This window comes from Hakea prostrata, chromosome 1 (assembly GCF_041222555.1).
Source record: "Hakea prostrata isolate BN-2017 chromosome 1, UWA_Hpros_2, whole genome shotgun sequence".
Taxonomy (NCBI): domain Eukaryota; kingdom Viridiplantae; phylum Streptophyta; class Magnoliopsida; order Proteales; family Proteaceae; genus Hakea; species Hakea prostrata.
The window spans coordinates 60,806,631-60,878,719 of record NC_142600.1 but is presented as its reverse complement, the minus strand read 5'-3'; the positions used below and the strand labels follow the sequence as shown (position 1 = coordinate 60,878,719).

General features: G+C 39.2%; 2 protein-coding genes across 3 annotated transcripts; one reads left to right on the top strand and one right to left on the bottom strand.

Annotated features, from left to right (window-relative positions):
- The first annotated feature begins 28,388 nt into the window (after positions 1–28,388).
- LOC149029269 (Polynucleotidyl transferase, ribonuclease H-like superfamily protein) lies at positions 28,389–57,719 on the top strand. Of its 2 annotated transcripts, XM_089141385.1 has the most exons (9): positions 28,389–28,788; positions 29,385–29,582; positions 35,707–35,838; positions 43,670–43,746; positions 46,920–47,001; positions 47,105–47,160; positions 48,301–48,387; positions 55,785–55,875; positions 56,793–57,717. In XM_089141385.1, the coding sequence occupies exons 2-9, from the start codon at positions 29,468–29,470 to the stop codon at positions 56,912–56,914; spliced, it is 762 nt and encodes a 253-aa protein (XP_088997511.1). In that variant the 5' UTR covers positions 28,389–28,788; positions 29,385–29,467; the 3' UTR covers positions 56,915–57,717. The 2 variants fall into 2 exon arrangements, with proteins under 2 accessions (XP_088997511.1, XP_088997518.1); XM_089141392.1 differs by lacking the exon at positions 28,389–28,788 and having other exon boundaries at positions 29,457–29,582; positions 56,793–57,719.
- A 3,993-nt stretch (positions 57,720–61,712) lies between these two features.
- On the bottom strand, positions 61,713–62,285 carry LOC149029268 (uncharacterized). Its single transcript, XM_089142711.1, has one exon. It carries the CDS (start codon positions 62,283–62,285, stop codon positions 61,713–61,715), a length of 573 nt encoding a protein of 190 aa, XP_088998837.1.
- Between the last annotated feature and the right edge of the window lie 9,804 nt (positions 62,286–72,089).

Genomic DNA, 72,089 nt, shown 5'->3' with positions numbered 1-72,089 from the left:
TTTCTTTTATTTTTCTTATGGGACATGCTTTTAGAGTTGTATTTGACAACAATTCTTTGGTTTTGTATCTAGGTGATACAGTTTATGGTTATGATTTTCTTCAGAATGGTTTTATTGTATTATATACAATGGATTATTTATCTAATTCTAGTAATGCTTTTGTTTGCCAAAATACTACATGTATTGATTTTATTGCGGCATGCTAGACTAGGGCATATTGGCTTAGATAGGATGAATAGGTCGACAATAGAAGGTCTCTTGGGCTAAGGTTCACTATCTGATTTGCCAACCTATGAATCATGTCTAATAGAGAAAGCAACTAGAAACCATTCAAGAAGGCTTTGAGAGCCTCTCTTCCTCTAGAATTAATCCATTCAGATGTGTGTGGACCCATGAATGTGCATACTAGAAAAGAATTGAACAGGCTTATTTCATCATATTCATAGATATACACGGCATGGTCATATTTATCTAATTTCTCATAAGTCAGAAACTCTAGAATGTTTTAAGAAATTCATGAACATAGTTGAGAATCAGTTAGATAAAAGAATTAAAACTCTTAGAATGGATAGAGGTCGAGAGTATCTCTCAGATATATTCAAAGGGTTGTATGATGAAAGGGATATCTAGGCAACTTACTATTCTAGGGACTCCACAACAAAATGGGGTTGCTGAGAGGAGGAAAGAATCTTGCTAGACATGGTGGGATCCATGATGGAACAAGCAAATCTACCCATCTCTTATTGGGGAGATGCTTTGTTGACTGCAGCCTATATCCTTAATAGGGTTCTAACCAAATTGGTTCATTCCACACCATATGAGTTGCGGACTGGAAGGAAGCCAGATTTGAGTCACATGCGCACATGGGGTTGTGCAACATATATTCACTCTACCTCTCACCAATATAGGAAGCTTGGACCTAGAGGAAGAAAGTGTATCTTTGTAAGATATTCTGAACACTAGATGGGCCATGTTTTTATTAGGATAGATGATAGTGATAAGAGAACAGAACTCGAGTCTAGGGATGTAACATTCTTGGGAAATGATTTTCCACCTCTTGCAAGAGTTAACAAAGAATTATCGAAATTCTTTGAAATACAAGACAGTGATCTTGTCACTCCAGGGATTCAGATTATGGATAATGAACTTGGGGTTCATCCAGAAGATCCTAGTGGGAGTGCAAATGTGATAGCTCCCTCAGAGGATGAGCAATCTAACATGCATTTATGCCATAGTGAGCGCAGGCTAGTTCCTCATCAATGTTTCGACATAGAGGATGAAGCCTACATGGTAGCCTGAAGAGACTGACTGTGATGTAACTAAGATGACTCCAATAGAGGAGCATGAACCGAAGAGTGTGCAGGAAGCTCTTGTGGAAACAAGTCCAAAGGAGTGGTTGAAAGCAATAGAGGAAGCATTGGAGTCAATGAAAGTCAATCATGTCTGGGACTTGGTTGATTTACCGCCGGGCCGACAGGCAATTGGGAACAAGTGGGTTCTCAAGTTCAAGAGAAAGGCGGATGGATCTATTGAGAGATTCAAGGCTTGTTTAGTGGCTAAGGGCTACACTCAAAGAGAGGGCATTGATTATGAGGAAACTTTTTCCCTTGTGGTTAGGTTTGCCTCCATCTACCTCGTATTAGCCATTGTTGCTCAAATGGACTTGAAGCTTTACCAGATGGATGCAAAGACTGCTTTTCTCAATGGAGAACTTGAGGAAGAGATCTATATGGATCAACCTCAAGGCTTTGAAGCTAAAGGACTAGAGCACAAAGTGTGCAAGCTCAAGAAGTCCATATATGGCTTAAAGCAAGCATCTAGACCAGAGAACGTGCGCTTCCACCAAGCTATGATGGAAAATGGTTTTTCCATGATTGAGGAAGATCATTGTGCTTACACCAAGAGATCTATAGTAATTATATCATTCGACCTCTGTACGTAGATGACATACTCATTGCTGGCAATAGTAAGGAGCTATTGGAAACCATTAAGAAATTGTTATCCTCTGTATTTGATATAAAGGACATGGGTGAAGCAAGCTATATGCTTGGTGTCAAGATTGTTAGAAATAAGCAAAAGAGATTACTAGGTTTATCTCAAGAGATCTATATTGACAATGTCTTGAATAGATACCAGATGCACAACTGTAAAGCAATAGATACTCCAATGGAGAAGGGTTTGCATTTGAGCCTTGACATGGGTCCGAAGACTCCAGAGGAGAAAACCAAGATGAAAAGAGTTCTATATTCCAGTGTTGTGGGTAGCCTTATGTACGCTATGATGTGTACTAAGCTGAATATTTGTTATGCAGTGAGTTTGGTTAGTCGGTACCAATCAAATCCAAGCATAGAGCAGTGAAAAGCAGTCAAGAGGATTTAAGATATCTCAGAGGAACAAGTAACTACATGCTGTGTTGCCAAGGATCAGATTTGTGATTGCTTGGCTATTGTAATGCGATGAGCGCAGATCAACCTCTGGATATGTTTTCTTGCTGAATGGCGGGGCTATTTCGTGGTATAGCAAGAAGCAGACTTGTATATCACTCTCGACCATGGAAGCAGATTATGTAGCATGTTCAGTTGTGGTACATGAGGCTATTTGGTTGAGGAGGTTCCTACGAAATACTGGATTTGTGTTGACATCCAAAGAGCATGCCCTTGTCTTTTGTGATAGTACATTAGCTCTTAGTTATATCAAGGACCCCAAGTATCATGAAAAGACCAAGCATATACAAGTAAGATATCATTTTGTTAGAGACATTATAGCAAGGAAGAAAGTTGTACTTAAGCACATATCTACTAATCAGATGGTAGCTGAACCTCTTACCAAACCTATAGACAATGATGTTTTTATTTCTCATGTAAAGTCCTTGGGCTTGCGTAGATTGTGATTTATTTTTATATTGAAATTTTCTTATTATTGAGTAATATAAATTCATTACAACATTTATTTTTTCATTTTCTGTGTGATTGTATTCTTTTAGCATAAAACGTGATATGTCAATAGGCATGAGAATGGCTCACTCACACGAGCATTCGCCTCTGGCGCTTTGGAGGCGAGTAGAGATCAAATGGATTGTGAATGACATTGTGTAGGTCGATTCATAATCATGTTGTCGCCTTGATTTGGAATCAAGATGAGTTTCTCTATTGTGAAGAGGATCGACATAAATGTTCCCATTATTCATGTTGCCTATAAAAGCCAGGTGCGAATACTTTATGTGGCGCTAGGGTTGCGACAATAAAGAAACTCGATTTAGGTGCAAGAGGTGCAACTAGACTAAGACTTGTATGGTGTTGGGAGAGACATACGTTCTATTGTGTATAGAATGCTCCACCATAGCACGTATATCATACTATGTGTACTTAGCAATCATTGGAAATGAGAGGATGAATCCCTGCTCCTTTCATTGTGAGAGTTCTGTATCTTATGGTCCGTTAGTGTCCTTAGTGACTTTTGACGACTTCATGAAATGAAGGGTTGATAGGGCTACTTTGGGTGTTACCTATGATCATGATTGATTTGACCTAAAGGGGCATTACCGGAAAAGAAATCAATCCCAAGAGTAGTGGTGGTCTAGGGCAAAAGGAAAAGTTTGGTTCAACTACACCCTAAAAGTGTTTGCTGGCGCCAGCTGTATTTGTTACAATAGTGAACATTTTAAGAACAAGAAGGTGATCTCTCAGAGGGATTGAGATACTTTTTGTCTGGTGAGTTTGAATAAACCTAGGACACTATGGTATACTAATGCTTATTTGATGTGTTTCTTTGAGTGATGCTACCATTATGGCCTTCTGGGAAGGTTTCTAGTTTGAGGCTCACAAGTGCAGGTATATCACTGGTCGCACTACCCATTTGCTAGTATGACTTGTGGTTGTTGATGTCTAGGACACAAGTGGTCTATGTATCTGGTATACATAGTGTACAGAGATCAAAATGTGTATATCTAGGATATACATGTGTGTTTGGGACACACTGTGATAGAGAGATCAAAATGTGTATATCTGGGATATGCATGTGTGTCTGGGACTCACTGTGACAGAGAGATTGACATTTTTCCTTGTGCAAGTGGGAGATGTTGGCATTTATTAATAATAATATGCCCAAGGGCAAAATTGAAAACTCACTTATGGGTGCTTACTAAATATAGGGTTATATTTAGGTAACCGCTGAATCACGAGTAAAATACAATTGCATTATGACATTCATGAGTTTTTGGAAAAACAGTTTTTGCTTTCTTCCTCTCTCTCTCCAAGAAATGCAGAAAGGAGGAAGCTTTTGAGGATCATCTTCTCATAGTTTTGGATCTCGATCTTATAACATTCATCCACAACAGCATTTGGGTTGTGGAGTCTATTCCCTTTCCGCGTGATTTTAAAAATTTACCAGTGACGATTTCTTGGAGGAATGAGGACGTGGATTCAAGTTTACTTCAGTTGTGATCTTTCTATATTGGGAAAAGCAAATCTAGGATAGGATCTTTCTCTCATCTATTTATAGAATAGAAAGATTAACCAACACAAAACATAAGAGGTAAATGGAGTTGTAGAAATGATAGGCAAAACATGCCATGTATCAAAACGATATATTATGATAAAATACATGTAATTATATTATATTTTTTATAAAATAAAGAGAAAATATAGAATTCAAAGAAGAAAGACAAGATCAGTTCAGTACTTCTATTGAGTTCGTCATTACATATTTATAATGGAACTAGCATCTTCTCTGATATGGTAATATCAGAGTCTACAAAGAAATACAATATATGATTTTCATACACAATAAGATAATCTTAATATGGAAGGATAGATTGCCACCCAAGATAGAAGGTGCATAGAATGGAAATATTGACTGCCAACATTGTGTAATGAGATGGTTGTGATCTTAACCAATATTGCATCCTGAGGTAGTTGAGATCTTCAATTGGAAGTACAATCTCTTTGGGGTAATGGATATGCATAATAAATATTATTTATAACACTCCCCCTTAGATGTCCATCAATAGATAATGTACCTTATTAAAACCTTACTAAGAAAAACCCTGTGGGAAAAAATCTTAGTGAAGGAAAAAGAGTATATATATCTAAATAATATGTATTGGTAGCTACCTCATTAAAAACCTTACCAGGAAAACCCAATGGGACAAAACCTTGGTTAAGGGAAAAAGAGTGCAGCACGTATTTTACTCCTTCTGATAATAACATCATTGAGTATCTTTAAGTACGTACATTCCAATATCATATGCCAACTTCTCAAGATTTGAAGTATGCAACTTCTCAGTAGATAAATTTGTCAAATTATCACTTGAACGAGTTTGTTGAACATCAATTTCACCATTTCATTGAAGACCATGAATGAAGAAGAATTTTGGTGAAATATTTTTTGTTTTATCTCTTTTGATATATCATTTCTTCAATTGAACTATGCATGCATCATTATCTTCATATAATATTGTTGAAACTCCTTCTTCTAGTAGAAGACCACATGCTTCCTGAATGTGTTGTATCATTGATCTTAACCAAATATAAAATAGCTAACATTCACTTGTGAATAAATAGCATGTTTGAGATCTAGTTTTATATAGATCAGATAAACATCCCGCATCTGCATAACAAGTAAGTTGATGTCCACATTCATAAATAATATAATGTCAATAATTCCTCAAATATACTGAAATATATGTTTTATAACATTTCAGTGTCTTCGTATTGGAGAAGAGATAAATCTTACTAATACACTTATAGAAAATGCTACATCCGATTGTGTATTATCAGCAAAGAAAATTAATGCCCCAATTGCACTAAGATATGGTACTTCAGGACTAAGAAACTCTCCACTGTTTTCTTGGGGTCGAAATGAATATTTCTTTATATTGAGCAATCTCACAACCATTGGGGTACTTAATGGATTTACTTTATCTATGAAAAATCGTTTCAAAATATTATATATATAAGTTGATTGATGAACGAATATTTCATTCGTCAAATGCTCAATTTATAAGTCAAGACAAAACATTGTCTTTTCAAGATTTTCATTTCAACTTTCTTCAAATAATCTACTGTTTTTGGAAATTCTTCAGGAATTCCAATAATATTTAAGTCATCTTCATATACACTTATTAAAATCAGATCCATATCCTTTAATAAAAGCACAATAATAAATTGGATCATTTTTATACTCTTCATTTGGTAAATATCCACTAAAGAGGTTATACCTTATATGCCATGATCATCTCTGAAGCCTTATTGAACAAACTTCCTATGAATTTTTATATGATTCAGTCATTTTGAATCTTTCAGGAATTTTCATATAAATTTCATATTCGAGTGAGCCATATAAATAAGCTGTAATAATATCCAATAGACGCATGTCAAAATTTTCGTATACTGCCAAACTAATAAGATATCTGAAGGTGATTGCATCCACCACAAGAGAACATATTTCCATGTAATCAATGCCAGACCTTTGCGAAAATTCTTGTGCCATAATTCATGATTTATATATCACAATTTCATTCTTTTTCTCATTTCATTTTTTGCACGAAAACTCATTTTTACCCCACTGGCTTTATACCTTCAGATATTGGACTACAGGTCCAAAAACTTTAATTTTTCAAGCGAATTCAATACTGCTTGAATTGCGTCTTTACGTTTTGGCCAATCATTTCTTGATTTATATTCATTAAGAAATGTATGTTCAAAACCCTCATCTTGTTTCATTATTTCAACAATAACATAATATGCAAAAATGTTGTCGACAACTTTATATCTTCAGTTCCATATTTTTCCTACAATGACATAACAAATCGAGATCTCTTCATTATTTTCAAGTACCTGAACCTCTTCTGGGGTTTTATAAGAAGTTATGTCTTCCAACTGTTTATTCTCTCCCCCTCATGTTGGAAAAACTAATTCATCAAAATAATACTCAGCAAGTATTGCTTTAAATAAATCTCATATCATTGGCAAGATATTGAATTATATAAGGAGATTCATATCCAACATATATTCCCAACTTTATTTGGAACTCTTCTTTGTGCGCTGTGGTGGAGCAATTGGAACATAAGACACACATCTAAAAATTTTAAGATGATAAATATTTTGCTTCTAACCATAAGCCAATTGTAATACGGAGGATTTATAACAACCTTTTGGCATGATGTGTACAAAGGATGTTTTGCTCTCATAAACAATGGTTTAGCTCTTAATTGAAGACATTTAATAAATAACTTTACCAAACCATTTTGGATATAAATATGAGCAACAGGCTATTCAACTGTGATCTCAATTGTTATACAATAATCATAAAGCCTGAGATGTAAATGTACCAGCATTATCAAAACAAACTGTCTTTATTTTATAATCCATAAATTGTGCTCTCAATCTAATTATTTGAGCAAACAATCTCGCAAATACCAAATTGCGAGTTCATAATGAACATACATGTGACCATTTTTATAAATGCATCTATTAAAATCATATATTATCTGAATGGTCCACATGATGGGTGAATGGGCCCATATATTTCACCCTCTATACGTTTTAAAAACGTAGAATGTTTAATCTCAACTTTAGCTGGTGAATATTTAATAATAAATTTTCCTTGAGAACAAGCAATACAAGAAAATTCACTTAATTGAAGAATCTTCTGGTTCTTCAATAGGTCATGACTCCTCACGAGACCCAATTCGCTCCTTGGACATCCATGAGCCCAATCCTAATATACGCAACCCTACCATTGCATGAACAATAGTGGACCACTAAATCTCCGCACGGACTGATTACTACTTTAGGATGAAACAGAGTCACGTCACCATCATCATAGGTCATCCGACTTCAATTCCCCTGCCGAAAGGGTAGTAGTATGTGGGGTACCTAGCCATGCAATTCTAGACTTCATAGGTATTTCATCCAGCAGTCATGATGGTGCTAGAGGCATCAATGAGCATGTGTCCCATACCACAGCCCTCTAATATCTCAAGCCAAGATATCCCAATGGAATACCCTTTCCATCTCAACTACAATACTCCAATCACCCTCATACCACAACCAGTTGTTCAATATCATAATTGAAAGTACATAAAAGAACATCACAAACAGCAAGTATACAATTAAAATCAACATGCTTTATACAGTTACAGCAAGATGCATGAGTAAAGAATAATAAAGTAAACAGCTGATTCATCATGTATATGTAATTACATAAAGACAAGAATATATATCTTTACCTATAAATAAGTAAACACTTTCTAGAGAGCAAGCCAATCACAATTAGAAGACTTTTAGTAAAGACAGAGAACACCTAAACATAGGGTTACAAGATTATATAAGACAAATGAATCAAATTGAGTAAAAGCCAAAAGTCACATAGCCACTGTGACCCAGCCGGTCGCTTGGGCCGGTCTCTTGGCTCAAGTGACCGCCTTGAGCAACCGCCCCAAAAACAGACTGTTTCTAATCCGAAACTCAGGCTTTTGATCATTCGATTTCAATCCGAATTTAGAAACTTAACATGTCTAGAACCAAGGAGCAAAACAAAACCCTAAAATACATAGGTTTGTCACCCAAATCATCTCCTTAGATTGGATCCATCCTTTATACGAATGGAGATTCATTTTCGGACAGGATCTTCTCAAACACATTGATTAGGGTAACCAGTACTTAATCATAAATCGGCCACCCCAACATGATGGAGATGAAATCAACACCAACCAAAGCTGAAAGAGGAGAATGAGTGAGAGGGAAATTCACTTACCTTAACTAGAACAACAAAAATAGAGGGGGAGAGGTTCAAGATCTCAATCCGCACTTCGCTCACCTTCCAGCACATCTCCACTGCCACCTAACCGTCCAAAACAGCAATCCCGAGTATAATAATATGTTAATAGGGCGAGGGTTGCTATTTATAGAGAACAGGGGCAAATTAGGGCAATTTCCTGCAATCATGACCTAGCGGTCACTTGGGGCGATTGATTGGCCCAATCAACCGCCTTAAGCAACCGCCCCCTAGTACGTTGTTGTACAAGAGTGCTTTTCTCAAGGGGTTGACTCCCAACCTCAACCTAACCCTAATCAACTCATGGGGGAGGTCTTACCTTCATTCCGGACATCTCCAAATGCCATCTGTCTTCTACCAGAGGTCCAACTTCCTAGCAAGGCAGGTTCTTCATCAAGAGAATCCAGATCCATGGGTTCAGGGTATGGATCATGGACTTCTATCCAGACACTCCACAACTTAACCCGGCTTGACCTTCGGGTTATCGAACCTACAATATGGATTCTGGGTTAGAATTATGGGGGTTGTTACAGGTGTAGTCGAGGAAGAAGTGGAAGCACATGATGCTTCATGTTCATGTCAGGACTGCTCTTAAGGAGTTTCTTTTCCTTAGAGTTTCCTTAAATGATTTTCCACTGCAACTTTAAATATTCTTTCTCTTCTAGGACTCTGATGTTTTGTTTTGATTTGAAGTAATGGATAATTGTAATCATTATTTCAGATTTGATAATTTATTACTTGAACTTGATTTATTCTTGTCCATTTAATTATGTTATATCATGTTTTGTATGGATTTGTCACTGAACCTAGATCTTGTAGTGTACCACCCCCACGGGTATTCGGGTATGACCGGATCCTACTGGGTGGGGTGTGACAAAGGATACCTTCAATCATAGTTGCAACAACTCATCATTCAACATCACATAGTAATTGAGTACTTCTAAACATCATTCATAGTGTATCATAATCAAGAATTCATTTGAATCTACTGTAATAGCATGTTGTAAGGCTACTTATGCATTCATAGTTATAAACAATCCATCATATTACATGTCATTTCATATATATAGAAATGTAACCTTACTTGTCGAAGTGAAAAAGCTACTAAAAGTACAATCAAACTTCACAAGTATCAAGTCCAATAAACCTCAGAGATCACCTAGATTAGGGTGAAAAAGATTCACTAAAATCAAAAGTCAAAACATAGCAACGATCAAGCTGATAGGGCCATTATGACCCAGCTGGTCACTCATGGTGATTGGTTGGGTCAATCAACCGCCCTGACCGACTGCCCTTCTCGGGAAAAATCTCAAGTCCGAATTTCCAACTTTTGATCAACCATCCTTGATCTGATTTTGGGATGATTCAAATCCAAATTTCGTCCTTAACATTCTAGAGAGTTCATCTCATTTTAGAAATACAGAAGAGGAACATTTAGAATTCACTTCATCTCCTTCAACTAAATCAACCCTTGATTCGGATATAGGAATCCATCTTTGGGTGTGACCTAGTCACGATCATCAATGGAAAAATCCCAACCACCTCAACTCACTATCTACAAAATCATAGAGGGAATAAAAGCACATTACTAATAAAGAGAAACAAGTAGGAAGAGTTTGTGATTAACTAAACTCCATCAGATTTGAAAGACCGAGCAAGAATCAAATGTTCTTCGTGATTCGAGCGTTCTTCACCATTGAACATGTGTATTCTGCCTCCTAACCATCGCCTCCACTAATAAAATAATACAAAATTAGGTCGTGGATGGCTATTTATACATTGCTGGGGTAAAATGGGGTTTAAACCCACAATTAGACCTAGCCGATCACTTGGGGCGACATGTTGGGTCAATCAACAGCCTTAAGCAACTACCCCTAGTACTTTTCAGTACTTGGGTGTGCTTTGCTCAACCGGTTGATCCCCGACACCAATCTAACTTAAACAAACACGTGTGGGGTCCTTACCATGATCTCAAACATCTTCAAACTCAACTTGTCTGAAGCTAGAGATTCTCCTTTCTACTAGATCTTTTTTCGAATTCCTAATATGGTAGGTTCTTCATCTATAGAATCTAAGCCCATGGGCTCAAGGTATGGATCATGGGTTTCAATCCAGATAGTCCACAGCTTCTTCTGACTAGAACTTCGGGTACTCAGACCTGCAATATGGATCCTGGGTTAGAATTACGGGGGTTGTTACAACCCAAGTACTACTTGTGGATCTAAGGTTCAAACAGAGATTGAATCAAAAGAGAGTAAGAGAGCTACACAAGCTTTAGCATTTTCCTTAGAAAGCCAAAAACAAATCCATAACCATAGTGAGAGGGAGGTGGTGGTTACCCCTTTTATTCTCTTGTAACCACCCACTTATGAATGACTAAATTGCCCCTGGGCATAAACCATAATTCCCACCATCACCCACTAGCACAGGGGCAAACGTCATTCTCTCTATCATTATGTCCCGGACACAAGAAATATATCCCAGATATATATATATATATATATATATATATATATATATATATATATATATATATATATATATATATCTCGATCTCTTCACTATGTATCCCAGATACATGAACCACTTGTGTCCTAGACACCAACATCCACAAATCGTACTAGTAAATGAGCCATGTGATCGGTGATATACTTGCACTCGAGAGCTCTAAACTAGAAATCCTCGCAAGAAGGTCAGAATGGTAGCATCAACCAAAACGAAATAAAAGTAAGCATCAGTATACCACAGTGTCCTTGGTTTATTCACACTCACTAGACCAAATGCATCTTGATCCCTCTAAGAGATCACCTTCTTGTCCTTAAAATGTTTGCTACTGTAGCTAATACAGTTGGCGCTAGCAAACACTTTTAGGGTGTAGTTGAATCAAATCTTCATTTTGCCTTATTACCACTTTACTCGGGATTGACTCCTTTCCTAATAATGCTCCTTTAGATCAAATCAATCACCCACTATAGGTAACATCCCAAAGTAGCCACATCAGCCCCTTGTTTCATGATGTCATCAAGAGTCACCAAAGATACTAATGGACCACAAAAGTCCAGGACTCACACAATGAGTGGAGCAAGGATCCATCCTCTCATCTTCCAATGGTTACTAAGCACACGTACTATGATATATGTGCTATAGCGAAGCACTCTATACACAATAAAATGTATGCCTCTCCCAACACCATACAGATCGAAGTCTAGTGCACAACTTGCACAAAACTCGAGCTTTTTTTATTGTCGCTATCTTAGTGCCACATAAAGTACTTGTACCTGGCTTCTATAGGCTACATGAATGGTGGAAACATTAATATCGATTCTCATTACTATAGAGAATCTCAACTCGATTTCAAAATCAAGGCGATAACTCAATTATGAATTGACTTACACAAAGTCATTCACAATCTGCCTCATCTCTGCTCACTACTAAAGCGCCAGAGGTGAATGCTTATGTGAGTGAGTCATTTTCATGCATATTGACATATCAAGTTTTATGCTAGAACAACATAGTCACAAAGAAAGAAGAAAAAGAATGTTGGATATAACTCATATTACTCAAAATAAGAAAGTTTCAGTACATGTACATGTCACAATCTATGCAAGCCCAAGGACTTAACATAAGAAACAAAAACATCCTTGGTATGGGTTTGGCAAGAGGGTCAGCTACCATTTAATTAGTCGATATGTGCTTAAGTAAAGCTTTCTTTCTTATTACAATGTCTCTTACAAAATGATATCTCACTTGTATATGTTTGGTCTTCCCACAATATTTGGGGTCCTTGACATAACTAAAAGCAGCCATGCTATCACAGAAGATTAGGGCAAGCTCTTTAGATGTTGACACAAGCCTAGTATATCGTAGGAACCTCCTTAACCAAACAACCTCTTGCACTGCAACTAAGCATGCCACATACTCCACTTCCATGGTCGAGAATGCTATACAAGTTTGCTTCTTGCTACATCATAAAATGACCCCGCCATTTAGCAAGAAAGCATATCTAGAGGTTGATTTTTACTCGTCAATATTTCCAACCTAGTCGACATCGTTGTAGCCAACCAACTGTAAATCTAGTCCTTGGTAACACAACATGTAGTTACTCATTCCCTTAAGTTATCTCAAGTATCCTCTTAACGCTTTCCAATGCTCCATGCTTGGGTTTGATTGATACCAACTAACCAAATCCATTGCATAACAAATATCTAGCCTAGTGCACATCATAGTGTACATGTAGCTACTGGCAGCACTAAAATATGGAACTCTTTCCATCTTGGCTTTCTCTCTGGAGTCTTAGGACCCATATCAAGGCCTCACTACAAACCCTTCTCCACTGAAGTATCTATCAGTTTATAATTTTGCATTTGGTATCTCTTTAAGACATTGTCTTAAACTCAGTAATCTCTTTTGCCTATCTCTGACAATCTTGACACCAAGCATGTAATTTGATTCACCCGTAAATTTCATATCAAAAAATGGAAGACGACCATTTCTTAATGGATTCCAATTGCTCATTGCTATTGCTAGTCATAAGTATGTCATCTACAAGGTCAGAATGACAAATTTACCATCGGATCTCTTTATGTAGACACAGTGATCTTCCTCACACACGGAAAAATCATTTTCCATCATAGTTTGGTGGAAGCATATATTCCACTGTCTAGATGTTTGTTTTAAGCCATATATGGATCTTTTGAACCTGTAGACTTTGCGCTCTAGTCCCTTCGCTTCAAAGCCTTGAGGTTGATCCATATAGATCTCTTCCTCAAGTTCTCCATTGAGAAAAATAGTCTTTATAACCATTTGGTAAGATTCTAAGTCCATTTGAGCAACAATGGCTAATACAAGGCAGATAGAGGAAAACCTAACCACTGGGGAAAAAGTTTCCTCATAATCCATGCCCTCTTTCTGGGTGTATCCCTTAACTACCAAATGAGCCTTGAATCTCTCAATAGATCCATCAGCCTTCCTCTTACTTTTTAGACCCACTTGTTCCTAATATGCTTTCGGCCAAGCAATAAGTCAACCAAGTCCCAAACATGGTTAACTCTATCATTGACTCCAACTCCTCCTTTATAGTATGCCGAGGTTGTGAAATCCAGCCCTATCCTAACCCTAACCCTGACCCGAAACCCTGCCTGTTTGTAGGTCCGAAGACCCGAAGTAAAGAAGAAGCCAACTATGGGCCATATCAGTGGAAGGACTTACTTAATATCCCATTCCTGGGACTAGTCCTAGGAACAGTATAGTATGTAGAAGACTATTTGACTTGACCTTTTTTCAATCCAAGTAGAACGGCTATGTCACTATTATCAGATTGTCCAACTTAGTCAATCTTTGCTCGAGCTCTTAAACCTTTCAGACCCTCTCCTAACGAGTCGAGCTGCTTTTCTTTTAAGCTCGTTCCTACAAAGAGCTTCTTGCATGCTCTTTGGTTCTTCCTCGTCAACTAGAGTTGTCTCAGTTGGCTCACACTCAACCTCTTCAGGAGCTACCATGTAGGCCTCTTGCTCTATATCAAAACGTCGACGAGGAACTAGCCCGCGCTCACTACAAAACAAGTGCATGTCAGATTGCTCATCCTCTAAGGGAGCTATCACATCAGCACTCCCACTCCCACTAGGATCTTTTGGATGAACCCCAGGTTCACTATCCACAATTTGAGTCCCTAGAGTGACAAGATCACTATCTTGTTTTTCAAGGAATTCAAAGGATTCTTTGTTAGCTCCTACAAGAGATGGAAAAATCACTTTTCAAAAATGTTGTGTCCTTAGACTCAAGTTTTGTCCTCTTCTTACTCTCATCTATTCTAATAAAGACATGGCCTTTGGAGCATTCAGAGTATCTCACAATTATACATTTTCTCCGTCTGGGTCCAAGTTTTTCATATTGGTGAAAGGAAGAGTAAACATATGCTTGGCATCCCCATGCATGTGACTGACCTAAACTAGCTTCCTTCCGGTGCACAACTCATATTGTCACACCCCACCTACCGGTATCGGTCCCGCCCAACAACCCGTGGGTGCGATCCGTCATAAGATCCACGGTTTTATCATCAATAATATAAAAAAATGCAAGCAATAATAATCATAAGCAAGAATAAATTTGAATAATTAATTAAAAAGGATTACAAGAGTCCAAATACTCCAAAGGAATGAAAAAGAAAAAGAATTAAAGAAATCAAGTTCATCAAATTTATCAAGTTTAGCGGAAGCAAAAATTAAATAAAACATTTTTATTCCGTTAGCTTGCTCCTGAGCTAAAGCCTTCTCTTCAGTTCTAGCAATGATGGGAGCTATCCAACATTGCTCCAAAGACTTCTCAAAAGCCAAGCGATCTGTCTCCTTCTGCCATCAATGGGTGTTATAAGTGCACTCTATGCATCTGCAGGAGGCTTCATGACATACATCTCCGTTACCCACTGATGCTGCCACATCCTCTTCACAGGAGTTGCTCCAGTCATACGGAACCTCTCCTGATTCGGTAAACCCATTTCTACAATATTATTTAACATACAAAGAAAGGAATGAGTTTTGACGAACTCAGTAAGGAAAACACATCTCACATACATATCGACAGTGCATCAAAATAAGCGCAAGTATAAAGAATGATATGCAAATATACGAATGCAGCTATAATCTAACTATGCAAGTCTCTAAATGATTGACATGCTTTAAGATATAACACCAGCCCTCCTCTGGGTAGGTCTAGTCACTCTGATCCCTCACAAACTGGTTACCTCTGTTAGGATCCTGGGTAAAGGAGTTTAGTCCTCATCAATCAACCATGGATGGGGTTTAGGTCCACATTCGCTCACCACGACCATTGGCATAAGTACTAGAGCATGTTGGGGCTTATAATCCAATGCAAGGTCATACAGTGACATACTACATGTAGTCCAAATACTTCCCCTATGGCACCAACCAACTCGGTTCAATATCCTTCTCCACCTAGGAATGAAACCCTCGCGAATTGGCTACCGTTGTTGGACTATATTCCCTAACTCTATGGTCATCCACATATTGTTGGGGCGTATGCTCTCATGACCCCTCACGACTCCCGGCCACTCCTTGGATGTCCATAAGCCCAAACCCTAACATATGCAACCCTACCAATGCATGATCAACAGTGGACCACTGAATCTCCACACGGACTGGTTACCGCTGTGGGATGAAACAGAGTCACGTCACTATTATCAAGGGTCATTCGGCTTCAATTCCCCTACCGAAAGGGTAGTAGCATGTATGGTTACCTAGACATGCAATCTAGACTCCCTATGTATGTCATCTATCAATCATAATAGTGTAGGGGGCATCAATAAGCAGTGTCCCATACCACAACCTTCTAATATCCCAAGCAATGGATACCCTTCCATCACAATTACATCACATCACCAACCATAACCATTCATTCTATATCACAAAGTAATAAATTACATATAAACATCATTTACAGCATACATTCGACCACTAATCATTGAATTATACAACTACAACAAGTTATAAGAGCAATGATATATGTAAGAATTAAACAGTTCATCATAGAGCATATCATCATATATATGTAACAGGATATCTTTACTTGTAAATATGTAAAAAGCTTACTAAAATGCAAGTAGACCTCACCCACTATAGTTTCAGAGAACCTCATGGATCACTTAAATATCGAATTGTAAAAATACATTAAAGACATGAGTCAAATCAGAGCAATAACCAACTTCACAAAACTATTGTGACTCAGTTAGTCGCTTGGGGCAGTTGGTTGGGCAATCAACCTCCATAAGTGACTGCCCCTGTTCTAGACTACTTCCAAGTCCGAAATTCCGACTTTTAATCTCCCAATTTTAATCCCATTTTGGGATGATTTAAATCTGAATTTTGTCCTTAAGGATCCTACAACACAAGCACGAAACAAAACCCTAGAATTCTAATGATTCAATATTCAAATCATCTCCTTCGATTAGATCTATCCTTTATTCGAATGTAAGTGTCACATCCCCCCAGCCGGTACCCTAACTGGCATACCTGGGTGTGTGATCCACAACCCCGAAGATCAAGTATCGAGGAAGTCATCCTCCTACATATGCAATAACATAATCATGAACAGATAAAATCAATTATAATATTATAAACAAAAGATCTAAACAGGAAATGAATATCAGTATAATTAGAGTGCGGAAAAAGATACCAGATGTAATCACATCAAAAAGAAGTAGAGTGAGGTGGAAACTCACTCCACAGTTACATTGGAATGTAGCACGTAAGTCTAAAAAGAATTACAACTGAGTTTAAAGGAAAACAAAGTAAGAAAGTCAAACTGAACTACGAGTTTTCTATCCTATAGATAACATCCTCAAAATAGTGGACTTCATCAATCCAACATAGATGTTCCAACTCTACGTTACGTCTAATCGTAGTACGCAACTTGATCGCTCGAGGGATCATCAGGGTTATCTTCATGGTTGCCAGCACCTTGCGTGTAGTACGCTTCTTCGGCTTGCACTTCATCGTATTGTCCTTCATAAGAGTCAATATCTGTAGAATAATCTAACAAAAAGATTGTACGACAAGGAGTGAGTTCGAATGAACTCAACAAGGCAATTTAACTCATAGCAACATAAATAACATGCGGCAGAACATAACAAGATGCAATGCAGTATGAAACAAATAATGTACGTATGCATCTAAACTCTATGTATGCTGGTCTCTATTGATAGACATGCTTTAAGTCATAGCATCATACTTCTTTGGGAAGGTCTCAGTCACTCGGCTCCAGTTGGTAATGGGTCCGTCATCCCTCTCGGACAATCCATGGCTGGGGGTTAAGTCACCGCTCTCTCACATCACCATTGGTCTAAGTACTGGCGCATGTCAGGGTTAAGCCTAGCCCAATGCAAGTCATCTACTCAATTACATCAACTCAGCTCCAGATACGTCCATTCCTCCCCTCTCTGGATCCTTTCCAGTATCCTTCACACTAAAGTCAATGTATTCCCTCTCGAACTACGGACTCATCAACCCTATAGGTCATCCACATGTAGTAAACGGGAAGCTCTCATGTCCTCTCACGGGTTGGTTACTGGTCTTGAGCGCCCATAAGCCCAAGTCTATCCATATGCAACCCTACCCATAAATGGCCCCCACAATGTGATTCCCGTCCTCTCACGGATATAACTCACCAGTCTCAAGTGCCCGTGAATCCCCATTGCTGCCACGGGTCGTTCGGTCTCAATACCCTTCCGAATCGAGTCTGATATAACGGGGACATCCTAGCCAAACACTGCTAGACCGCCCTAGGTATGACAACCAATGATTCGGGAAAGCGTTGATGGGCATCTTCGGAGAACATCCCATACTATTCCCTCCGATGTCCAAGGATAGAAGTGTCAAAAGGACACCTCTCAATCCCAAACCATACCTAATCAAACACATTCTCAGATCAGTCATGACGTACAAAATCAACAACTCATCATACAAAGAGAATGTAAAAGCATAATCCAATCCATATGCAGTAATAAGCATTTCTTATAATCTTGAATAATGAAAAAGAAGACATAAGTGAAGTGCTACTATACTTACAGTAGTACATCAGAAGTATAAAATACAAGAACAGTAAATAAACTCAGAGTTTCTTAAAGTAGAAACCAAAGAGTACGCGATCTATGTCATTATGAAATAACTATCCTTACCTTGATTATCGTCGAAGATAATCCAAAGATCAAAGAGAGAGGCTCCAAACTTAGCAATTAAACTCCTAACAATCATAGATATAACATTAGGAAAAATGCCTAAAAGATCAGAGAGCAAACAAATCAAACTGAGTGAAAAACAAAGCTACTATCTTGATTGGTCGATTGATTGGTCTACTGACCCAGTCGACAACAGGGTCAGTACGAAGCAAATACTAGAATTCTGATCCGAAACTCAATCTACAGGGTTTGGAACTTCGCGAAACTTGGAGGAAAACTATATGATAGTATTCTAACACTAAGGGACGAAAGATCGGGCACTAATAATGATTAAAAACATTACGTTTAATTTAAAATCATGGTTTTCCCCAATTGGGTGAAAAACCCTAAAATTCGATGAAATACACTATGGAAATCACAGCAAAGACAAGGGATGATTTAGATCTCATCCAAGAAAAAGGTAATCAAAATCAATTACAAGTACATCATGAAAATTAGATTCAAATGGTTACGAAATCAGATCCGTGAGAAGAAGTAGGGTTTCAAACGGATCTTACAAGAATTAGGGTTGAGATCTCTATGCTGATCATAAACCCTAAAGAAAAGAATAAGATTATGGAAGAGATGGTTGCAAGAATGCAGCATCTTCTTCCCAATCTTAATCAAGAATAAGATCGAAGAAAGAATAAATTACAATACAAAAGAGATACTAACCTTAGACTGACAGATCAGAGATGAGAGACTTCAGATCTTGCAGTGGAATCTTCGAAATCACCGAAGAGAGTTTCAAACGAGTCTTCCCACGTTCTCAAAGTGTTTAGGAGGCAGAGGACACTAAGAAACACGAAGTGTGTTTAAATAGAGAGTGAAAAACCCTAAAATTGGAGTTTCTCGGATTTAACACACCATTGGTTGATTGATTGGTCTACTGACCTAGTCGACCAATCAGGTCAGCAAAGTTCAAACAGGGAATTGAAGGATCAAATGGACACTAAACCTCAAGGGCTTTTGCACACACATCAAGTGACATACCTAGTGTGTAGAAATGCCTTCAAACCAAGTCAGATAATACTCCAAGTCCTTCAACTAATCTCATCTTCGGATAGGTGCAACTTTCTTTCTAGATCTGCACAGACTTCCAAGATTGGTATACCATCATCAACATCCATGGGTTCAGATTCAAACACCATATCTTCTATTGAGATGGCCCAAAGCTGGCTTCTTCCTTTACTTCGGGTCTTCGGACCTAAAAACAACCTGGTTTCCGGGTCAGGGTTAGGGCTAGGATAGGGCTGAATTTCACAGTAAGGATCCATTTTCGGACAGGATCTAATCAAGATCATTGATGGGGAATAGAACCAATACAATTGACTCACCATCAACCCAAAGAGGATGGATCTACACTATTCAAAGAGACGAGGAAAGAACACAGAGAGTGTGAGATCAACCTACCTCCAATTGATGTGCTAAACAGACGAAGGATTGGATCTTCTTCACCAATCACACTTCTCTCACCTTCCAGCATGTGTCTTTTGCCTCCTAACCGTCCATAGCAACAATCCCAAATAGAATAATGAGTAAAAAGGTCGGGGTATGCTATATATATGAGACTGAGGGCAAATTAGGGTTAAGACCCCGCAAGTGTGAAACCCGGCCCTAACCTTAACCCGAAAACTCTGTTGTTTGTAGGTCCGAAGACCTTAAGTAGAAGTGGAAGTCAACTATGGGCCATATCAGTGGAAGACATGGCGTTCGACTCCGAACCCATGGAGATTGACGATGATGTCCCATACTTGGAGACTTTGATGGAATTAGAAAAGAGACTACACCTTGATGAAGAGGAGCATGGTTGATGAACTTAGAGCTTGGTTGAACATGGTTTAAAGGCATTTCTCTATGCTAGGTGGGTTGTAGGTTGTGTTGTGAGAAGCCCATTTGATTTTGATAAGAGTTGGACCTTCATTTCCCTGACTTAGGCTTTGCTGACAGCCTGGGTCGACTGCTTAGGTCAACTGGGCCAATCGACCCACAAAGACAGAATCTGTTTAATATCCTCTGTTTAGGTTTATGATACTCTATATAATAGAACTTCGTATTTCTTAGCCTCTGTTTCTAAAACCCCTAGAGAACGTGAAGAACTCCTCTCAAAGCCTTTCCTTGGTGTTGGTGAAGAACTCTTGCAAATTTCTCAAGTTCCTCATCTCTTGTTCCTTCAATCAAAGGTTAGTAATCTCTCTTACTTGATGTTGATCCACTCTTGCTATGATCTATCCTCTATATTGAGATTATGAAGAAAGTACTGCATCCTTGCAATTATCTTTTCTATGATCTCCATTCATTCTTTTGGTGTTATAATCTTCATATTTGATCTTAACCATGATTCTTATGATTTCTTCATGAAACTATGAACATACTCTTGATTTGATTTCTCTAGCATGATAGATACATCTCCATGAGTATTCTTATCCCTGATCTATTGTTTTAATCTACTAGAATGAGATCTTATCATCTCTAGTTCTTCTCTTGAGTTCATAGCTTGTTCTCATTGAAAACTATGGTTTTTACCAAATTAGAAAGTCATGTTTCCAAATTAGTAAGTATTGGTTTTGATCATTGTTTGATGTTTAATCTATGCTAGTTAGTCTTAGATTACTATTTTAGAGATTCCATCCATGTTTGCGTTTTGAATCTTGTAGAATGAGTTTCGGATAAAAAATTAGATTTTTGTTGCGTACTGTTCATTAGGTAGACTGCCTGGGTCGACTGGATCAATCGACCCAGCCAATCTTCCCAAGTTGACAGCAATGGATTTCTTCATCCGTCTTGATCCGTTTGATGTCTATTCTTTTAGGATTGTTTCCTAATGATTTTGTAATGCTTGTTTAGGGTTTGTTTGCTAACCTTGGATCCACTCTCTTGTCCATCCGGAATATTCTCGAATCTATTTAAGGTGAGGATAGTTATTTCCATATTAACCTAGATTGCATGATCTTAGTTTCTAAATTGGGAAACACATAGACTTACCATTGTTATTATAGTTTGTAATTATGATATAACTGCTGTAAGTACAGTATGACTTTACTTTTGTATTTCCTTTATGTACTTGATCATGTATGGACACTTACTCATGTATGTTCTTTATTCAATTGATCTTGTCTTCATGTATTCTTTCATATGATGAGATATTAGTTGTGTATGTTATGACTGAATTGGGATTGTGATTGATTAGGTATGATTTGGGATTGGGGAATGTCCTTTTGACATTTTTGTTCTTGAACATTAGTGGGAATAGTATGGGATATTTTCGATGGTGCCCTTTGACGCTTTCCCGAATTATTGGTTGTCATACCTAGGGCTTGTCTAGCGGTGTTTGGCTAGGATGTCCCTGTTATATCATACCCGATTCGGAAGGGTATTGAGACCAAGACCCGTGGTAGCAATGGGGATTCATGGGCATTCGAGACCGGTGAATTATATCCGTGAGAGGGCATGAATCACATTATCGGGGCCATTCATTGGTAGGGTCGCAAGTAGTAGACTTGGGCTCATGGGCACTTGAGACCGGTGAGTTATCTCTGTGAGAGGACATGAGAGCTTCCCATTTATTATTTGTGGATGACCAATAGGGTTAGTGCGTCTGTAGCCGAGAGGGATACGCTGACTCTAGTGAGAAGGATACCGGAAAGGATCCCTAAAGGGAAGGAATTGACATATCTGGATCTAAGTTGATATAACCAAGTAGATGACTTGCATTTGGCTAGGCTTTACCTTGACATGCGCCAATACTTATACCAAACGGTGATGTGAGAGAGCGGTGACCTAAACCCCAGCCAATGAATGTTAGAGAGGGATGCAGAACCCATTACCAACCGATGTTGAGTGATTCGAGACCTTCCTAAAAAAGTATGGTGCTATGACTTAAATCATGTCTGCCAATGGAGACCAGCATACATAGAGTTAGACTCATACATGCAATGTCTGTCTCATATCATATTGCATCATGCTATGTTTTGCTATCATGTTATTTATGTTGTTATGGAATAACTTGCCTTGCTGAGATCTCTTGAACTCACTCCTTCGTGCAAGTTAGATTATTTTACAGGTATTGATGACTATGACGGCCAGTACGAGGAAGCTTAAACCGATGAAACATACTTCACTCAAGGTGCTAGTAGTTACGAAGATTACAGTGATGATCCTTCGTGTTATCATACTGCCTACCAGGATTCCCTGTCTTAGAGTGGAAGCAGCCGTGCTTAGTTTCTGAAGTTTATGTTTATGAAGACATTCTTTATAAAGTAGAAGAAACTCTAGTTTAGTTAGATTATTTTTTACTTTCTTTTGGAATCAGTTGTAATCTTCTTTTTGACCTTTGAGCTACATTTCCGCTGTAACCGTGGAGTGATATTCCACCTCACTCTACTTTTTGATTTATTATATTGGTATCATTCCCGCACTCTGATGTTATTTCGTTATATTGTTTTAATCTTCTAAATAATATTGTTGTTAATCTTAATATAGTCTTGTTTTTTATTATATTATTGTGAATGTGGGAGGTTGATTTCCTCGATACTGATCTTCGGGGCTATGGATCACATACTCTGGTATGTCAGATAGGGTACCTATCACGCCCTCCCAGCCGGTACCCTATCTGGCATACCCGAGAGTGTGATCCACAGCCCGAAGATCAGGTATCGAGTGATCAACCTCCCACATAAGCAATAACATAATCACGAACAACCATAACAAGAGTGCGGAAGATAAATCATAGATTCAATAAAGAAAGAATGAATCGTAAACGAAACGGAATAATAAATATATAATCAGAGTGTCAACAGATAAGTAAAGTGAAGCAAAAATCCCACTTTACATCCAGCGGAAAAGTAGCTCGAAAGAATAAACTAGATAAAACTATTCCCAGTAGCAAGTACATTGGGTAACTAAATTATTCTCCACTTTGTAGACGACATCCTTGTAGGTGTAGATCTCATAAATAGCACAAGGACGCTTCCACTCAATGGTCGGACTAAGCATTGTACGGAGCATAACCACCCGCGGAATCTTCAGAGTAATTGTGGTAACCGCAATCACCTTCCTGGAGATATGCCTCTTCGCCTTGCGCTTCCTCGTAGGGACCGTCATAGTATTCCGTACCTGCAGGATAGTCTAACAACATTGTACAATAAAGGAATGAGTTTCGAAGAAACTCGGTAAGGCGATTAAAATCCATAATAACATATATGGCGAGAATTCCGAACAATCATAAATGCAATATGATATGAGACAAACAATGAATGAATGATTCTAACTCTATGTATGCTGGTCTCTATTGGCGGACATGCTTTAAGTCATAGCACCGTACTTCGTAGGAAAGTCTCAATCACTCATCATCAGTTGGTAATGGGTCCGGCATCCCTCGGGACAAACCTTGGCGAGGGGGTTAAGTCAACACACTCTCTCACAACCATTTGGTATAAATGCTTGGCGCATGTCGGGGTAATACCTAGCCAAATGCAAGTCTTCTACTTGGTTACATCAAGTCGGATCCGGATACTTCCATTCCTCGTCCCGACGATCCTTTCCGGTATCCTTCACACTAGAGTCCTCATAGTCCACGACTACGGACTCACCAACCCTATTGATCATCCACATATGGTAAACGGGAAGCTCTCACGTCCTTTCACGGGTTGGTTACCGGTCTTAAGCGCCCGTGAGCCCAAGTCTAACCATATGCAACCCTACCAATAAATGGCCCCCACAATGTGATTCCTGTCCTCTCACGGGTTGGTTACCGGTCTTGAGCGCCCATGAATCCCCATTGCTACCACGGGTCGTTCGGTCTCAATACCCCTCCGATTAGGGTCGACATAACAGGACATCCTAGCCAAACACTACTAGACAATCCTAGATATGTCATCCAACAGTTTAGGAAGGTGTCCAGAGGGCATCTCCGGAAACATCCCATAATATTCCCGTAGTAGTCCAAGGACAGAAATGTCAAAAGGACACCTCTCCTTCCCAACCATACGTAAGCATACACATGCATCAATTCATATCATCACATATATGGTAACTCCATATATGGAAAGAAATCAATATCTACAAACATTTGTATAACATTGGTAAGTAAATCATACATGAATCAATTCAATATGAATAAGTAATGCTACTGTAATCAAAGTTATGCAACAGTAGTATATCATTGTAAGAATCTAATTTAGGAAACATATTAATGATATTCAAATATAGAAACTAGATTCATGCTATCTATGTAATTAAGGAAATAACCATCCTTACCTTTTATAACTCGCAAAGAATCCTAAGAAATCAAGTAAGATCTTGGCAAACTTGAGAAGAAGGTCCTAAACAAGTATATACACATATTAGGAAAGATCCCTAACAGAAAATATAGCAAAGCATCCAAAAGCAGACCAATTCTGGAGTTCTTTGTACTCATTGGTCGAGTGGATTGGTCGAGTGGTCGGTCGACCAATCGATCGACCAATGCAGACGAGCTTAGAAAATCGAGTTTTGAGATATGAAATCCGAATTTGATGGTTCAAGAGGGTACTAATCAAGGGGTAGACTACATCGGTAGTATTCTAGCATATAGGGGACCTCAAAACACTAATCAAATCAAGGTATCAAGACCCAAATTAGGAAACAAAAAGTTACCATAAATAAATCAAACATGGATCTTGATGAAGTTTGAAATAGAAAACAAGGACAAGAACAATAGGAAGATGGATCATTGCTTTCGGTAATGAAAACATGAAAACATGCATAGGTCTTCATGGTATAAGGCTTAGAAGCATAAATCTAAATAAGGAAATAAAACCTACCATATATGTACTATCATGCATCATGAAGAACACATAGCAAGGTAGAAGAGAACAACTAGAATTCTATGGATTATGGATCAAAGAAAGAAAACACAACCATTAACCACTAACATGATCAATGAAAGAAGATCCAAAGAGATCGGAATTCAGATTAGGAAATTAACGAGAGATTAAATCATGGTTTGATCATGAATCCTTCAAAAGCTTGCAATGATCATGGTTAAGATCATTGTTCTAGCCTTTAATCCTTAGGATGATCATGAGAACATGTTCGAGAGATGTTTGCAACGAGAGGATGCAGCATCTCTTCTCTGTCTCAACTCAAAAAGGAAAGAAAAACAAAGATGTAGGAGAAGAAGAGAGAGTAGACATACCTTTTGATGCAAAAAGAAGAGTTCCGACGAAGATCCGCCAAGAAAACTCCAAGGATGCAAGAGAGATGACTTGCGAGAGGTCTTTGGTTCGTTCCGGAGGGTTTGGAGGCAGCAAATACGAAGTGGACTCGAGGTTAGGCTTAAATAGAGCAAGAATCAACCTAATTGCCAAAGACAGCACCCATTGGTCGAGTGGATTGGTCGACTGGCCCGATCGACCAATCGGTCGACCAATGCAGACAGCAAGGCCAAAACAGGGAATTGAAGGCCCAGATCAAATCCAAACCTAAAGGGGTTTTGCACACAAGTCAAGTGACTTACCTAGTAGGTAGAAATGCCTTCAAACCAAGATAGAGATCACTCCAAGTCCATCAACTAATTAGATCTTCATCAGGATTCTGTTTCCATAAATAGCACCTCATCATCAACCTTCATGGATTCAAAGCCAGACACCAAGTCCTCTACTGGGATGGCCCAAAGCTGACTTCTTACTTTACTTCGGGTCATCGGACCTACAAATAACAAGGTTTCCGGGTCAAGGTTAGGGCTGGGTTTCACAGTACCGGCTAGGTGGATGTAACAATAGTTCATCAAACCTAGTGTAGGTTTAAGTCTAGAAGACACCTACAACAATGTGTCCTGCTAAGTCAAAATTACCGATATTTTGAAAATTGTGGGGGATTGTTGGATTTTGTTTGGTTTAAAAACAAATAATATAATATAATACATTAATTAGATAAGTTTAAAAAATGTCAAAACTCTATCTCCCTAGTTTTTGTTTTAGGACTCTTGTTTGATTCTTACCTCTATAGGACTCTTCTGGATGTAAAGATTCTAATCCAAGGATTTTGACAACTCGACATATATAAGGTAAGTAATTTATCATATTTGTTTAGTCTCATATCGGATGGAGCTAATGATTATATTGATTATATATACATTGATTGCTCCTAAATGGGGTGTATGTTCGTAGAGAGTAAAATATGGATCACGTGCATGCACCGAGCTAGGTTGAGTTGGGCATAGCTAAGGCAGTGGTTCGTGGACTCAGGCAATGGGACATTATAATATTAATTAAATAATATTAAATGTCTATGATGGGACTTGGGACTTGGAGGTGTGGATCGTGGATTATGATCCAGAAAACCCATTTTTGGGTTTTGCTTTGGGGATGTGATTGCACAATCAGTCACAACTCTTTCCCTCCAGAGGTGACCTTACGAACAAATGCCACTCTCTTATGTTGTTGTCCATACAAGTTTAGGAGTATAAATGAGAAATTAAAACAAGAGTTTACCCTCTGGTTTTTAGTGAGAAAATTTTGTCTTCTAAAAAGTGAAAAATATTAATTTTTTTTACTTTCTTCCCTTCTTTTGTTGTATACTACCTTCGTGTCTCCTTTCATTGGAGTGCTATCTATCAGATCTAAAGGAGTTTTTGTATCTTCGAGGTGAGGGTGCTAAGGTCAAACCAGATTTGCACTTAAGAGGGCGTTCAAATACCTTAAAGATAAGTATTGTTCGTACACCTCAACTCACCCTATTCTAGCTCGTGCTGTTCTATTTTCGCTTCTTCTATTTCATACAGGTAAGTGCTTCTAACATAAGATTATATTACTTTGAGATTCGTGTCTTATTGTTTGATAGTGATTTGTCTATATGGTGCCTCTAGGATTTTGATTCTAACATAACTCTTTGGTCTTTCAACCCCTCTTAGGAGTGAAGCATAATGAGAGAAGCAGTTTTTACATTTTATAATTACATGTAAAGATGTAGGAGGTGGAGCCAAAATTAGTCTACATGTGGATCTCTAGGTTCCTATAGTGTCAATAGTTGATGCACAAGGAGAGCATTGGACGCTCATTGAATTGAAGTGGCTTGAGCAAGAAACAAGATTTCTAGTTCAGTTTATGATTTGTCCTCTTCTTCTTCGATGTTCTTTTCTGTTTCTAGAAGTTTTATATTATCTAATTATGCAAGACTGGATATATGCATAAGTGGTTTCTATGAATCACTTTTATTAATTAAATTTTTGATGATTTACCATAAGAAGACGTCTAGATCTATAAAGGAAAATAGGGGTATTTTGAGATTTTCATAATAAAATTAATTAAAATAATTTAGGATTTAACTTTTAGAATACCCTAGAGGGTAAATTGAGAGTTACACTAAAATAAATTTTTAGTAAAAGGTAGCTTGGGGTTTTAACAAGGAATATTTATGGAAAAAGACCATTTTATTAAATAATTAAAAATAAAGTGAGTTAATAGGCCAATTCTGGTGGTATATGTAATATCTCTTCTCCAATATATAAAAAAAACACTTTATACCATAAAAAAGGAAAAAAAATAAAGTGAGGTTATATAACTTATATCCATAGAAAGAAGACTATAGGAGAATGTTATAAAATTGGCATGGACAACAGGAAATTTCCAAAAATTAGCTCGGGCAGGGGGTTTGAAGGAAGGTGACTTGCTGGGGTAGATTGTAAAATGCAGCTAAGAAATCCACACAACAGATCGACTTCACGAAATAGAACAATTTTTTGCCTTTTTTGGCCATCACACGAACATGGAACATTTTTTTAACGGTAAAAGTACAAATTTAACAGAAGGGGTTTGATATCTTTTTAGCAATTTTAGTGTTAAACTAAAATACGTCCTATCATCCCAAAAGAAAAGTATGATACGTCTTATAGACAACTTATGCTGACGTTTTACCTTCCCAATGACACTACCTAGCGAAGGGTCGATAATTAAATCTTCTCCAACACTCAGTGAGGTATCTAAGGTCGAACAATGAATGGCTTCTTCTGCAGAATCCATCAGAGAATGGCGCACTCAAACCCACTTCTTCGGTAGAACTCCTCCTCAAGAATAGCATCTGCAGCCTCGTTCTTTGGCCCTTCCTCCCTCCCTCCTGTCGCACCCTGTTCCCTTCATCTTCTCCGCAGGGTTGCTGAATTCCAACTCCTGGATCATCCCTCTCCTCTACCTGTCTAGTCGGGTGAGGAATTGCAGGTCTTCCAGTCATCAATCAGCGCTCAGTTCCTACCTTCAAGTTACATGCTTGTGCCCATACCAGTAACAAGGATCTTCAATGAACAGGTCAGTTTGAAATGGCTAAAATGCGAATTCTGGTCACTTTAATTATTAGGGTTAGGGTTGAATGATGGTATTATTATAGACTAATGTATCCAACGCTACTAATGAAGGTAGGTTTATGGTTTCATGGATGGTGGAATGGTGTTGGAGTTTAAAATAGTGATCAAAACTAGAAACATATGGTTCAGGTGTTGCCTATCATTCTCGACGTGGAGGCGTATGTCTTCCTACACTCAACTAACTCGGTGGTGGAAGAACGCAAAGAACGAGAAAATTATCTAGGGTTTATGGACTATGATACCCACTCTGGGGTCTGAGTTGAGGAATGATGTGACTAGTTAGTTATTAGTGGTAAAGGTCCACTTTTATTTATAATGTAGTTACAAGTTTGAACCCTAAGTGGGTAAAAATTAAAAAAAAAAAAAGACTAAATACTTAAGATTGTTTGGTTGACTCTTTCGAGTGATTTTTACAGGGCCAGGGATCTGATTTTATTGATTTCCTACTTCTGGTCTACACAATATCTGCACTTTCCCCTTCCTTTTGATCTTTGGTTTCACTCTTTCTGCTTCCAGTCATTAATGTTTGGTCTTGTGCAGCCATTAGTGGAGCTGAATGTTCAGAGAAAATAGAAAAGTTGTTTAAGTTGAGAATCTTCTGTTCTTAAGATCAAGTTATTCAAATGATGGGGAATCTTCTAAATGCTTTCTCTGTGCTTGAGCTGGACGTTGAAGATGAAAAAGCAGAGACAAGTTCTGCTTCTGTTACCAAAGGTGGAGGAAAATCAACTAAATCAGGTTAGGTTAATCCATGTCTGGCTTGCTATTGATTTCTTTAACCGTGTTGTTTTCGGCAAAAGATAGAAAGAAGACATGATTCTATTTTGATAGGTTGTTTGTCAAATAGGTTTTTCATATTGGTGTATGCAGTGGGACTATGCTGCATTGGATATGAGACTGAAACCTTGCCTAGACCTACAAAGAGCCAATTATTTGGTTTCTTTGTGGTTTGAGATCTACTTTTAACCCATTAAATATTCGTGGCATGTTTCAAGATCTTGGTTTTGGTGGCCATTGTGCTAGGCCAAAAAACCAGGATCTCGGCAAGTTGGGAGGAAATTTTCATCCTAACTTAATGGCCCAACTTCTTGTTGGGTTTAGGTGTCTTTTGGGGCTGAGACCTGCTGCCCAGCCTATTTGAGGCCTTTAAACACAATTGATGGCCTCATATTTGTGGAAAAAGTACTGTAAATGTGAGTTCCATTTCAGACTCCATGTTTGAAACCGTTACACTGAAGATGCACCCGAAAAATGTCCTATTGAACACATCATGTACTCAAGATTATAATCACATTAATGTTCAAATTTTAAACCAGTCTAATACATTACATGTGTTCATCTTCATAGTTCACATGATCAAATGGGCAAAGATACATTCAAGTTTTGCACCTTCAATTGTTGCATTAGATGGAGTTGAAGTGATATTCATCATGTGGAGTATGTGCTAAGACCAAAATCTTGGCAAAAAACCTTTGAAAGTTGAAGATTTGAAGTAACAGTCGCCCAAACCCCTCTCACGGGTGAAAGTGGAATCTCAATAATATCAAGTTGAGTTCTGTTGACTCGATCAAGTTTGAGCTTCTTATAAGAGTGTTGGAAATTTTGGTTCGACCAAAATCACGGGTCAAGATCTGAACTCGATCAAGATTTTGGTTGTGTTTTCCTATTTTATCTGCTCGTCTTGGTAAGCTGAAAATGCGAGATATGTGTGAGATCTCGCGATTTCTTGAACTTAGATATGTGGAACAAATTTGGTAGGTAGGTGCAAACACAAACTAATGAGGCTGTGGGTCTTCAGCCCTGAAAAGCTTCTTAATGTGTTTACAATTACATGATTTTTGGTTCTATAAAAGCGGAGGTTCTGGTTGGATGAGATGAGAGTTGGGGAATCCACAATGAATGGTAAAGAGTGCTGAATAGTGGAAGAACCTATTACTTGGCAGTATTATTAGCTTAGGAGTTGTACGCTGTACCTACGAGTATGAAGTATTGGGAGTGGAGAATGGACCAAGAATATCAGAGTATAGAATTCCTTCAGAAATAAGTAGAAGTTAGTATTTTGACTATTTTCATTAAATCCTAACTAATATGATCTCATTGACCTAATAGTTAATCCAGTTAGAATTATAAAATAGAATACACTGAGGGATAGATGAGAACTCAAGGAATCTGACAAACAAAAAAGTTGTAATCCCAACTTGTTACAACTTCCACTCTTCCCAAATCCTATGACCAATTTTTCTACGTCATATTGACTCCTAATAGTCTTATGCTACCCTGTTGGCTAGACTTTGCACAGTCTCTTTATCCAATGACTAGGTAGTGCTCCACTTGTCTCTTCTTCCTTCTCTGTTGTAATAAGAACTCTCTCACGTGAGAGTACGTTGTGAGTTTCAGTGGTTCCGTCAGGGGAGATAAGTTCTGAGGAAGAGAAGTTATTATGGTGTTTGTGGGTGTGGTTCTGGTTTTGATGGCTGCAAGGCCTGCCTCCCCTTGCATTTAGGACCAGGAAGAGGATGGAGTGGTTCAGGGGGAGCAATGGAAGAGGAGAGAGGGTTTACTATTGCTGGGAAGGGTAGGGGACAATTTGGGAGCTTTAAGGGACGGGTGGCATGGGATGCCGTATTCCAAGATTTGGCTGTGGGTCCCATTGGCCAAGGGGATGCTCAGAATTGTTGGAGCTTGATATGACCTGCCATTTGGAGAGAAGAAGAGATGAAATGGACAAGTGCTTTGGTGGGACATTTCATTGGTTGATGGCCGAATTTTCTCTACACAAGTGATGGGTTGAAGAAAAGGAAGATCTGTGGTCATTTGAGTGCCCATTCACTTCAAAGTGGCTCCTTTATGTTCAAATACAATTGGATCAAGGTGCTAGGGGGTGGATGTGGTTTGTGCAGAAGAGGTCTTTCATCTTTAGGCTGTGGTGCCGAGAAGGGGTGTTGAAGAAGATTGTGCTAAGCTCTGCTCCAGTATGGATCTCTCTACCTAACCTGCTTTTTCATTCTTGGGCTGTTTTATGTTTGAGTTCGATTAGTAATGTCATTGGAAGGCCATTGATCACGGGCAAGATGACCAAATCCATGGAAGAATGTTGCATGCTCAGATTGAAGTGGCGTTTTTGCAAATGCTTGACTTTATTCCAGTGCTGAGAAGATGGTAATAGGGTTCAATCAATGGGATCTGTATGGATGAAGGCCTCGCAAGTGTTCTGAATCTTAGGTTTTGGGCATTAGACTGCTATATGTGCCAGTGGTGGGCTGTAGTCAAGGGAGGACCTGCTGGCTGGAAGCTAGGGAGGAGCACGTTGATAAAAAAACGGAGGAGAGAAGGGGCAGAGCAGAGGAGGGATGCTGATGTGGCATCTGATGGCCAGGTGGCATTGTATCATAGGAGATATGCTGCAGATGAGAAGGGTGAATCAGTGCTTGTACAAAATTCCTTTGGAGCACTTTTAATGGGGGAAGAAGAGTTTGGAGGACTCCTAAGGCTGTGGTCAGGAGACTAGACTAGATTACAATTTAAATTTTCTAAAGTCGAAACAGATGGAGAGTCTTCTGAAGTGGAGTTGGCACAAACTGAAGAGGCAAACGAGGTTGTGCTGCCAAGGGGTGCTATTTTATTATTATTAATTTTTTTTTTTTGGGGGGGGGGGGAGTGTATGCAAGTCAGGACACTTTTTCTTGCTTTTGGAAGTCAATCAGATCTGGCTAATTGAGCCCACATGGTGGAGAGAGAAAATTGTGGCTGGAGATAACGGAGGCTAGGGGGTTTCCTTCTGATTTTAATGGTGTGGCATAGAAGTTGGAAATTGGAGGAGGAGAGAGAGTAAGGGAGGTGGAAGAAATCAGATGTTGTAGGTGCCGGAGTTTGAATGAAATGAGGACTTTGCTGATTTTAATGTCTGAAGGAATATGGTGAACTCAGTTATACAATAACCATAACAAGAAGAATCCTTATCCCAACTAAATGGCATTAACTAGATAGATCCTTGCCTCCAGCCAGCTTTATTTGAGGCCAGACAAGATACTTGGCCTAAGCCATGAATATGCTTTCCCATCACGTCTCCAAGGTTATTTTAGGTCTGCCCTTATGATGTGAACAAGGTTGACCCCCCCCTGTGATTGGGTCCAAAAATTCTCACCCAATTGATGCACCTAAGGGCTGGCTGAACCCTTATAGGGGCATTTTGGTTATTTTGACAAAATTTGGGTGTCTTAGGTTGGGTCCCATTGGGTCTAGTGTGTTGTCTGGACCCTAGATCTGTTGTTGTTTTATTTTCTGTATATATTTTGCAAGTTATTTTAGAGTCCTTGTGTAGGTGAGATTCCTAGATGCGTTGGGATCCCACAACTTGAGTCCATTTTAATATCTTCATTGTTAGCACTCCATATCTACTCTTATAATTTAGATTGGAGTCCTCGAGAGTTAGTTATTTAGTTTTTTTTTTTTTGGGGGGGGGGGGGGGGGGTGGGGGTGGGTTAAAATACTTGGTCAAAAAGAGTTAAAGATGGAGTCCCAATTGGAATCTAAATTAAGATTCCTTTTGGATAACTAGGTGGTATTTTCCAAGATGGTTTCTTTCTATTTGTGGTTGATATTGAGTTGTAAAGGGGATCCTAGTCTAAAGGGGATTCCTAGTTGAGTCATGTCAGGTTTCCTTATTAGAGTTTTAAGTCTTTTCCCTCCACTTGTAAGGCTATAAATAGCCCACCCTACTTCATTGTAAGACACTTTGAATTTGATGAATAAAATTATGAGTTTGGAGGGAAGTAGGGTTGTGGTCTTCTTGGGACGGCCACGGCAGATTTTAGTGTTATTCTTCAATTTCAGCATTCAATCTTCAAGTCCAGCAGCAGTCCAACCCTAACAGTAGCCTACCTTCAACTCCAAGTAACTATACAGCAGCCTAATCCCCTTCCCAACCTCTTTTCCCCCTTCTCTCTTCCATCTGCGGACTTCCCCTCCTCTTCCAGCGGTAGCAGCCCACCCCCCCCTTGAAAGTCCCATTAAACCTAGCCCTTAGCCCCTCCTTTGACCCGAGAAGGATTGGACCCCTCCCTGGACCCTAGTCCTAATCCTAGAGCGCCCATTAGATCCTTTTCCATGAGGTTGCAGAATTTTCTGCAATTCATCTTCTTCCTTAGAAACCCCAGAACCCCAATTGACTTAGAATTCCTGTATCTTCTCAATCCCAACTGCAATCACCATGCCTTTTTAGGATTAGCCTTCCCACCCCTTACCTAACACGATCCAAACCCTAGCCCAATCCAAGGCGCCTAAACCTCTTAGGACTCTTTAAAACCTATCCAACTAGAACTGGCCTCAGTGTATCCTATTTGACTTGAAATTACAAAACACTCAATAGCCCTTCCTAAACCCAACCAAACCCTGAAACAACATCCCTTAAAGCCCTTACCTGGAATTTCAATTCTGGAATTTTGTTGCAGTAACCACCAGAACCCTAAGACTCTCATATCGAGCCTTAAAATGAAAAACCCAATCCTATACTTAATTCACAGGTTGGAGACCCAAGTACAGCATATTATTAACCCCTAGAACCCACATTCCTTCAACCCTCTGCCTGCCCGAAACCTCCGAGATCTAACCCTAACCTTTGCCAACCTCAAGAGCTCTTCAGTTACAAGTTTCTACAACCCTAAGAGACTGCTGGTTCACAGAAAGAGGATCCTGGAGTGGTCCAATTTTAGGGTTTAATTTCAAATTCTCTAACCCTAGAATTTTGGTTACATCACCATAGCTCTTTTGTATCCATGCTAAATACAAGGCCTAAGCCATGCGTGTTACTTTTGGTCTATATACCCTTGGCCTTTTTAACTCCTTTAGCCTGAATCTTGTTTTTCTTCCTGGTGTACTCAATGGCCATTGATTTGATTTTTACCACTCTTGAACCAATTCGAATGTTTTTATTGCCTTTAATATTTTCTAGTTTTTCCCCTCATCCATTTTAACATCCTCGTCTTACATACCTTATTTGGTGTTTGTGTGATCTCTTATCACTCAACATTCGCTTTGTTCAACATCTTTGGTCATTTAAGTGTCATGTAGTATTTTCCTTTGAGCTTTATTGAAATGCATCTGTTGCATAGCCTATCAGAGGCACCCTCTACTGCACCCACCAGCTCTCATTCAATTTGCATTTTCTTCCATCTGTCCCTTATGGCGTTCCACTCTACTCTATTTCTCTGCCGTTGATTCTATCTGTTTTTTGCTAAAATTGTATTACACATTTCTACCAAAAGAAGAAAAAAAAATTGTATTTCACATTCTATGTTAAAGTCATATTAATGAAGCAACTGTTTATTTCAAAATCTATTTTTGCATTTTGTTTCAGCATTCAAAACCATGAGTTCGGCAAATGGTCTACTGCATGGAACTCTGTCTTTAATAATCTGTCAACCTTCATTAAAAAAAATAAATTGGCTGATGGTACATTCTTCGAGAATTCTATTGTAGCATTTTGTTTCAGCAGTCAGAACCATAAATATAGCAAATGGTCTACACCTATGGGACTTTGTCTTTGATGTATAATCAATCAACCATCACTTCAACAAAGAAATATTGGTTGATAGTAGATCCTTGAAATTATCCAATTAAAATTGGGAATTCACTTGTTTGTCCTTTGACTGTTATGACACTAATCATCCTACTTCTGAACATGGTTTTTCAGTTTGATATAAATCATTAATTATCCAAAGACTGAACCACATGATGACTGGTTTGCTAGTTGCAATCTTACATATTGAGTATTAATATCATTGTTGATGATAAGTTACTGCTTCAAATAATTGACTAAGCTCACTGCTGGGATTTTTCCATGGATGTATTTTCCTTGGTACAGGGAAAGGTAAAAAAAGTGACCGCTGCTCTGGGAAAGTGAATGTGGAGAAAAACAAGGAGAATGAGCAGAGGTCAATGTCATCTTCAGAGGAATACAAGTTACCACTTGTGTGGATTGACTTAGAAATGACTGGTAGCCGTCTTCAATTTCATGTTTTTTAGTTTCATTCGCTGGTAGCATCATATATTTGGAATTTTGGAGTTTTATGATTTAACCACAAGTATTTAAGCTTTAAACTCATTAGCTTATGAATTTCAAAAACCCTTTTCATCTGCTATACTAAATGTAAACTTATCATTTTACTTGATTTCATTCATCAAACTGTTTATTTCTTGCCTAGACTAGAATCTGAGAATTTCTTTGTGATCCAGAACCTTAGAGTTGTAATGATGTAAACTACAAAATATAACCTTGCTAACCAGTTGCCCTTTGTTCTCTCTGATTATCTTTAAAATCCATCAAAATAGAGTTCCAACTCCATTATCTCATTATCTCTAACTACAAAAGGCATATAACTCCTATTCAATTAAACCAAAAGCCTAATATAGGAAGCTCACTTGGAATACTAATAACTGAAGAATCTAACTCAATAAGCAAAACACAATGGAAGGGAGTCCCTCTATCATGTTACACCAGATTATCCTTCATTATCTCTAATTTATCCATCAAAGTTGAGCCCCAGTTTTAGCCTAAACAAGCGCTCTCAGTTGTGGTGGAATCCTTGGTGGCAAGCTTTTGAGTACTGATGTATATTGATATATCTGTTTGATCCCTTACTAACATGATACAAGACCTTACCACACCAATCATACAAGAGCTTACTTTTTCAGGTTCTAGTCTTTTTTACCTTCCATTGCATATCATCATAGTGATGATGGAGAAAGAGAGAAGATATGGGAGGGTGAAAGGGGAGCCTGTCTAGATAGCAGAATTGATCAACTAGCAGTCCCCTGATTGCTTTATTCATAACATGAAGATCTCATAGTATAGGGCTCCTTGTTATAGAAGGCATGGTACAAAATTCGTTCAAAAAATGTGAAACGAAATCAGTGAGGACTGAAAAAAAGTCCTGGGTTTCTGTCAAAACTGTCGAAATTTCCTCGAAACTTGTCGAAACCTCGAAACATGTCGAAACCTGGTTCAACCCAGCTGAACCAGCTGGTTCATGAGAAGAAAAAACTTCCCAAATTTCGTGGTAAACATGGGAAATTTCGTGGAAACCTGAGAAATTTCGTGGAAGCCTCGAAAATTTCGTGGAAACTTGGGACTTTTTCCTGTAAATTTTGTAGCTTTGCCAAAATTTCAATTTTTTTGTTTATTTCATGTTTCGCCAAATATGACGACAAATACCCCCTCCATTAGGACTTCCCTATCCAAATTGCGTATTCCCTTAGACTGGTTATCTTAAGCATGTTGATGACCAGACTCATAAAGTTACAGTTGTCAATTACCTTGACAACCATAGGCATAAAATGTCAATGGGATGTCTATGTTCGTTGGTTGGAGGAGAGGATGTTATAGGCATAGTACTACTCAACTCACAAGATAGATCCACTCTTGGCACTCCTCTTGGCACTAAGTTGTACTTTCCTTTTATTGTTAGCTATTTTGAAGTTAGAAATTATATATTGAATATTATGTGCTTAAGTAGTTAAGTTTATTGTGTACTTTTCGGACAACTCTACGTTGATGTTATGCACATTGAATGATATATCTACATTGATTTTTTTATCAAAATATAACGAATATGTTATTTATACTATAATTAGCTTAAATACATAATCCCACCCCAAAATACTCTCTAAAACCTGTCGAAACTTGTACGGAAAAGTCCTTGGTTTCCTTGAAATTTCCCTAGTTTCCACCCAAATTTCCCATTTTCACCCGGTCGAACCTTGAGTTTCCCTCGAATTTTTTACCATGATAGAAGGTATCATAAACAAAGTAAAGTAAAATTAAACTTAAACTAATCCCAGACATGCTAGGACACTGGAACACTAAATGTCTATAGATGGAAAATTCCCCTATCGTGTTACAATAATTGACAGATCGTTTGTTTGCAAGATAAAAGGGGCGGCGATGTGAACTAGAATCAGGGCTGAAATAGGGCCTCGAATAATAGTCCCATACCCTACGGCTCCCTAGTACCACCAGGGGTATTTTGGAAATTTTACACCTTTTAAATTGAGTCAACTTAGGGTTTTATTAGGACCCTAGATCTACTTTTATTTTTGAGTAGAGTCCTAGTTAGGTTGGGATTCCCTAAGTAGTAAGGGAGTCTCGTAGTTAAGGATTCCACATCTACTTTCAGTTTTCAATTTGGATCCTTCGAGAGTAAGATGTGGAAGAGTCCTTGTATGAGTACAAGTCCTTAGTTAAGTAGGAGTCCTAGTTTGTGTCCTTTCTTAAAGGCTATAAATAAGCCTCTCTTGCTTGTAACAAATCAGATTATGATTGATGAATGAAACTGAGATTTTCGAGGAGCAAGAGTTGGAGTTGTGGGTTCCCTAGAGGGGGACGTGTGGCAGCTTTAGAGTGAAGAAATCTATAGAATTTTGAAGAAGCCATTGAATCCTTGCGTCCTTCAAGTAAGCAAGACACTCCACCCCTAATCTAGCCCTCGACTCTGACCCGTTCTGTCCACAACCTTCCCTCCCCCTCCCAAACCCTAGTTTTCTGCATTACAGCCCCCTTCCCCCATTGCATAGCTTCCCTCCCCCTTCTTTTACCCTGCGGCAGCCCTCTATCCACTCCCCCACTGCTATTTCATTAACCCCCTCCCTTCCCCATCCCTAGTACAACCTTCCAGCCCCTCTCTTCTTACTTTTTCTTTTTCGTCCTTCTAACCTACGACTGCCTAGGAAAATCAGAAAACCCAAAACCCAGAATTTCCAACCCCTCTAAACCCTAGTTCACCTATATCTCCTAAACCCCGCCTCCAATTCCCTCCTCCATCTTGTTACTTACACTCACACCCTACCTTCACACCTTTCCCTCAGCTAAACCCTAGAAATTCTGCAATCATCTTCTCCATTGGAAAACCCTAAATCCCAAAACAAATCATCCAAACCCTAAGCCTTTTAAGGATCACTTACCCTCAACCCTAACCCTAACCCTAGTTCAAACCCTAGAAACCTTAGAATTTTAAGAAACCCTAATTCCTAAAACCCTAGAGTTGGATTCAGTTCTGAAAATAAAGTTACAACAACATGATTAACCTTGGAATTCAAAACCCTGACTTCTAAATCCTACCTGAACCTCTATTACCCCCATTCCCACCCTAGAACCCCTTGCCCGGCCCAATTCCCTAAACCATAGGCATAGGGTATTACAATGCCTAGAAAACTGCTGATTCACTTGAAGAGGATCCTGAGTGTGGACCTAGACCTAGGGCTTGCATCAACCTATTAAACCCTAGATCCTAGTTCACATCAGTGGGAAAGCATAGGATTGGGATCCACATGGTGCCACGGTGGGAGGCAAGGAAAGGAAAGGTTAGTGAAGTGTGAAAAAGTTACTTTTCCCTACCTATGCTTGTTGGGGGGGGGGGGGGGGGGGGAAGGAGCTCATGATATATAATTACTTACCATTTAGCCTTTAAAATTTATGCGTATGAGAATTTCCAGAGTCTCATCTTTTGCAATATGGGTCCATAATTTAATATTAATGTTTTAAACCTATAATAATTATTTAGCAAATGTAATTTAAATAAATTATTATAAATTAGGGATAATTACTATTGTCCACTTGTATTATAGCTTAATTACTACTTTATCCCCTATTGAAATTACTAATCCAACCTTAGACTTTACCTGTAATTATTGTTGCCCCCTACCATTAAACTCCGTTAGTTAAGTGATGATGTGGCAGTTTTTATTTATTTAAAAATCCTAAAATAACCCTAAGATTTTATTCTTCTTATTTACACTTTATATTAAATTACGTTATTACCTTAGTAATTAGGAAAAAATTAACCTTTATTTGGTAGCTCTTTAATTTTTAGCTTTTTTCTGTTTACTTTTTAACTTGGTGTTATTTTTAAGTTTTTGTTATTTACTTTTCAATTTGATGTAATCAATTTTAGGAAGTTCCCACTTCCATTAGGTTTTCATTTATTTACTATCTAATTTGGCATTATCAATTTTGGGAAGTTCCTTTTCTTAGAAAAAATAATTTAGGTAGTCTTTTTTTGAAATTCAAAATAATAAGAATACAACTCCAAAATTGGTACTTGATATGGTTTTTTCTAAATGAGGATAGTATTGTGTTTTGACTTCTTATTTTAGAAGGACAAAATAGACATTAAAGATTCAATTGTAATGGTCTCTTAACACTGTTAGGATTGAGGGGGGCAACAGTAATTTCATAAAGAGCAGGGTCTTAAGCTGTAGTACAGGGGGCAACAATAATTATCCCCTATAAATTATAAATATCTGATAAAATATGATGAGCAAAATATCAAACCAACAGATTCTTTTAATGAAGTTAATTTGTTTCCATTTTAAATTTAAAGAACTGAAAGTGGTTCCGTATTCAGTTTGGTAAAGGTGTCAAAATGTAATCCAGACAGAATACGGATTGAAAACTGAATCAAATTAGTTAGACCAGGTTTGAATCAAGCTAGATTGTAATCTGAACAAGACAATTCAATTTTAGCTAACATTAATGTTGGTGCTCGGTGGACAAATCTGCACTTGTCCTTGAACCCTTGAAAAATTAGTGCTAAAATTTTGATAAGCTCTCGTTCCCACTCGACAGTAAAGGATTGGAATTGGAAGAAACACAGCAAAAAGGAAAGCAAAGTCTGGATTACCTAGAGTCCAGGGCTCCCCAGCAGTAACCTGCTAGCTGACAACAGTATCCTCCATGATGCCCTGTCTGTCCCCTATCAGCCTCCTCACTCTCCCATAACTAATTGCATAACTGCCCCAGCATTAGCCCTTCACTTGTCCCTTTAGGCCTTTATTAACTCTTATTCTGATGTGTTCTACTCTTATTCAGCCTGGTTGCTGGTATTATAACTCCCCTGGCAGGCCTCCCACGAGCATAAACTTGTGTGACAAGGGCCCCATCAAATTATGATCATCCTAAGCAATATGGAATTCAAATTCTAGTAACCCAAATATAAAAGACTGAACTATAACAAAGATTCACATATAATAATAATCATCCATACTCCTAAATAAGTTTATAAGCATCTACGTATTTATCCTAAATACAACATATCCTTATGTTTAAGGTTTTCTACTAATATAAGCAAACAAAAAAAAAAAAAAAAACAAAAAAAACAAAAAAAACAAAATCCATAAATTTGAAATTCTTCTATCCACTGTGGTCTCAAGATTGCCATAACCTTTGGAGAAAAGATGCTCTATGAAACATCATATGTCAATGAATCCGTTTGCTTTCTTTGGATTTTCACTCAAATATTCAAGTAACCCTTTAACAACTTTATCAGGAGTATTGGGGATTTTTTTGTGTGATAGAAAGCTCAGGTGTCAAATCCTTTTCTTGAGATGCATTTTGCCATCACATTTAAACTCTGAGCAATAGTGGTCATTTGTTTAGAGCATGGTACAAATTTCAGTCGAAACCACCGAATTTTCGGTCTTTGAAAAAAAGACGAGACAAAATTTTGGTGGAGTCGAAAAAGTACCAGTTTCGACCGACAATAGAAATCTCCACCGAACGGTCGAAACTTGCAAGATTTTGCAGGTTTGCCCTTTGAGTTTCGACCCCTAAACCATTTTTTTGGCTGGATTTTGTGATTTCAACCCCGGTTTCACCCTAAATCAATAACTCATTTGTCAAAACTTGGGGGGAAATGCTGGAAATTTGTTGAAACATAAAGGGAAAAAGTTCACGCGATGGGATATTTATATTATATGGATGATTCCACTTATAGAAATGCATCGTCTCATTTCATAGATAACTTTACGAGCAAAATTCATGGCCATCTTTCATCCAGTGCTTGGAGTACTACTACAGATAGAGGATAGATACACCAATTCCAAGCAGGCACTCTACTTGGAACTAAAGTCTGGGTCATTGTAGTTGCTAGTTGGTCATTGTATTTTGTTGAATTGTTGTATATGTAATCATTCTATCAAACAATTCATGTATGTTGATGACTCTATGCATGTATGTAATACAGTGTGTACGTTTTAGAACCAATCATTTGTTAGTATACTTGAATGATAACTTTTCAGTGATTTCCCCCCTGCAAACTACTAGTTTTATTGTGTTTATTAAGGCTGTCTAAGCCTTGAAACCTAGGATCGAAACCGAAACCTTGCTTGAAAAGTTGCAATTGAAATTTGAAAATATTGGTTTTTTGCCAGGTCGAAATCGACCTCGAAACCAAAACTTTGATCCTTGGTTGAGAGTACACACCTCGTCTTTTTCTCTATGTTGGCGAAGAAGTAAACAGATTTTGATGACTAGTTCCCTCTCTGAAAGGTGGTGTAATTGGAAATTGGGATGAAGAGAAGTTTTCTTGTGACTTATTCATTTCTCATCCGATTAAGATGTTCTTAAAGTTTATTATCCCCATCATTACCTTTGATTGACTATGGTGGTTACTTTGAGTACTCCTTCGAGTTTGGGACCAATGATTAATTTTGGTCTCCTCGCCAAAAAGATTATCCCAAATATGTAAGAGTTTAAAATTTTTGTTGTGATAATATTTGGCTTTAGGATGCTCTTACTAAAACATAGGTGTTTTAGACACTTTCTTCATGGTATGTGAATTGCTTGAGTTTAGTATGCCAACCTAATCTACTAGTGCTGATGATGACAAGGAGTGTTCAAAAGATTTTCTTCACTTTTCACTCTGTTTCTTACATGCTCTTTAGAGACTCAATCCATTAGTAAAATTAGTAACCTAGGTTGCTTGTATATAATATTGTAGCCTAGGAGCCATTTTGGAACTTTTTGCCTTCTGTAACTTCACTATCCAATAACTTAAACAAAGATTTGTCTATGTTTTGGATCCAAATTTGATTTCTTCCTCTTTTATTGGCATTATTAGAAGGTGATGAGTCGTGAATTGGTTCCATCTATAGAAACAAATAATTAAAGCTTAAGAGACGCTACATATTTCTAAGGAAGCCATTGATGCTATTCTCTCATCTCATAAAGACAATTCCAATTCAAGCTCAAGCTGAAAATAGGATATCCACTTAATAAGAAGATGAAGCCAATTGGTCTTTTCATACTAGTTATGCTGGTTTATTAAAATAAGGAGGGAGGGACATAAGGGACTTAGTTTTTTTTTTTTTCTTTCTGAAAGTGGCAGGCTGGCAGCAATCTTCTGAATGAAAATTTTGCTGTTATTTGACCTTCATAATTTTCATTCTGGAATGAAATATTATTTTGTGAAGATTAGTTTTATTTTCTATCATCTTCTTGAAGTATTGATTGTATAAAAGAAGAGAGAAATTTCCTATGTAAAAATTATATTTTCTTCCTGAGAATTACTCAGATCTGCATTATGTTTTTATTACATAGACCAACACCAATGCTCAAATTGTAAAATGTTATGCTATGCAAAGTGATGCCTAAAAGGGTCCTAGTATAATTTTGGCCTAGAGACCACTGCCTGACCATGTAGGCGCCAACACCATGCTGGGGCCAAAGAGAGCACTCTCAAGGGGCATAAAAATGGTTGACTTTTTTTTTTTTTTTAATTATTTTACGAGGAGTGGAATGGTATTTTTGCCTACTTTTTTGGTGGGTTCGGGCTCTACATGGCCAGGAATCTTAATCTTCATTCTTCCCTACAATAATTTACATATTTTCTTCTGAAAATAAAAGTTGGTTTGATGTTTGTCCATGTTTCTGTGCCGCTTATGTTCTGGCTGACATGATGACAATTTCTTTTCTAGTTAATGGCGTTTCATTATAGCTTAAAATGTGTGATAAAAATTAATTTTGCAACTTGTTGCTTCTGTGTACCCTATAGGTTTGAATGTTGAAGTGGACCGGATATTGGAGATTGCTTGCATTATTACTGATGGAAGTTTGGCCAAATTGGTGGAGGTTGGTCCAAATTATACTTCTTAAGAGTTGATATATTTTAGGTGTTCTGCATTGTTTATTATGTTTGTCTATTGTTCATGGTTGGATCTAATTCAATATCTAGTCGGTGTTGTTTCGCTTTGGTTTGTTACCATTCTTTTTTTATCGATTATAATTTAAAAAAATAGAAAGCCAGGCTTCCATCAGTTGTTTTGATTAGCAATAAGCTAGGATATGATCATTATATCATTCTTACTTTATTTAATGGGCCATGGCCTGTTGGTACTCGAGCTATTAGTATAACCTCCAAATAGGAGCATATAATTGTCCTCATCTGATTGATAGTAGTGGTTTTTTTTTTCAGTTGAATAATTGATTTTAGTTTTATTTTCTTTATTTTATTAAGAATGCCATACAAAGGAAAATTGGTGGAACAAACCAATCCTTAGTTTTCCTTTTTTTTTTTTTTTTTTTTTTTAATTGAAGGAATCCAATATCAGATTTGCAGCTCTACAAGCCCAACTCTGAAATATTTCATGATAAACCTGTAGCCAGCTATGGGGAATGAGAGGAAAAAGTTTGCTTTCCAAATAGAGAAGTAATCTAGCATGAAGTAGCACCAGTGGCCCTAAATCTCAGTGACTCTATGTTACTGATAGTCAGAACATTAAATCCATCCCCACTTGTCACCTTGAATGTGGTGGCCACCTTGCATTATTTTCTTTTTTCAATCACCATGTGGAATTTTAAGAATTCTTGCATTATGCTCTTCCCGTCACCTGGGCATCCATCCCCACTAGTCACCTTAGATGTGTAGTGGCCCCTCTATTGTCTGGGTCATCTAGATGATGTCACAACTTATGCCTCCCAGAAGTACTAAATGTAGCTGCTAGCTATCTTTTTTTCGTTCTTCATGGCCTTTTTTGTTCTCTCCTTGCTTTGTGGGTCTTTTGTTACTCTTTTTGAGAGGCTGTAGTTGTTAGTGGCTTATCAATGTTTAGCAGGGGGTTTCTGCTGATGCACCCATGTTGGGGGTTTGGTTTGTGGTATGGTGGAGTTGCTTGGTTCTTTTTTCCCCTTTTTGGTGGGGGTTTGTCTTGAACCTCTTTGGGGCCAAGATTGTTTTTCTGTTTCAGTTCTCTTTCTTTATGTTTTCATTCTTGCTTGTTTGATTGTAGGGTATGTTTTCTCAGATTTGTGTAATGCTTCATGCTTCCAAGCTTTGAAGTGCATGCTGTAATACCAGTTCCCAAAGTACAAGGGTAACTTAGACTTTTGGTTATTGATTTTAAGTTCCAAGTGGTCACTAATTAAGAAATCTTAAATATTGATGTATGATCCTAACCATGATGGTGAAACTGATTATGCATTATCATCTTGGAATTTGATCATAAACTATATGTAGTTCAATGGTTGGAATTTGACTTGCTTTCAGAAAGGCCAAACGTTCAAGGTCCATTGTGCAATTAATTGCAGTTCAATGGTTGGTAGTTGACTTGACTGTGGTGTGTCAGTTTAGCATACCAATCATGTCCTTAACCTATGTAGTTTGGTGGGGGGTGTGATACATGCTCTAGTTTCTGCAGGTATTCTAGTAAGCATTAGGACGTTTAGGAGTGCCTTTCCTTTAATTGTAGTTCAATGGTTGGAAGTTGACTTGACTGTGGTGTGCGGTTTAGCATATCAGTCATGTTCTTAACCTATGTAGTTTGGTGGGGTTGTGATACATGCTCTAGTTTCTGCACGTATTCTAGTAAGCATTAGGATGCTTAGGAGTGCCTTTCCTTTTGCCTGTGCAAATGCTAATTTTAAAATATCATTCCTTCACAGACTGCATGTTTTTGGTTTTGTCTTCTGATAAGCCCCTCCTAACCTGGGTGTACAAACGCAAGAATAGAGGGAGAAACACAGAATCACCCTCAGCAGCTGCAGGGGACCGGTCTCGAAATACAGAAGGGACATGTGACCAACTTCTATTGGACAGCAAGCACAACCCTGCTGTTGGCAGAGAAGCAGAGGAGATAATCCATTTGGCAAAAGAGGATTGGAGAGAGGTGTCAGAGGTTGTTAGGAATGTTCTGTTTTGTAAAGGGGGAAGGCAGGGAAAAAGGGGAGGTTACAACGTAAGGAGAAAGCAGAGCTTGCTGGGAGAGGGGGTCTCTCGGGTAAGGCATTTGGTAGGAGATTGTTATTGTTTTTGTGATTGTGCTGGTTTTTCCTTCTACTCTTGTCTCCATTCTGCTCCTAACCGTTCCCTGGATCAGACGTGCTTTGATACCAGACTGATAAGAACCTTTAAGTCTTACCACCAATCGCCCCAAATACAATGAACAAGATAAATTTCACCAGACTTCGCCATTCCAAAAATACGTGAACAGCAACATAACGATGGCTGATTTTATTGAACAAAGAACTAACACTTATAGCAGATGATTACAACCCCCTTTTCTACTGAATAATTCTCTAACAAAAGGAAAAACCAGCACAATCACGAAAACAATAACAATCTCCTACCCAATGCCTTACCCGAGAGACCCCCTCTCCCAACAAGCTCTGCTTGCTCCTTACTCTGAAGCCTCCTGCCTTCCCCCTTTACATAACAGAACATTCCTAACAACCTCTTACACCTCTCTCCAATCCTCTTTTGCCACATGGATTATCTCCTCTGCTTCTCTGCCACAGCAGGGTAGTGGTTGTTGTCCGTTAGAAGTTGGCCACCTGTCCTTTTGAGACTGGTCCCCTGCAGCTGCTGAGGGTGATTCTGTGTTTCTCCCTCTATTCTTGCGTTTGTACACCAGGGTTATGAGGGGCGTATCATCTTCCACTAAGATGGTTGATGTTTTTATGATAAAGAGGTTGATTTATCCATCTATGTTGAAGGTTGTATCTTGTTGCACTTATAATACTGCCAGCCATGTATCTGCAATGATATTAGAGGAGAGCAAAGACTTGGCTTCAAATGATTATATCCTTGCTAGACAGGTTTCTATGTTCTACAGTTTTCTTATGCATTCAGGTACCTTCGTTAATCATGTATATAATGATAAATTTTGTATGGGTTGAATCTTTTGAACAATATGGCACCTTTGTGTTAGATCATCTGTTTTTCCTGCCTAATTTAAAAGCTGAAGTAGTTGTAGTCTTCTTCTTTTTTTTTTTTTTTGGTTGAATAAATAGTTGTATTCTTTGTGTAGGGTCCTGATTTGGTTATTCATCAATCAAAAGAAAGCCTTGATAAGATGGGAGAATGGTGTCAAAATCATCATGCATCTAGTGGTAAGTGGCTAGTCAACTATGCATTTCAGGGTTGATGCAATATTAGTTTTTCATTTTTTTTTTTGTGTGTTTCCTCTTGCTGTTTGGATGTTTTCATTTTTAGGTTTGACGAAGAAAGTGCTTCAGAGTACAGTTAGCGAACAGGAAGCTGAAAAGCAGGTTGGTTAGATCTTGTTATGTGCTATACTCGCTTTCTGTCTAGCCATGGACTTTGAAAGTTATATATGTTGAATAGACTGTATATAAAAAGTGATGGTCAGCGAACCATAGTTGTAGCCGGAGATCAAGGCATCCAAACAGCCTCTCAGCATAAATTGCTGGGTTAAGGTTGCGTATGAAATTTACCCCCGGACTCTGCTTGTGAACCAGCTTTGCCCTTTTTTAATTCTGTTGTAAATAATAACAGAAGAGAAATAAAGAAGAAAGAGAATAGTGAGAGTTGATGTTTTTATGTAATTCTTGGGAGTTTCTACTTAGGTTTTTGGAGCTCATATATCATTCAATATATATAATGATTTAAGTTAAAAGAAAATAAAATATAATCCCTAAACTACCCTTGACTAGATCCAAGACATTGAACAATCTCTTCCCACAGTTCCCCACAAGTTGGTGCATGGATATCAATCATGACCAGCTTGTGACAAGTATAATCCACTCTAGCACTCCCCAAAGATTATAAATTTTCAAGTTGCCCTCCTAGGAAAAATGCGTCCTTGCTGGGGCTTCTCTCAGACAGTGATACAGGATTTGACGCAATATTAATCGCAACTTGATTATCACACCATGGGTGCATAGGAGAATCATCTTCATATCCACAAGCTCAACCAAAAACTTTTTAATCCACGTCAGTTCACATATAACATGTGCCAGGCCTTGTGCTCTTACTCTTAACATCTATATAACCACAAGCTCAACCAACTTACAAAACCCTTTTCTTTTAAACTCTTAAGGCTTGTTCTGGTAGGATTTGGTTATCTGGCCTCATTCAACTGAGGCTACATATGCCATCCTGAACACCCCCACCCTTCCTGCATCTGATGGTCTCCTTCTAATTTTGGTTATCCTAATCTCAATCTTCTGATGTCGGCATTGGTGTTAGCCTGTCATTATTTGTATGTGCTTTCATTGCTTCAGCTACCTTTGATGCTAGTGCTTTTTTCCGTTTTGGTTATCCAATTCTTATTCTTCTGATGTTGATGTTGACAATATCTTGCCATTAGATGTTATTGCTTTCTTTTGATTCTTTTTGATTCCTGATCCTTTATTTGCCCCTTCAACAATTCTTTTGCACTGCTGTAGGTTATTGAATTTGTAAAGAAACATGTTGGCACATATACACCTCTTCTAGCAGGAAATTCAGTTTATGTCGATTTTCTATTTCTGAAGGTAAGACTAACGCTACTGTGTCTTGTATCTTCTTTTTCACTCTTGTCATGTTGAATGTATCATAGCTTTGCATCAAGTTTTGGTTTAGATATTTATTTATATGTCTGGTGCCTTATCCATCCCATATTGTAAGAAATAAGGAAAAACGAGAGAAGACAATAGAGAGGCGATGGTCGTAACCTTGGGAGTCACAACCTTGTGTTGAGACTCCCAAATACCTTGTTAAAAGCATAAAAGGAAATACACTATAAATAATAAAATTAATATTTAAGTGAAAGGTGCTGTCCTCAACCAATGATTTCTAACAGTCCCCCTCGAGCTGATTCTTAGATGTTATTCATGCCCAACTTATTCCAAGCATGATCAACCCACCTATCGGGGGGGGGGGGAGTGGGGACATTATGAATTTCTACCATTCCTTGGCTACTTAGTAAAAACATTCACAAGATGTTCTCCTATGCAAATGTGACTTTCAGAGATGCCTCCTTGTGGCTTTTCCGATACAAAAGGGCAACTGACCTCAATATGTTTCATTCTCTTTTGGAAAAATCTGCATTTGATGCAATATTGATGTTAGTTTGGGTATCTGATGTAACTAGGATTGGCCAGCATAGGGCACCTTAGATTCTGAGCCCCAAAACATACCCCAAAAGGTGAACCTATAGGTTGGCTGAACCATATGAGGGGCAAAAGTGGTATTCTACCACCCCCCTGGCGTCCATAAGGGTCCAGTTGAGTCCAGAATAATTTTTAGGATCCAACAAATTTTCGATTGGACAAGTGTAATACCAGTTGGAGAAGGGATCTTCCTAGTTGTACTCCAGTTTCTACAAGGAGTCTAGATCTACTTTTTGTTTTGAGTTTGAGTCCTTGATTGACAAGTTATTAAAGAGTCTTTGTCTGAGTAGGAGTCCCAGTTGAAATTCAATTCTCAAGCAAGATTCCTTTTGGAAGTTGGTTGTTTATTTTGCAAGATATCTTTGTTTAGGAGTTCTCTAGAAGAGTCCTTTTCTAGTTGTTTTAAGAGTTGCCTAGTTGTAATTGGATTCCCTATGTTAAGTCAAATTGGTTGCTAAAGTCTAGTTATTTTCCCTCAATGTGTAGAGCAACCCCAACGAACCCCCCCTCCCACCCCACCCCCCACAAAAAAGGAAAAAAAGAAAAAAAAGAAACCCACCCCCAAAAATGTAACAAATCAGATTATGAATATTGAATACATTGAAGAAAGACTGTAGTAGTCATGGGTTCTTAGGAGGAAGCCCATGGCCTTGGAGTTGAAGCTTTTCTGCAATTTTCCAGATTTCTTCCTTCCTCTTCAAGCTTGCGGCAGCCATTGAAGACCTTCAATTTTCTGCAATTTCCAGCAACCTCTTTCTCCTACAAGTAAGCTCATCCCCAACCCATTTCCTTTCCCCTAACTCTGCGGTAGCATCTCCTAACCTCCCCATAGCCTTTTTTTAGTTTTGCAGGATTCTTCTGAATTTTTTGGACTTTTTCTTATACCCAAAATTCAAGTCTAGATCTATGGCAATCTAACTATTAGATCTGTCCCAAATTTTAGGAACCGCATTCCCCTAACCCTAGTGACATTCCCTCCTGATTTCAGCCCAATCGGACCAAGCCCTAATGCTATCCAAGAGTCCTTAGCCAACTATGAAATCTAGTTTTGAACCCTAACCATTATAGATTACTTCTGAAATTGCAAAACAATAAAAACAGAGTTAATCCTAGCCTAACTAAACCCTTGGATCATCTCATACTTGACCGTAGAATCCCAAAAGACATACAAACCCTAACTTGTTAGAATTCTGCACTTCAAAAGAGAATACTTTTCATTGATTCCAGCCCTAGACCATGGTTGTCAAAGTGCACGCTTGGCCACCTAGGGCCTAGACCCATTTTCGGGTCAAGGCAACCTGGTGTTGCTTTTGGCGCCTTGCTTGGTGTTGCCTTGGTTTTCATTGCCTTTTATCGCCTTGCCTCACCTTGTTGGCTTGATAATCATGCTTTAGACCTAACTTGGCCGAACCCTGAAACTCCTTCCCAATTAACCCTACTGCCCTAATCTGAACCCGAAGGCTTTGGGCTCAAATTAGCCCATTCACAAGAAGTGTGGAGTATTTTTTGCTGATGTCCATTGAAAATTCGACCGAAGCCAGACCTAGATTGGAAAAGTTAAACCCTAAGTTACTGCTGGTTCTATTAGAGAGGATCTTGAAGATTGGCCCAGACCCTGGGTTACGTCAGTATCACAGAACAATTGCATGGGAATCATTTTGAAAACCCACGTCAACCAACAATTGGTTTACCACATCAACTCACATTTGATGTGCTATGGCTTGATATTCAGACTGCGGTAGACCTAGCCACAAAGCTGTGTCTTGCTCATCCAAGGCATAAAGTTTCTTAGGATAAAGGTATGATACTAAGTAGTTGATCACCTATCAATATAGATCCATCCCAGTCAGTATCACGGAAAACAGAATTGGAAGTAGTGATTAAACTAGAACAAAACGCGAGCTTAGAAAGGGGATATTGAATACAACTAAACACCATTATGAAGAGGAATAGGGACATCAAGATAAAGCATCAGAGGAAGAAGAGAGATTACCTATGGTTGGATCAACAAGTGAAGAAGGGGAGGCAGAGGTAGATGAATCATGAAATGGGTGGGGGCGCAAACTTTCTGAAGGTGGTATTGTTACAAGATAGGAGGTTGTGGCGATATGGGGACGGTGGTGGTGGTGCTGCTGAAACCTGTCAACAATACAAAGGAATATCTTCATCCATTTCAGGCATGGCAAAACATGAACCAATAGAGGATGGGCTAAAAGTAGGGAGCTTCAGCTGTGGCATAATATTTCCCCAACTCAAACAAATACATTGATAACCTTTTAGGATACTTGAATAACCAATAGAAATGCATTTTAAGAGTTTTAAGATCCAGCTTGGAAATACTCAAACATCACCAAAAGTGCATGTAAGTAAATGTTTGGAAGGAAATAACAAAGAATGAGTGAGCCAAGGTTGATCAGCCCTATAATTGGGCCCAAGACCTAGGCCCAAAAGTCCAATCCAGAACTGGCCAAATATCCCAAGGGTATTTTGGTCATTTTCCATCCCTTTTAGGGCTCAAGATGGATCTGGTTGGAATCCCCTTGATCCAAGAGTTACTGATCTATCCTTTTTTTTTTTTTTTTTTTTTTTTTTAATTTTTTATTTGGGTTAGTATTTTTTGAGTTATGAAAGAGTCCCAGTCCATTGTAATTTCTTAATTTCGGTTGTGTTGGAATTGGTTAGGTTGTGGATAAGACAAGACTCTTTAACAAAGAGGGTTCTTATCTTTTGGGAGTTTGCTTTTGTTTAGAATTTGTGAGTTACTTAGGTAAGGAGTCTTTTCCTGAAGAGGACTTTTTACTAGATAAGGTAGTCTTTTATTTAGGTGGTAGTTAAGTTGGTCTCTTTAAGTCTTAGTTGAGTTTGAATCAAGTTCTTTTTTCTTTGTAAAGGCAATAAATAGCTAAGGAGTCTTTCTTCAGTTTTGATGATTGATGAAGTTGTTGAGTTTGGGATCAGGGTTTTCTAGTTGACAGGGCCTGGTTGAGTAGAATTTGTTCTAGTTCAGCTTCTTCTTCATTATTCCAGGTAGTCTACAAACAGTCATCAAACTGCCATCAATCATTCCAGCAGCACAAGTATAGAATCACCCCCAACCCTCCCCTACCTCCTCTTTCATTGGCATCTCTCCCTTCCTCTTCTGTTCCAGCAAAACCCCTGCCCTCCCCCACCTCTTCCCTTGCAGCCATAGGCTTCCTGCACCCCTTTCTTCCCTGTGATAGCAGCAACCCCACCGCCTGCCAATCCCACTTCCCCATTCCCTTCAGCTCCCTTTGTCCTTTCCCTAGGATCGCACTTACCCCTTGACAGTAGTCCTACTGGTAATTACCCAACTAAACCCTGTTTCCCTAGCTTTAGAAAATTCTGCAATTCATCTTCTTCCTTACAAAATTCTGCAGATTCTAAACTTCTTAATCTGAACCTGTTCACTTCTGTCCACACCCTATAGTTCAGACCATAAGAATCAGTTCTGAGGTTAAAAACAGCAGGTACACCTATTCCTACCCTAGCCGATAACCAACCCCCCCTCCCCCCGGCCCCTTCCCCGAGCCCTAGTTTTCTGATTCTGTAAGTTTTCAAATCTGGAATTCTTAACACACTAAAATTCAGATCTGAGTTGGTCATTACAGCAGGGTTTTCAGAGCTATAAAACCCCCTACATAACCCAGAATACTCTCTCTTTGCTGGAATTTCTGGGCAACCCTTAGATTTAGGGAAATTGCCGAAATACCTTTAGCCCTAAATCAGGGTTTATATCAATGAGTAGTACCACCACATAAAACAAAAGGCATGTGGTTAATGAGAATACAACAGTGCAAACGACAGCAGCCCAAAAAGGTTTATTTACTTTCATCTCCAAAAAAGACAATGTGACATCCTTTAAGTGTCTATTCTTCCTTTCAACCGCTCCATTTTATTGTGGGGTGTTGGCACAAGAAGATTGGTGAATAATGAAATGCGAAACCATAAAAGCAGTAAAGTGAGCATGAAAGATATTCAATAGCATTATCACTATGAAGAATGCGAGGAGTATCAAACTGAGTTTGAACCCCATTTACAAATGCATAGAGAACAGATAACAACTATAAACAAATTTGCATTGGATAAATACAGGTAAATTTAGAGCAGTCATTAACAAAGGTAACAAAAAAATGAAATTCTAATCTTGAAACAACTGGACAAGGACTCCGTACATATGAGTTGACTAATAAAAAGGTTAGTTAGATCGCTTGTGTTTTTGGGATGAATATTGAAGTTCTTTTTAAAAAAAAATTATTGTTTTTTTTTTTCGGGGGATGAGTTGAAAACAAGAAACTGAAGCTATCCATCCAATGAAGGATGAATCAACCGACAACAAACTTGCTGAGGGGACGCTACATTCCAACACATTGCAATGTAGTGCTTTTGAGTGGATACAACCCTCCCAATTCACAACCTCTATCAATCATGCTTTTCATGTTAAGATCCTGTCAGTCACAAGAATCAAAGAAAAAGGTGATGGAACAATTACAAGAGGTGGTAAAAACGATAAATGATTAAAAGGGAACTCAGGTAGATGAAGAACAAAAGAAGACTGGGATAAATGGGTGATGTAGCATTAGGACTAAGGGGTGAAACATGACTTTGTTACCAAACAAATTTGATTGAACGATTGGGCGTGAGTCCGTAGAAGCGGGGTTCCTAGTGCTTGTTCAAAGGTGAAGTCACCTTTGGACATGATTGCACTAAACTATGATGGAGCCTTGGCAATTCGGCATCCACCTTTGCGGCGCGCAGGCTCCGTGAGAGTTGCGGCGGTGTGATGGGGGTTGATTTCGTTGCCGGCGAAAAAAATTTCCAAACCAAATGCTTCGTTCTAAGTCTGATTTTGGGCAGTGGGTGTGTTATTCAGCCTGGGAGGATGATGTTGAATTAATACAGTTATGCGGCACCCATCAGACGACTAAACTTCAACAATTCCATCACCTTGAGGACAAGGTGATTTTCGATGGGCCGGTAGTGTTAGGACCCTAGGATGAGGCCATGTGGAGGGGAGAGAGAGAATTAGGGTTAGTTTAGGGTCTATAAATAGAGGGACAAGTGAGTGGAGAGGGTATCGAATATTATGGGAGTGATTTTGGGCAGCCGTAGGCTGAGGGGCACCTCTGGGTGTGGGGGCACCATTAAAACCAGTACTATCTTGTTAATTTCTTGCATTTTTGTATTGATTTTGGGAGGTATTAGAAGGATTTTATCAACTGAAATCACTCCCATAATATTCGATACCCTCTCCACTCACTTGTCCCTCTATTTATAGACCCTCAACTAACCCTAATTCTCTCTCTCTCTCCTCCACATGGCCTCATCCTAGGGTCCTAACAGACGTCCTGTAGCTATTGAAGTTGTCATCCTCATTCTTTATGCAGCTTATTGGTTAAAGTTTTATTTGATTTCAATCCCCATCTCTTTCTATATATAGGGCGTAACAAAGCCGTTCATTTGTGTTGGTCATTAGATTGGAACCTTCCACCTATGACTATTGATTTCTTCCCTACTTAGAAACTGTTGATATACAATGTCTGTTGATTGGTGAGTATTAGTTTGCTTCTCATTGTCATTGAGTCATTTTTTTTAGATACCTAAAGCCTTGATGAGATGGATAATTAATTAGTGGTTTCAGAGTTCAAGAATTCAAGATATTTTTGAGGTGGTAAACAGGTACATCTTATAGTCATAGTTGTCACAACATCTATACAACCCAATGAATTCAAGGAGGCCTAAATTTTGTGACCTGTTTGCTGATAGTGTCAAGGTTGAGCTGCACTGACCATGGGACTTCATCAAACCGACCTCAGACTTTATTTTAAAACAGTGGCATAGTTGTGCTGACTAACCTATATAGACGTTTTGGACAACTTCACATTTTCTTTTGGGCAGTCCTTTTAGTTATTGACATCAAGAAAACATAGATTACTCCAAGGAGGATCCAGTTCTGCCCTGATAATGTTGAAAAAGCTGTTTAATAGCAATTATGTGTTTAGCACTTATATGGGTACTCAATGATGGGAAGCCTACTTCTTGGAGGCATAAATCAAAGGCCGTGTTTATCTCTGTAACGTCAAAACATCCAATTATACAATATAAGCGAGTAAGTTGGATTACATCAAACATCCATTTGTTATACAATATAAGCTAGTAATTTGGATGACTATTTTGTGAGGACACTTCTGTCAATTTACCATATCATTTAGCGTCTGGTTTGGATGGCTATTTTCTGATGACACCTCTTTGGATGCTTCCTGTTAAATTGGGCATGGAAGCCAACCTTGTTAGCAGGAGTCCTCAGTCTTGTAGTTAATGAAATACTCCTCTCTATAAAATGTCAAGACAGAGTGTTTGGATCCGGGATTGAGGACAAATTTCTGGGATCAGGTACTTAGGGTTTTGTTGGGGTAAGCAACTTATAGTATTTGAAATTAGGCTGTCTTTGGGTTGGGTTTGGTTGACTTTCATTAAAAGTCATGTTTTGGATGATTTTATTTTCTCATGGTTGCTCCTGAAAAGTAGGGTGCAAGTTTTGCAGATGCTTCATCTTCCTTTAACCGACATCACAAGAAGAATTTATAGAGTTGGTTTTGAGTAAGCTACCCTTAATATAATTGTTTCCTTGCCCAGACGCCCATGCTAAGATCATATATTCTGTACCTCTTTAAAAATGACTCGGATTTTCTCGGTGAATACTTATCTTTTGTCCCCAAGCTTTATTGACTGAGCGATACAAACGTTTGTTTTCATGCCAGAAATATATGCCAGAATTGGCCGGTCTTTTCTCTCATGTAGTTGTTGATGTTAGCAGTGTCAAGGCTCTATGCATCCGCTGGTTCCCTAAAGGTAACTGTTAATCTTTTTGTTTCTTCATTCTTGATGAATCTGGTATTCTTATGCTCATATTGTACGTTCTACATTAATAGCCGATTCGTTTGAACTAGAGGGAGTAAAAATAATTTAATGAGGTCCAAATATACAACTACTTATCCTTTTCATTCAGCGGAGCTGCTCCCAAATCTGAGTTCTTCTATACGATGCTTTTTAACTGCCCAACAATCTGCACCATGGATTCTAGCTGGTCTTAAGGTCGTCCCATAAAACCCACTCGGACACTACATTTTGAGAAGCCAAAACACTCACAGGCGAAGGAATTTCTCTCTTTCTGATAAAGTGTCAGGAGATCCATGTATGATCTCATTTGTGGAAGGCAATGAACTATTCCTAGAGATCCTGTTATTGCTTCCCTCCCATTTGTGCTCAAAAATTAAAACATAATAATGCTAAAAATTTGCTTCTTTTTTGTGACGCTGAATACAGATGTTATCTAAGAAAGCTGACGCAGACAATAGGATAAGGAACTAGTACATACCTCTTTACAGAGAGGCGATTGGATGAATTCCCTGCCTCTGGTTCACCATCTTAAGTATTTTTAGGAATCCTTAGAAGCTTGTGCATAGACCTTGTATGAGTTGTATCTAGCATGGCCTCAAACAGAACTGATTGGAAGTTAAGAATCCAAGTAGCTGACCCCATTTAGTTGGGACAAGGGTTATTGTTGTTGTTCGAAGGTTGTGCTTGGTACATTCGTCAAGTGCTTGCTTGCTGAACACTTGGTCCCAGGGTCAAATCCTGGAAGGTGCCCTAGTAAAAACCTTTATTATTAGTCCCAATTGTCCTCTTTTGAACCTTCTGGGTACTGTCTGTTCTTCATGTCTGAACTCAAAATTTCTCTGTTCTTATGGAAATTACTTTCCCCACAGATAGCAAAAAAGCTCCTTCGAAGGAAAACAAACACAGAGCCATGGATGACATCAAAGAGAGCATCAAGGAACTAAAATACTATAGGGAGAGCATTTTCAAAGAATCCAAGTCAAAGAAGTGACAAGAACAAGGCATCATGAAGCAGGAATGAGAACAAGATGTCGTTCGACATTGATGATGGTGGAGAGTTAAATTTTCCAAATACCAACAAAGTTGGGCCCACTTTATCTGGTACATGCGGTTACTATCAGTTTCTTATTTCCTCGTCTTTCTGAGGTAGGTGAATGCCTTTCTGGTTGGGAAAAAAAGATAATCGAGCTGATTGATCCTGTAACTAAATATGTTGGGTTACATATATTTTGTTATGTATATTAAAAACATTGAAAAAATAGATTATCAAATCTCATATTTATGGGGCTTTATAAGTAGTTCTCTTGTAGCTTCTCCTGGTATGGCCTTAGTAGCCTGTATCAAAACAACAAAAGTCCGGTTATGTTCCTGATTGAAACTAATTACAGAACCTAAAGTCTCAATAATTGTAGCATCAATATCAAACGGGAGAACAATTAATTATCAAAAAGAAACAGATAAAAAAGAATCATCCTCATGACCATGAAGGATCACTCAGTGATTTATCAAGTAATGATGCTTTGTTAGTATATTCATCGAATTTGGTGATTCTCATTTGACATTGGTTCCTGTAATTCCTATACTGCTGCTGGCTGTTTCTTTGTTGCATTGTGAGATAAATAAATTCATATTCCATTGCAAATTGATTGTTATATATTACTGGAGAAGCTCAACGTGGTAGTCAATTAGATGCAGTAGAGATTGAATCTGTCTTGGCTAAAGCTGGTAACTATCATTGTAGATGTGCAAATTCTGGATCTACTTGTAAAAATCCTGGAAAAAACACGTGGATTTGGGGGAATTTTGATTGAAAAATATATGTTAGATTAGTACTCAATTCACCAAATGAGGAACCTCACTAGCCTTGGAAGAAAATGTTTTTTGGTATGATTGTGTCAGATATGCTAGATCCATCAAGATAAGGAATCCAGGGGCTAGTCTTTGTCTCTCATCTCCTATCTTTCAAAGCTATTGTTCTATTCGGATGACAATATTTTCATCCACCCATGGAGAATGGTTCATCCACCATTCGATGGTTCACAACCTACTATTCTAGGTTTTTATAATCACCTGAGCTACCATTTTCACATTCACGTGCATTGGTGAACGAGATCCCATTAACCTGGGTGGGAGGAAAGAGTTGGTCCGTTGGGTCCTCTACCCACTAGGGTAAAAGGTTTATGTTCTTTTTGAATTTTTTCATCATATGTTTAGGATTGAACATCTTAGAGGTGGGTTTTCTTTCTAAATGTGTAATAAAAGGATGCAAGGAAAACACAATCCTCTATTCCTATAGATAAAGAAATCCAAATTTGAAAGAAATCGAATCCTTATTACAAGTCCAAGAGCCATTGTGAATTGTCAAACACGATTCAACCAGTTCTCAAATTCCAAGACTTTTCACCTTTCAGCACTAAGACCCAAAGGGCAGAAGGATTAGGCTCTCCCGAATATATTAAAGGCAACAGTTTCACTGATGGATTGCGATTTTTTGAAAGGAAGAGTTGGTATTGATTTTATGAAAGAAGAAGAAAAAAAAATTAAAAAAAATTAAGAAAGAAAGAAAAGAAGAAAAAAAGAAAAACTAAAACTGATTCGGTCAAAACAGAATGCCTGGCTCAAAAGAAAAAAGGAGCTTTTGAGTAGGGTTGCAATTGGGCCGGGGTTTTGCAATCCCAAGCTCAGTCTTATATGTTCTAATCTGAGCCCTTTCCTGTCCTGACTCTAGTTCAGGGCCAAGGATTATTGTCCCTGGCCCTAAGCCTTACAAGGCCAAGCCCATTTCCGCCCTAATTGGCCCTGACCCTGACCCTGACCCTGATTGGCCTTTATTGGCTCTGACCCTAACCTGATTAGCCGTGATTGGTCCTGTCCCTAGCCCTGATTGGCCCTGATTGACCCTGTCCCTGGCTCTAATTGGCCCTGACCTTGTCCCTGGCGCTGATTGACCTTATCTTGGCCCTAGCCTTAATTGGTCATATTCTTGGACCTAAAATAACAAATGTAAATTCATAAAAAATTAATAATAATAATAAAATAAAAGTATCATAAGTAAACTAAAAATAAAATTTATAGAAATATAAGATGATTCAAGCTCATACAAAATGATAGAATAGTCAATAAGTTGATAGTGTTGCTTCAAACATAAATAAATTCATGCTCCATAATTCTATATTGATCTCTGAAAGTCTCTCATTTCTTTGATGATAGAAATTGAAAACCTCTCCCATTACTTTGGTGATGGAAATTGAAAACCCCTCCCATTGATATCCTTATTCAACAAAAAAAAAATCATATTCAAAACTTTGTTAACAAGTAGGTCAACGATAATTTAGTATTGATATTTTTTTCGTAGTTAAAGAAAATTATATTGTTAAAGAAATGGAAAAATGATCACAGTATTTGAGCTGGAACTTCTAGGCGCGTTACAATGTCGCTTTCCTTAAGACGTAATTCGCCCTCACACCAAGGTGCTATGAGGTATTGCGAACCGTCTCCTAGGATACAAAGAAGCCCAACTTCGAGTTGAATCTCTTGAGTTTTGCTGAGCACTCGCAAAACTCAAGAACAGAGAAGACTTCGGGATTTTCTCTCTTGTATTGCTGTTGTGAAGCTAGACGTATATATAGGCATTGAGGTGCCTCTACTGAACAGTTCATGACTCTGTTCGTATGGGTGCACCTCTCTGTAGGGATACGAATGCTGATGTTCAGATATGAGCAGTCGGATCGTTCGGCCGCACGATCTAACGGTCCATATTGAACCATCAAAACAATATTTATGGATCTACTTCCATCGCCCTAGATCATAACACGCGGTTTAGATCTGATCTCGCTCGAAGCGTGCTAAGTGCGTGCGCCACAAACTCCCACAGCCCACGCCGGGCGTGCGCACTATACCGTCCTCACTCATACACTGCACACACACTGGCGTGTCTCATTATTATAAGTTAGAGTTAATTGGTGGTACCTTAATTAACCTAGATTCCGACACCTCGGTTTCCAATGTGGGACTATATAATAATACACTTTCCTAAAATAAATAAAGGAAAGTTTTTCGCACTTACAAATCCAATAAAATGAAACATATTTTATTATATTAAAAATAATACAACATTTTAGTTACAAACATAGCTATCTGTCCTTAATAAGTTTTTTTTCTTCTTCTTTTTCTCTTAAATATCACATTGGAGGCAAAAGAAAGATGTCAATATTCATGATGAGAAGTTGGGGTGTAGATTTGTTAGATATTAATTCTCTATATACTAGTTTTTATTATTTATAATATATTATCTCGCCTTAGTCCAAAAAAAAAACCAATGATTTTTTGGAACTAAAAAGACTTAATTCGAAAAATAAAAATTATCTTAAAAATAAAATAAAAAGTGAATTCATAGTCTAATATTATCAAAATGACGGAAGGTCAAAGTCAAGACTTATAATTATATCAATGTTAATGTGAAGATTAGGGTAAAAATCTAATACATGATCAGGGTCAAATTAACATTAAGACTAGAGCCAAAATTAAGGTCAGCATCGGGCCAAAATCAAGCGGATACTTACTACATTGGTAATGAAGATATAATTTATTTTTATTAATTTTTTTACAAAACATGATTATATTTTTAAAATTTGACAGGTGTCAAATATTCACCCATGTGGATTATAATTAATTCCGCTCCATATGGGTGGAAGGTCCAGACTCAAATCAGGGCCAAAATCATGGGCCTAGATCAAGGCCAAGATTAGGACCAATATTAAGGCCAAGATCAGGGCTAGGATCAGGGCCAAGATCAGGGACGGGCCGGGATGGGTTGGGTGGGCCAGCGAGTAATCCCAGGCCCACCCTTGGCCCTAATTCAGGGCCAGAATATTTTGGCCCTAACCCACCATTAGGGCCAAAATCTTTAGCCCAAGCCCTATTCGGGCTCAGGGCATGTCAGGGCCGCCAGGGCCAAACTTGCACCCCTACTTCTAAGCATTGAGTTTTTCTCTCAATCCAACTAATGATATTGCTCGAAACCACACTTTCCGCTCTAAGGATATTGGAAAGTAGCTTCATGACTTAATGTCTGAAATGATTTTTATTCGATTAGATGACTCATCATTTTCGATGTGCCCCCCAAAAAGGTTCTTAAAAAAAAAAAAAAAGAAAAGAAAAGAAAAGAAAAGAAAAGAAAAATCAAGATCACGATTAATATCATGTTTCAGTATACTGAGATTGAACATTTCATTTTATTTTTTTCCCACTAGCACTAAAAACAAGGAACAGGAGGATCTTACAAACATGAATATAATGAAATGGAAAAATTGACTTGTTGTGAGTAGAACCAAGCATTGGAAGATACTAAACTAGTTAACTTTCTAGCTGGGAAGATTCCGTCTCCAACTTGTAGGGTTAGCTAGGAAGAACCATGCTCGGAACTTCCAGTTTTCAGTTGACAAAGTCTCCTCTCAACTTTCTGCTTGGAAGGCCAATTGTCTCTTGTATGCTGGAAGACTTGTCCTCATTAAATCTCTATCAGCTTAGGTTCCCTCCTTCCAAGTGAGATGGTTTAATGTTATGTTGCAGGTTGTTGTTACAAAGAAAAGGAGGTGAAGAAAATAGAATTGAAAGAGGTTTTGGCATTCGATAACCTGTATGCTTATAGCACTACTCTTTATAAGAGAATTCTCATTATGCTACTGTGATTCATAAATCACAACAAGCCTAATTGCCTAACAACCAATTGTCTAGAAGCTTCCCAACGACACACATGTATTCTATCTCTTCCCACTCAAGTTGCATAGTCACGTAGGTGAGCTGGTTCTTTGTTTGTTTCTGATGGAATGTCGTGCCACTAAGCCACCTAGCTCTCCATGATTAATTGCTGGCATCATAGCATTACCTGGTGCTGGGGTACTAACCTCGTCCTCGAGGTTAAGAGAAGGAAAGTGGCGGTGCATGTGAGAGATGTCTTCCCAAGTGGCGTCATCAGGAGGAAGATGACTCCATTGAATGAGCACTTGACAAACTGGAAGATGACACCGGAGAATTGTATGCTGGCTGAACACTGCGACTAGTTGAATGGGCGCAGACAAAGCAACTGGAAAAGGGGTTGTAACATCCGTAGAACCCAAGCAAGGGTGCAAGACCAAGATATGAAAAACAGGGTGGATTTGCGAGTCTGAAGGCAACTGTAACTCATAAGCAACCTTGCCAATGCAACGAAGAATCTGAAAGGGGCCATAGAACTGTTTTGCAAGCTTCTGGTTCAAGCGTACAACAACAGGTGCTCGCCGGTAAGGTTGGAGATGCACATAGACCCAATTGCAGACAGAAAATTCCCTATCGCGACGGTGATGATTTGCCTGAGTTTTCATTCTGTTCTGGGCCTATTGTAAATTTAGGCGGAGTTCACGTAGTATGTGGTCTTAGAGCTACAACTCATTGTCCACCGCACCATTGGACAAGGCTCCTGGAGAATATGGAAGCAAGGATGGTGGTGGACGGCCATAAACGGCTAGGAAAGGCGTCATGTGAGTGGTAGTATGAAACGAAGTGTTATAGGAGTATTTGGCCCACGGTAAGTAGTGTACCCAGCGGCGAGGCGCATTGCTGACAAAGCAGCGTAGATATTGCTCTAAAAAACGATTCACAATTTCAGTTTGACTGTCACTATGAGGATGATAGGCTGAGCTCATAGCCAAGGTAGTGCCTTGTAATCGAAACAACTCTTGCCAAAACTTGCTTAGGAAGAGTGAATCGCGATGACTAATGATCGTTTTGGGCATACCATGAAGCTCGACCACATTTGAAATGAAAATTGCAGCAACTTGACTACTTGTATAGTGCGGTGGCAAAGAAGAGAAATGAGCATATTTTGTTAATCTATCAACCACCACAAGAATCGTAGTCTTACCGTCGGACAACGGAAGCCCTATAATGAAGTCCATTGAAAGGTCTTCCAAATCAAGGATGGTACTAGTAGAGGTTGTAACAGGCTCTTTGGGGAAAGTTGCTATGTTCTTACTTGTTGGCATACCGAACAATGTGTGACTAACTCTTTAACTTGCCGATAAAGACCCTTCCAATAGAGATCTGTGGTTACGCGTTTGTAAGTTCGTAGATTTCCAGTATGTCCTCTTGTGGGAGATGCATGATATTCTAAGAGGAGTTGATGGCATGGAGCAACGACAAAGGGAATTACCAAACGGTTGTGAAAATACAATAAACCATTCCGTGAGGTAAATCCTAGTTAAGATGTGGGATCTCACTCAAGGGCACTGTGAATATGCTTTGAATATGCCGAATTAGCAATTTCTTGACGGAGTTAGGTATAAAAATCAAGCAAGGCAGCAGTGATGGTGAGAAACATAATGGCCGGTATACGGGACAAGGCATTAGCGGCATTGTTGTCGCGCCCCAGTCGGTATATGATTTCAAAGTATACCCCACTAATTTTGAAAGCCATTGTTGTTGCTCTGGCATTTGTATAACCTGGGATGTTAACTCCTTCAAGCTGCGTTGATCCGTCTGAATAAAGAACTTGGGTCCCAGGAGGTATTGACTCCATTTACCCTCAACAAGAATGATAGCTTGCATCTCGCAAACATATGTCAAAGCGGCTTGTAGGGTAGGAGACAACCGTTTACTGTAGAATGCGAAGGGTTGTCCATCTTGAGAAAGGACGGCACCAACTCCGACACCGGATGCGTCTGTCTCTACGGTGAAAGGCTTGCTGAAGTTGGGGAGGGTCAAAACAGGAGCATTCGAGAGAAATTCCTTCAGTTTATTAAAAGCTTTTTCAGCTACTGGGTCCCATCTATAAGCCCCCTTTTTGGTTAAATCAATAAGTGAGTGGGCCATGGAAGCAAACCCTTTGATGAACTTTTTGTAATACCCAGCAAGGCCTAAAAAGGCTCGTACCTCCTTCAAGCATCTTGGAATGGGCCAGGCCTGAATGACCTCAACCTTAGATGTATCCACTGCTAAGCCATGGGCTGACACAACATGGCCCAAGTATTCCATGGATTGTTGCCCAAACGAACACTTTGTCCATTTTGCATATAACTAATGGGCTGCCATAATCTCTAAGACTTGTTGCACATGGGCCAAGTGGGCTGTCCAAGAAACACTATATATTAGTAATATTAGTAAGTCATCAAAGAAAATTAAAATGAACTTACGCAAATATTACTTGAATATGTGATTCATCATGGCTTGAAAAGTAGAGGGAGTGTTGGTGAGGCCGAACGGCATCACGAGAAATTCAAAGTGACCGTCATGAGTCCGGAAAGCGGTCTTGTGGATATCTTCTGCGCGTACTCGACTCTGATGGTACCCCAAACAGAGATCTAGTTTAGAATAGAATTGGGCCCCATGCAACTCATCAAAAAGCTCGTCGATAGTCAGAATAGGAAAATGGTCCCGTATTGTAATAGCATTCAATGCACGGTAATCAACACAAAATCTCCATGTGCCATCCCATTTCTTGACCAACAAAACCGGGGAAGAGAATGGACTTATATTTAGGCGTATGACACTAGATGCTAACATGTTTGCCACTTGTTTTTCAATCTCTTCTTTTTCGAAATGGGGGTACCAATAAGGACGAACGTTTGTTGGAGCAGTTCCTGGTTGTAGGTGAATGGAGTGGTCGTGGGCCCGTGGTGGAGGAAGAGATTTAGGTTCTGCAACACTTGTTTAAACCTGTCCAATAACTGGCACATATCAAAATTCAAGGCCTCTAATTCAGGTCCAAGCCCATTAGATTCTTCAAAGTCCAACTTAAATAATTCCACACAATCATGGGCTGGAAGGGTGCGGTGGAGCCCATGATAAAATAATTGTGAGGCTCCTTTCCTGGGCTCGCCTTGAAGATGGACCTTCTGATTTGCTTGATAGAATTATAAAGTGACTTGATTATAATCGAACAGGGTTGGCCCTAGTTGGGCTAACCAGTGAACTCCCCGTATCTGATCTGAACCAAACATAGGTAAGACATATGCTCTGATATGACCATTATACCCCTGAATTGTAATGGGAAGGTCTTGCACAATTCCTTCAGAACTGAGCTTGTCACCGTTGCCGACAACAACTGCCATGGGTGGTGCTACTTCCACCGTATAACCCAATCGTCTGATGACACTCGATTGTAAGAAGTTGTGAGTGCTTCCACTATCAATGAGAATTTATAAGGGTTGCCCTTGGGCATCACCAATCAAACGGAACATTGTCGGAGATGGTCGTCCGGTCATGGAATGATACGATAATTCAGTGGTAATTGTTGGACAAACTTCTTCATTGGAACCTTGTATAGCACTGCCACTGTTTGCCATGGGTGTGTCTTCTTCGTCACTATCATATTTCAGAAGGAGGAGGTGTCGCGCCTTACATCAATGTCCCGGCACATACCTTTCATCACAATTGAAACAAAGGCCCTTGTCACGCCGTTGTTGCATCTCCACCAACATTAATCACTTGATTGGTATGGTCCCAGTAGGAGGTGGCACCAATGATCTGGAGGTTGGTGTCGGAAGAAGTGATGGTCGACTGGTATTTAGAATTGCGCGAAAGAGTCCTCATTTGCTATCTGTGATTTTAGATTCCAGAAGGCGTGCCAATCTGATCGCTTCAGACATTGAGGAAGGATGAAATGCTAAAACCTCATTTCTAATGTCCATAAGCAGTCCATAAACAAAACAACTAACCAAAAATGCTGTTGGCAAGCCAATGACGTAGTTTGATAGATCCTCAAACCATGATTGATACTCCTCCACCGTAGTTGTTTGGGTCAATTTAGCAAGCATCCCTCTGTGATCTTCATATTTGCTAGGACCAAAACAGTTTTCTAGGGCTTTTGTGAATTCATGCCAAGGTGAAAACGCCTTTCCTTTGTACATCCATTGGAGCCACCGGAGTGCAGATCCGTTCATATAGAAGGACGACACTTGCAGACGCTACTCTAGGGGAATGGAATGGAAATAGAAGAATTGCTCTGCCTGGTAGAACCATCCCATTGGATCCTGCCCATTGAAGCGTGGGAAATTAATCTCACTGATCTGGGTTGTAGTGATGGAGGTAGTAATGCTCTAGTGTGGCAAGAGTGTCCAGATATGGGAGTATCATCAAGGGAAATGGGCGTAGGAGCAGGCAATTGCCGGAGAACTTGTTCCATTCGCCCATCCATCAAAGTGATTTTAGTTACAAGTTTTGTAACTATGGACTACAATAGGGCTAATGCTTCTTTGTGCTCTATCGTCGTAGCTCCTAGTTGTTTCACGTTCTCATCCATCTGACGCCATCTCGTTCCTTCCGCCATCCGGCAGGTCAGACCTATGTTATGTTGCAGGTCGTAGTTACAGAGAAAAGGAGGTGAAGAAGAAGAAAATAGAATTGAAAGAGGTTTTGGTATTTGATAACCTGTATGCTTACAGCACTACTCTTTATAAGAGAATTCCCATTATGCTACTTTGATTTGCAAATCACAACAAGCCTAACTGCCTAACAACCAATTGTCTAGAAGCTTCCCAACGATGCACATGTATTCTGTTTCTTCCCACTCAAGTTGCATAGTCACGCAGGTGAGCTGGTCTTTGTTTTTTTCTAATGGAATGTCATGCCACTAAGCCACCTGGCTCTCCATGGGTAATTGCTGGCATCATAACATTTGATCTCCCCATTTTTGTTTGTTTTGACTTATAGCTCTTAATTTTTGGAATGGAAGTTCTACCTCTGACTTAGAAACCCGTCATGATTTAAAAGGACTCTTTCTTTATGCAAACTTGGTTTTGGGGGGGGGGGGGTTGTAAGGCCATACTCATAATCATGCTTTACTTCATAAGCTTGCTTGGGATTTGTTTCAGATTCTTCTTCTACTTGGTCCCAAATCCTCATAGGTAAATACTTCCCTCCTCCCCTTTTGACCCCCAATCTGGAGTATAAAGTGTCCCAGAATTTGGAATAGTATCGCTAGGATTCTTCCTTCCCTTAAAGAAAATCCTCACAAGATTGTGAGCGAGGGAGATTTTACCATCTTCTTGCATGATCCTTGGATTTCCTCTATCACTCTTCTGCTCTTCATACAATTCCTCACTCTTTGATTCGAGGAACCTAAACCTTAACGTTGAGAATTTTATTAGTAATGGGGTTCAGATTTACCTAAACTTCAATCTCTTCTTCTGCCTCATTTCATCTCGGAAATTATCGAAGTTCAACCCCAACAATTTGGAAGATAAATGAACTAACCTCTTTGTCAATGGGTGGCAAATTCTCTACAAGATTAGTCGCCTCCCATCTGTCCTATGTGTCATCCGTTATTGGAAGCTAATGTAGCTAGATTTTGGAAATTTTTTAAAGATCTCAAGCTAATTGCATTGTAAATGGGGAAAATCTGATGGCAAGTGTGTATTCTGCGATCATCCTAAGGAATCTCTCTAGCATGTTTTTTAATCTTGCTGGCATGAAAAACATATATTAGCTGTTGGACCTCTTGGTCTCAGATCAGATTTCTTAGAGCTGATTCCATCTTAAAACTCCTTGTGGATTTGTGCACTTATTTCAAAAGGAATAAAGCAATATATATCTTGGTGTTTTTAGTCCTATCTGTATCTTTTTATTATATCTAGAAATCTAGAAATGATGCATTGATGGCAGGAAAGAAGATCAATCCATGTATGACTTTATGAACAATTCTCTTTTGGTTAAAGCATCTTAAGATCTCTCCCGCTATCACGGAAAACCTCCTAAAAATTAATGACAATTTTAATTCTTACTATTATCATCACGATTATTTCGGCCCAGAAGGATAATCCTTGGATCGATCCTGGAACAGCTAATGGGTCCAGGCCAGCTCATCATCTCCAGCAGGGTAGGGACGGTCTATGTGGCACAAGGCCCACATGCTTGGATCCGATTCCCGTATGGTGATTCAGTTATATCAAGGATACTACTTGATCAAGGATCTCCTCGAGCCTTGGGACGACAGCATCTCTGCTCCTCTCAGGAGGCTCCGACACACTGCAAAAAGGGGCAAGGTTACTTGATTGGACCCTTTTGGTGGTTGAGGAGACCGACTTGGCGGCGCCTAGAGCCCATAGACGACAAAAACCACCACCGTCTTCCAGCAGGACAGGCAGGCCATTTCTGGAGGTATGAATCTAATATATACTCGGTTAGAAGGGGGAACGGGGGTATGCTCGACACACTCCAGCCACCACTTTCTTTAGCTTTCTTACCCTTCAAGAACATGATCTTCATCATCTCTTGGGGTCTTCACTCTTCAATGAAGTTTATCATCTTGCTGGCCTAGACTAATTTAATCGTCGGAGGTGGCTTCCTGTCCTCAGAGGCGGTCCACTTTCACCTTGTTTTGGTCTCAGGAGCAAAGGCTGGATCAAGAGTGAACCATGGAGCTAAGATCATATTTCTTGCATCAACATTTGGCGCCGTCTGTGGGAAGAGTCAACAAAAAGTTCAGTTGTTGTTCCTTTGCTGATATGAGCCAAAAGCGTAGAGGAAGCTGAAGGATTGCTGATTTCTAGATCTAAGGCTAACTCGATGGTTGACGAACCAGGTGGGATTCCTAGATCTGAAGTTCAATGTACTCCTTTTATGGCTTTCTTCTTCGTGGCGTTATCCCCAAACATATCTCATCGTCAAGATGCATGTGACGTGCGACGACCTTCCAGAGTCGTCTCCTGTAACAAGTCTCTTATGAACTAAGAGGAAGAGATTGTGAAGGGGTGCTAGTTCGTGATCTTCTTCGGGTGGCTGAGCCACCTTTTCCCTATGCGTTAATCTTTTTCGCTCATAAGCTGGTGTAGTCCACCATATCCTCAACGACAAAGATTTATCAGTCACCCAGATTAGGGGGCTGATTGTAGAAAACACCCATGCTTAAGTGCTAAATACCACCACACATATCTATAATGAACGCCCTTTGTGACGGAAACTTCTCTCCAGCCTCACGGGTTAGGCACCGATAAGTCTCCGACAACGATTTCATCCATATCTCAACTACAAAACTTGAAGAAATGTCGATGGTTTGTCAGGAATGGGCCCCGAGGAAAGAAAATTCTCAAAGTATCCCTTGATGAGCTTCCGCAAAACTACGTTTAACAAATTTACGCATGTCGGACACCTGTCCATGGGAAGATGGCTGTTCAAACAGATGTTTGCAACACTTATGAAGAAGTCACCAGTTGACTTCCCTGCAAGCTTCTCAGCTTCGCAGATGATCTTCCATGCAAGCTTCTCGGCCTCGCAGATGTTTCCTGCTTCTCAGTAGATGTTTCCTGCTTCTCAGCAGATGATTCCTGTTTTTTAGCAGACGACTTCCCGCAAGCTTCTCAGGCTTCGCAGATGATCTTCCCTGCAAGTTTCTCGGCTTCGCAGATGATTCCTGCTTTTCAGCAGACGACTTCCCTGCAAGCTTCTCATCTTCGCAGATGATCTTCCCTGCAAGCTTCTTGGCTTCTCAGATGTTTTCTGCTTTTTAGCAGATGATTGCTGTTTTTCAACAGACTACTTCCCTGCAAGCTTCTCGGCTTCGCAGATGTTTCCTGCTTCTCAGCAAATGATTCCTGTTTTTTAGTAGACGACTTCCCTGCAAGCTTCTCAGCTTCGTAGATGATCTTCCCTGCAAGCTTCTCAGCTTCGCAGATGATCTTCTCTGCAAGCTTCTCAGCTTCGCAGATGATCTTCCCTGCAAACTTCTCGGCTTCGCAGATGATTCCTGCTTCTCAACAGATGTTTCCTGCTTCTTAGCAAATGTCTTCCACTTCTTCGCAAGTGACTTTCCTTCGACTTCGAAGAGGGCTTCCTTGTAGCTTCATGGAGTGATGCCTACAGCCTCGCCGAGAAGCATTGGTAACCCTTATGACTTTACTGAAAGACTTTCCTATATCCTACAGTAACTTTTACCCTTACAACTTTTGAATGTCATTGGCATGACCTCCTACAAGTTTCGTGTGGAGAATGAGGGGCTAAGTGACGATAAAGGGAAGATCTGTTCCTTGAGAGAGAAATGTTATGATTCAAAATAAGCATGACGTATTCTGTATGAGTAGTAAGTCTCAAATACGATATGGCATTAGTAAATTCAAAGGTTAACAAAAGCTTCCAAAGAGTACTTCTAAAAGTTCAAAAGAAAAATCTCCAAAGAAGAGGAGAATCATAAAAGAGAGAATTCTTGAAAAATAAAAGAAGAAGTCTGTTGGTTCACGAACGAAGAGCTAAGCATCTTCCAAGACAGTCACAATCACAGATCCATCTGGGTTTACTTGTTGAAGAGGGACTGGTTCGGGCTCTGCTAAAGAATTCTTGCCTTCAGGGGCGGATTCTGAAGAGCTTGCCAGAGGTGGTGCGGCGCCTTTCAAGGGAGACAACATCCAGCTGAACACTAGGATCTTCAAGAGCTTGCAAGTATCTGCGTTGAAAAGGGAGTCTTTGCAAACTTCCTTTAGCAAGTCTTGAGGGAGCTTGTTGACCATCAATTTAAAAGCATGGTCCATATCGTGCTTGAAACCAAGTATAGCAACGTCAATCAGCTCCTTCCAGTACTCCCCCGAGTTCTTGAAGGTAGCCATAGCTTCCTCGTCCAGATCCTTCAATCTTGCAAATAATTTCCTGACATCAACTTGGAAAGCTTGGTTCTACTTCTCGCTTCTGGAAAGTTTGGAAGTCAGGGTTTCTATCTCTTTCTGAGAGGAGGTCAGGAGATTCTCCAATTCCTGGGCCCGCAGTTGGATTTTAAATCTTTCTGATTCAATGGAGAGGTTATCTCCCACCAATTGCTGGTTCAATTTGTCAGCCGCCTCCTTTCCCTTCAATGCATCATCTCTCTGCTTCAAACACTAGGCACTCCTGTTGATTAGTTGCTGGATCTGCTCTTTAGCATCATTCATTTGTTTTGACAATGCATCTCTCTCTTTCACAGCAATAGTATAGTCAGATTCCAAGGCAGTGTTCTTGTGTTGCAGATCTTCACTTGAAACGACACTTCCGAAGACAAAAACTTGCTCTGACGAAGTATACCTTCGGTCAGGAAGGCATTCTCATAAACATTTACGAGAAATATGAGGCAAAGTTTGAGAAAACTGATTTGGAATTACAAAAGAGATATCTTACTCAGCCAAACGGGAGGATAAGAGATGCAGTGGAAGGTTGTCGGCCACCGTTTTATCATCCAGGGCCACACCATGCTCAAGCCATTCTCTTGTCTTGGCAGGACGCCTAGAAAGGCCTCCTTCTGCAGAAATATTCCACTGAGGGATCCAGGTGGCACTTGGCGGTTCAGATAGGCCCTCAGAGGTCTGAGTCTTGCCGGTGGAGCGTGAGCCTGAAGCTCCCTGTGATGCAGCGGCCGACCTCAACACTCTGGGAGGTGGCCGAAACACACGGGCTCTGGGAGCCTCTAGAACTACGTCATCATAAGAATCTGGAATTATTGTTTGTGTTGCCACAGGGGCAGCACGAGGAGAGGAATCATCAAAAATCTGTGGTTCAAGAAAAACAGACGCCGGGGTCCCGTGCCCAAAAGGGAACTTATGCCCAAGAGGGACTTTGCTGGTTCTCGAAATAGAGTCTTGAATAACCTTTTCCTTGCCCGTCTTCCCTAGGGAGGATGACCGTGGAATGCCGGCCGGATCGTTTTTTGGACTTTTTTCAACATCTCCAATCTTTGTTCTCTTTTCCTTACCTCTCGTCCTGGGAGGTGACGGCAATCGCTTGCGAGCCTTGTCCTTGCCAGCTCTGCTTGCAAGAAGTCTGGGGACGCTCTTCACTTGAAATTGTGATTGGTTCCTCCTTCTCCTCCTCCTCCTCCTCCTCCTCCTCCTCCCACGTCGTTGGTAGACCGGTTTCCTTTTTCACTTCTTGGAGAACCTACTCCAAGGTCTTCAACTCCGAGTCGACAGGGATCCTTGACACCGGCTGGGGGAGCACAACGGAGGGGGTAGGGGAATCATTCTTTGGTTCCTGAACTTTCTCATGCTCCAATCTGGAAACCGTCCGAGAGAGATTGTACCTCTAGAGCAGGGCTTCTCTGTCAATCTGCATAGCAGGAACTGCAAAAAACAGAACTCTCAGTAAGTGGATTTATAGTTTCGATCTCGGTCATTGAGAAAGAAGGATTAGGGGGCTCACTAGTCATCACTCCCCATAGAATAAGGGAAGCTTCATAG

Bases quoted from the DNA above. Each gene is read 5' to 3' on its own strand.
- LOC149029269 (XM_089141392.1), top strand. From the start codon at position 29,468: ATGATGGGGAATCTTCTAAATGCTTTCTCTGTGCTTGAGCTGGACGTT. The intron at 35,839-43,669 runs GTAGCCGTCTTC...TGTACCCTATAG, and splicing joins GATTGACTTAGAAATGACTG to GTTTGAATGTTGAAGTGGAC. The intron at 43,747-46,919 runs GTTGGTCCAAAT...TTCTTTGTGTAG, and splicing joins GTTTGGCCAAATTGGTGGAG to GGTCCTGATTTGGTTATTCA.
- LOC149029268 (XM_089142711.1), bottom strand. From the start codon at position 62,285: ATGAAAACTCAGGCAAATCATCACCGTCGCGATAGGGAATTTTCTGTC.